At 47.1% G+C, this 64,039-nt stretch overlaps 5 protein-coding genes and 1 long non-coding RNA gene across 7 annotated transcripts; 3 read left to right on the top strand and 3 right to left on the bottom strand.

Moving 5' to 3' along the window:
• Positions 1-4,650: 4,650 nt before the first annotated feature.
• LOC112271929 lies at positions 4,651-6,533 on the bottom strand. The gene is made up of 2 exons (XM_024462191.1): positions 6,011-6,533; positions 4,651-5,096 (listed from the first exon to the last, which is right to left on the bottom strand). Exons 1-2 carry the CDS (start codon positions 6,049-6,051, stop codon positions 4,775-4,777), a joined length of 363 nt encoding a protein of 120 aa, XP_024317959.1. The 5' UTR covers positions 6,052-6,533; the 3' UTR covers positions 4,651-4,774.
• Positions 6,534-7,591: 1,058 nt separating this feature from the next.
• LOC100834941 lies at positions 7,592-9,213 on the bottom strand. The gene has a single exon (XM_003574577.4). It carries the CDS (start codon positions 9,062-9,064, stop codon positions 7,844-7,846), a length of 1,221 nt encoding a protein of 406 aa, XP_003574625.1. The 5' UTR covers positions 9,065-9,213; the 3' UTR covers positions 7,592-7,843.
• A 6,517-nt stretch (positions 9,214-15,730) lies between these two features.
• On the top strand, positions 15,731-21,959 carry LOC100834636 (putative fucosyltransferase-like protein). Of its 2 annotated transcripts, XR_731660.3 has the most exons (8): positions 15,731-16,274; positions 17,279-17,439; positions 18,052-18,293; positions 19,647-19,751; positions 20,234-20,390; positions 20,599-20,666; positions 20,873-21,100; positions 21,393-21,538. XR_731660.3 is itself a non-coding variant. In XM_003574576.4 (7 exons), the coding sequence occupies exons 1-7, from the start codon at positions 15,933-15,935 to the stop codon at positions 21,646-21,648; spliced, it is 1,491 nt and encodes a 496-aa protein (XP_003574624.1). In that variant the 5' UTR covers positions 15,754-15,932; the 3' UTR covers positions 21,649-21,959. The 2 variants fall into 2 exon arrangements, 1 of the variants encoding a protein (XP_003574624.1); XM_003574576.4 differs by lacking the exon at positions 20,599-20,666 and having other exon boundaries at positions 15,754-16,274; positions 21,393-21,959.
• Positions 21,960-26,778: 4,819 nt separating this feature from the next.
• LOC100833286 (abscisic acid 8'-hydroxylase 2) lies at positions 26,779-31,421 on the bottom strand. Its single transcript, XM_003572241.4, has 9 exons — positions 30,947-31,421; positions 30,523-30,841; positions 30,260-30,412; positions 29,902-30,171; positions 29,671-29,760; positions 29,408-29,486; positions 28,076-28,182; positions 27,288-27,406; positions 26,779-27,146 (listed from the first exon to the last, which is right to left on the bottom strand). Exons 1-9 carry the CDS (start codon positions 31,162-31,164, stop codon positions 27,014-27,016), a joined length of 1,488 nt encoding a protein of 495 aa, XP_003572289.1. The 5' UTR covers positions 31,165-31,421; the 3' UTR covers positions 26,779-27,013.
• Positions 31,422-45,122: 13,701 nt separating this feature from the next.
• LOC112271463 lies at positions 45,123-46,750 on the top strand. The gene is made up of 2 exons (XR_002964454.1): positions 45,123-45,688; positions 45,819-46,750. It is a non-coding gene; the product is annotated as an uncharacterized LOC112271463 (long non-coding RNA).
• A 7,895-nt stretch (positions 46,751-54,645) lies between these two features.
• On the top strand, positions 54,646-55,847 carry LOC100834335 (ethylene-responsive transcription factor ERF109). Its single transcript, XM_003574575.4, has one exon. The coding sequence runs from the start codon at positions 54,779-54,781 to the stop codon at positions 55,616-55,618; it is 840 nt and encodes a 279-aa protein (XP_003574623.1). The 5' UTR covers positions 54,646-54,778; the 3' UTR covers positions 55,619-55,847.
• Positions 55,848-64,039: the final 8,192 nt, after the last annotated feature.

Here is a 64,039-nt window from a genome sequence, read left to right as displayed (position 1 = left end):
ACCCTGCATCATAACGGCATTTTCACATGGATTAGCCCTCTCTCTTGTATATGCTTTCTCTGCATTATAGCAAAGCTCCAACAAAAACCAGTTGGGCCGGTCCCCCAAAAGCAGATGCACCGCTGAGCCAGTGAGCTGGGACGAGGTGAGCCAAGCCACACCTTCCGGGGCCGCGCGCTCACGCTGCGCCCACGGTGGCCTGCCGCCGCTGCGCCCATGAGCGCAGCACAGCCCGTTGGCTAAGCTTGTTTCTTCCCATCATTGGCATGTGCGCGGCCGGGCAAATGCACGTGGCTCCGCGCACACACGGACGTCGGCGCGCGGAAGGGATCATATCGGAGATATCAAATCGAGGGAGCCGGTGGCATTTCGGGGCACAATGCAACCTGCCGCGCGCGCGGCGGCGACGGCCGGGCTGGGCTCCGTGTCGCGTTCCGGCGAGGCCGGATCGGTGATGAGATCTGGCATTGGCTATGATGCGGGTTGTTGAGAGGTTACGGAGTACTTTACTTTGGTTGGGTCGTTAATTTGGTGTTCGACCCATTAATTAGCCAATTAACGGGTCTCTCAACCTCGGCCATATAGGAGATCCAGTGCCATGCATGCATTGAGTAATAACGAGGATTGATGAGAGCACTTTACCGTCACCACTCACTCACCGAACGTATTGCGAGTCATTCGAGATTATGGCCTGACCAGCCAACCAGCTGGGGTGGTAGTACTCCAACCAATGCAAATATTGGAAGTTTATGGAGATGTTTACAGTGCGCCAGATGGTCTGGTACAATGATAAACAAGAATAGGTTGGGCTATTACTGGTAGTCATCATGCTGCTACAGTCTGTGTTTAGCGTGCATCAGAAGGGGCTTGCGTGGCTCTTTTTGGCATGGAAGGAGACAAGACAAAAATACGAGGACGGCAGGAGACGAGGTTGATTTTTTTTCTCCAAAAATACGACATAATTATTTATTGCTAGTATGTGGCATTAATTTTCTCGTGCGAGCGTGCAGGAACAAAATATTTCCTTGTGAGTACGTGTCGGACGTACTGTAATAATTTTGTTAACTACTATTCTCTCCGTTTCTAAATACTTGTCGATGTTTTAGTGCAATTAGAAACGGAGTGAGTAACAAAATGGATTATGGACGTAAGTACGGAGTATCATGCTACACGGACGGACTACACTATTGATTTGATCGACATCATAATTCCATCGTATGTGATTGTGGTCCAAGAACATCACCAGACGCTATTTTATTCATCCCATGCCCCCCTGCCAAGCAAATGAGCCATACTCCGACACACTTTACAACGAGAAAAGAAGAAAAAAAGATAATTCGACATTCACGACAGAAATCCGTGTGCGTGAAGCCTCCCGAGAAACTTCATTGGTGGCAATGAGAGGCGAGGACCACCAAATAATTCTTGGGGAACCTGATGTAAACAACGCAGGTTTCAGCTGCCATGTCTAAAACTCCGAGCTGTTATGTCTACCCCGCACTACTCATAATGCTCGATCCGGGGCCGGGTACAGCCATGCGTGGGTTTATCGTTTGCGGCGTCCGTTTCTTGGTGCAGCGCCAACAATGCCTGGGATCGTGAGATCGGTTTGTCTGTGGGATGGTACGTGCAAGGTAGTTTTTGTTAGCACGGGGGCGAATCGGAGGACCTATCCATGGCGTAATCATGGATCCGTGATGCTATCAGCTAACACGATGCTTCCGCGCATCCATACGAGGCGCACGCCGCAGGTAAGTACGGATTAGATATATTTGATACTGATACTATTGTTGAGGGCAAATTTTGCGTTATATGACAGTTGGTTTTGTTTTGAAAAAAAAAGCACCTTTTTATTACTCATTTATTCTATTGGCATTCGTTTCAAAAATTTGTTCGCTACTTAGTTAAAATTACAAAAATAGGCAATATATTATTGCTTGTGGACGAAATATAATCTCACTTGTTTCTAAAATATGACATGGACATGGTATTCAAAACAATGGTTATTTCTCCATAGGTTTAGATATAGTATCTCTCAAACGACATCCATACCCATGTAGTGGATCCTGACCGTCCATCTACACTAAAAACACACGAACAAAGACACAAAAGACGGTCATGGATCTCAAAGTCAATCGGAAAGATCGAGACGAGAAATTCTTATTTTTCAGATGACTGAGCCCTAACAAAACGGTTCTGTAATTGTACGAGCCTCAGTGGCTAGGGCAGTTGATTCTTAGCTTCAACTTGGAAGTTCAAAAGGTATATCATTTTGTCTAGGAATACTTCTAGTAATCCCAGTTAAAAAAATGTTCAAAATTAGTGCTAGCGAAAGTTTTAAAAGCTTGACCAAAACTATTTTCAAAATATCAGGTAGTGGTAACCATCACGTAACATAGGGGAATTATTCCCAGTTGCTCACTCTGTACTCAACAGAAAACCAATCTTGTCCTTCCATCTCTGTAGTTTACCACTAGTGAAAAAGCTGAGTTTCACCTCTGCATGCACCACCACCTCCTCGAGTTTCAAATTACAGAACCTCCTGGCAAGCCGAGACTCCCGACCGGTGTGCACAGCAAAAGCACTAACTACTCGGACACAGAAAACACCCAGACTGAGCCTCCACTGCTTCCATTAAAGCTGACAGCTTTGGGGGGAAGGAGTAGGAGCATGGGGCTAGCAAGGCTCAAGACACTTCCGATGCATCTTCCTTTAAGTGGTGTCTCTTAGCTCATAATAAATGCTAAAAGACAACATTCTTAATGCATTGTTTCTTAGACGTTGTCTCATGTGAGCTTGCAATTAATTAGATTTGAGATTAGTACTTGCACCTCAACATTGTGGCCTATTTGTGGCATAAACCAACATATAAAATATTTCATAGAAATAAATAATGCTACTTATGACATGAACCAACATATCAAAGTAGTTCATACAAATAGTATCCATACATAAACTTCAATTTGAAGACGCTCATAAAAATAGTGGAAATAAATTACTTTGGTCCAAAATTTCTCCAAATATGCTCAACCAAATCACTTTTGAGTTCTTTATGAGTCGACCGATTCCGGATGCTAACATCTCTTCGTAGTACTTCGGCAAACTGCGGAATGTCACCATGAGTGAATACCGATGGTTCAACGGTCGACGTGCTTGCGATCTCGTTCAAATCGATGATATCGATCGCCTTCTCTTTTTCATTTTCGACAATCATATTGTGAAGAATGATGCAAGCCATCATGACATTTCAATATCGCCGCGGTCAAACATACGTGCTGGGTGACGTATAATGGAAAATCGAGCCTGCAAGACACCAAACACGCGTTCCACGTCCTTCCTAGCCCCTTCTTGATGTTTGGCAAATATTTGTGCTTCTCTGTCTGCGGGAGGGAAATTGTCTTCACGAATGCCGCCCACTCCGGGTACATTCCATCAACAAGGTAATAACCATGTTGATATTGCTTGTCGTTGACAAAATAATTCACCTTAGGAGCTTGCCCTCGCAAGTGCTCAACGAACAACGGTGATTGATTAAGAACGTTGATGTCGTTGTTCGATCCGGCAACACCAAAGTAGGCATGCCATACCCAAAGATCCTGTGATGCAACGGCCTCCAAAATAAGTGTCGGGAAACCTTTGTCCCCACGAGTAAACTGTCCCTTCCATGCTTCCGGACATCTCTCCCAATGCCAGTGCATACAATCAAGGCTTCCTAATATGCCGGGAAACCCACGACTCTCGCTGATATGAAGTAAGCGCTCCGTATCTTCAGTATTGGGTCTTCGCAAATACTCTGCACCAAAGATATCAATCACGCCTTCCACAAAATTCTGCATGCATTCAATCGCCGTACTCTCGCCGATCTTTAGGTACTCATCGAGCATATCCGCGGGGGCGCCGTACGCCAATTGGCGAATAGTCGCTGTACATTTCTGTAGCGGAGAAAGACCTTGATGGTGAAGAGCGTCTGTCCTTGCCGTGAAATACGGAGACCACTCGCCCAAAGCATTAACAATACATAGAAAGAGTTGTCTTGTCATTCGGAATCTTCTGCGGAAAACTTTCTTGCAATAGAGAGGATTCTCGCAGAAGTAATCATCCACTAGATGTTGATGGAATAGTTCACGAGGCCTGTTCACGTACCTCTTCGGACCACTCGTCTTGATAGATCCTGCTTGCATAGTATCAATGTTTCTCTTCAGATTCACGGCGAGCTCCTCAGCGCAGGAGTCCAACATGTCCTCCTCGGCCAAAAAATCACCTAGTGTGTACAGGTCAGCTGGGTCCATGGCTTCCTCCTCGGCATCTTCTTGATGTGTGTCATCAGGATGATCAGGGGAATGAGACATGTTGTGTGGAAGAGAGAGACGTGCGAGACTTACCTCTGCGCGCGCCCACACACACACACACATGCTAGTTGACATGAGTACATGCATCCATTCCACCTTTAAACTTCTGAAATCTGGCATCCGTTCACACACGTATGTGTGCATCAGTTTGCATTCACACTGATGCATCAATTCGCATTCACATGGGTACTAATCGCATCAACACTGATGCATGCATACAATCCATTCACACTGATGCATAGGCTTGGCAAAGGTACAGAGCAGTTATCTGAAATCAATTTTTAAACCACGGTACGTTTGAACCCATGCATTTCTGAAATCACTTCAGTATAATAATAGCATTACATAACAGTTTTCTAATAGCGAGATAGTATTACAGTAGCAGCACAACCATAATTTTGTATTGTACAGGTTGATTTTATACCTCAGTCTCCTTTAGGAAATAATATCAACTCCATACTTGCCAATGCCCTCACACGTGCAGCCTTTGATTCCTCATCGAGCAAACTTGTGTCAGCTAATTTCAGTTTTTCGTAAACATCAAGCATCTTTGTCTCTTTGGCAAGCCTTGCGGCGTCAACCTTGTCGCTGGACATCCTCTGCTGGCTCTCTATGACCTTTTGGCGCTCCTGCCTAGATGCTTGGCGTGGTACTGTTGTAGCAAGCGGCAATGTCATCCCAATACTTTTCGATCTTCTTGTTATTCCCGTCGATGGGATCATTCGAATTTTCCAACCAAGCACTTGCCTACATTTGGGAACAACTAAATTAGTAATTCCCAGCATGCAACTAAATTCAAGCGCATATAATCAGAATTTAAACTTTGAGACAAGACATCTCATTACTAATCTCCTCTCTTCCTCTAGTGTCCAAGCCATGCGTTGTGCCGTCCTGTTACACTCTGGTTCCTCTTCAGGATTAACATAGGGTATTTTCTCTCTCTTAGAAGCTCTAACCGATGGAGCCACTTCGGCCGAAGCAGACCCGGATTTGTTGTGAGGAGGTGGTGGTGGTGTTGAAAATGAGCCAATTTGTGGGGAAACACCAACAAAATGGAAATTCTCCATACTAGGTTGTCCTTGTTGGGGAGATTGGAAATTGGATGGATGAGTGGGGCGAAATGGTGTGGTTTGTTGATTCTGTAACAAACTTAGCAAAGCATCAGGAGAATGGGTATACATTGGCCTGAAATTTATAACAAAGTAGTGAGGCAACTACAAAAGCTACGATTAAAATGAGGTAAATTATGACTAACTGCACTTGTCTCCAAAGATAGCAACATACAAAGCAATTCACTTGTCTCCAAAGATTATTGTACATAAATTACTTATAAGTTCACCATTTTCTTAACTCGGATTGTGCATTGCCATCAATTTATTCAAGTAAGGTAAATCAAGACAACACTAAACTCATATATGATTTGATTATTTGTAAGGAATTAACTTTCATTCACTGGATTAGAAACTTACGAACTGAAATTGTAACTGAACCCAAATCCGAATTCCCTTCTGAGTCAGTTTTGGCAATAACAAATATAGTATCCAAAGACAAAACAGAATATATATTTACCATGATTCCCCCTGATTTTAGATGCATCTTCTAGACCACACAAGCATGGTGATTAACACACAAACAGGGCCAAATATGGAGATTTTACTTACCATTGACTTAGAGATCTGCTGGTGGAGGAGCTGCCTGCCATCGGTCGAATTGAAGTGCTGAGGTAGGAATGGTGCTCCGGGTGCCTTCTCCCTACTGCGGTCCATTCTCATGGATTAGGCGGCGGTGGAGATGATGGTTGTGGGCGGCGGCAGAGAGGGCCAGCGGAGCAGGGGATTTCGACGGCGGCGGCAACGAAGATGGGGTGCGCTGGCCGTTGGGAGCAGAGGCGGCCGGGGTGCTGCAGCAGGTGGAGTGCGAGCGGAGGCGGCCGGGGTGTGCTGGCCGCTGGCCGGGGTGCTGCAGTAGGTGGAGGGCGAGCGGAGGCGGCCGCCCTTTGCCCAGATTGCATCGGGGGAGAAAGGGGATGAGAGAAAATCGGGAGCAGCCGCACGGGATCGAGGGAAATCAATTTGCGTCTGGGGACACGTGACAAGAATCGTTTCATCATCAAGAGCGGCTAGACTTTTTTCCTAAAAACTGGTGCCATGGGACGAGCGGGGAGACTGCTCTCACAACACCGCCGTCCCATTCAAATCCAACCAACGGTCGGCGAGCTGGCCAACCAACCGCACAGGCTCTCTTTCTTCCCATCCTGTCCAGGGGGAAAGAGCCCGGCCGAGGCCGAGCCGAGCCGGACGACACAGGTGGCAGGACCACGGGTACTTCGGTCGGAGGAGACACGCGGGGTTGAGTTGAGAGGGAGCCGTGCCCGCCGGTCACGCGTCGCTGTTCGTCTTTAGCCACGGGCCGGCGCCGCTTTGCGTGATGGCGCGCGCTGGCTGCACGGCACGGGCACACGGAGCGAGCGCACGCTGCGGCATTCATGAACCGAAGGCGCCCCCCCAAAGGGCCAAAGCTGTCACACGGAGCGCGCTGCGCGAGAAGTGAACGCGGCACGCCGCACCGTGGCCAGACTTTGCTTGATTGTTTGTTCGTTGCCTTTTTGATCGCTCGCGTCAGTGAACCTGAGGCAGTAGCGCGCGGCTCCCGATACCGCTGCGGCGCGCGCGCTTGGCAAAGGAAACAAGCCAACAAGTCTGTTCTTTTTGGAGGGCACACGCGCAAAAGTGGTGGCTCGCCTCGCCGGCACTGCACGCCCCCAACTAAAAAGGGCGAGCAAAAGAACAGGCGCACGCATGACAGTGCTAACGAACCACTCATGTCTCGCCGTCGTCTTCATTTCGGAGACTTCGACAGCGAGACCCGCTGGGTACTAGTAAAACTTGGCACGGACTATCTTCAAATGCCAATGGATGCCCATCTTCAAATGATAGAGTGCCAATGGATGGAAGGATATTTCGTTAGTATTCCCAAGGAAAGAACACAGACTTTTCTTCGATCATTTCTAAATCTTGCACGGGAGTAATCTATAATAGGGCAGCAACTACATGGGATCCCTTTGCTAGTGGGACTGAATCGATAGATCAGTAGATTAGTACGAGTAGCAGGCATTGGCAGTTTGGCACCCACCTTGACTCCCAAAGATTCGACCAAAAGTACCGTCCCTAAGGCCTAACGTGAGATTAAAAATAAAATCAACCAATCTAAAAACAAAAGGGAAAGAGAGAGAGACATAATAATGCGTCGCCGTCAATATTACCGTTAGTCATTTTCCTAGATCCAAATTTCATTTCAGCGATCCGCAGAACGCAATTCAGCATGCACATGAATGACATAATGACGGGGTTAATTTTTACTTACTTGCCTAAAGTACAGGTATTCTTTCCTTCTATAGTGAAAAAGTCAGGAGGAGAAGAACAAAAAAAAAGGATCTTTTTTTCTCAAGAAAGCGGCAAGCTGCTCCGTGCCAGTAGCTTCCGGCGGTGGCGACGTCACGGCCTGGCTACCGATTGCGCGAGCCGCTCGACCTTGGCGGCGATCTCCGACGGGATCCGCACGGCTGGCCGCGAGCGCTCCTTGCACCTCCGGAGGTCGAGCCCGAGCGCGTCCGACACGTCCTCGGCGCTCCACCCGGCTCGACGAAGCGAGTCGGAGCACCGGTCGGCCTTGAGCACGAGCGCGTCGAGCACGGCGTCGGCGTCCACCGCCGCCGCCGGCGCTTCCTCGCCGCCGTCGAAGAGGCCCGAGGCCGTCACCTCGACCATCTCGTTCACCTCCATGTCTCTCCACCCGCCCTTCTTCAGCACGGAGCCGAGCTTGTCCAGGTAGCTGTCGACCCAGTGCGGGGTCCTCGTCCTCCTCCCCCCCGGCGGCGGCGACGAGCACCCGGAGGACGAGGAGGACACGTTGGATGCCTCCGAGGAGGACGAGTCGCGGCGGCGGCGGTCGGACGCGGCGTCGCTCCAGAACTCGATCCAGCGCGGGGCCAGCTTGCCGCCGCAGGCCGCGTCGAGGCTGCGCCGCATGTACGGCGTCGTCGCCTCGCCGAGCGCTGAAGACGGCGGGAAGGATGGGGATTGGAGGGCCATGTTGGCCGGCTGGAAGGAGGAGTCGCGGGTGAAGAAGTGGAGGATGTCGAGGCCGCAGCAGAGCACGCGGTCGTCGGTGACGAAGAAGACTGGGTTCCCGGCGAGGCAGGGGCGGCATGGCAGGAAGCAGCGGTCGAACAGCGGGACCAGCAGCGGCGCCCTGCGGATGGCGGAGCGGGCGAGCCGGAGCGCCCGGTCGGGGTCCGCCGGCCTCGGGCCCCAGCACCGGGGCCAGAGCGCCCCGCGCGCGATCTGGAGCGACGCCGCCGCGATGGGCAGGTCGAACGCGGCCCGGAGCCCCGCCCGCGTCCGCCAGTCCGGGAAGCCCGGCCCGGAGGGCAGGCCCATGGCGAGCACCGCGCGGAGGTCAGGCGGGAACGCGAAGCCCATCTCGGCCTCGGCCCGGGCCAGCTCGGCGTCCGTGAGCCCCGGGAGCACGGCGACCCCAGACGCCCTGAGGTGAGACAGCACGGCGGCGGCGAGGGCGTCGAAGGAGTGTAGCCCGTGGCGCGGCGACGCGGACGCGGACGAGGGCCCCGCCGCGGCGCGCGTGGACAGGCGGCGAAGTCCCGCCGCGTGTGCCGCCGGGGACAGGCCGGCCATCCGGCGGTCCACGTCCACCATTGCAACCGCCTCCGTGATCTCTTCTCTTCTTCCCCTTTGTGGCAGTACCGTTGTACGTTGTGGAATGCTTTGCTTGGAGGAGGAGATGAGGGTTGCTGTAATGGCTGAATGGACAAGCGAGTGAATGAGTACGAGGCTGGACAGCTAGAGACGGGCTGGGAATGGAGGAGACGGGGATTTTATAGGCGCAGGCGGCGACTGCACGCTGCGTGGGAGTACGGGCAGTGGGCCCCGTGGCTGAGATCTTTGGGTCACCAGGCAGGAGAAGGTATCGTCTAAAAAAATAAAGGCAAACTGAAGGGGGAAAGATGATGAGATGAGATGAGCCCTGAGTTGGCGTGTCTTGGTTTTTTCCTCCTCCCTCCCAAGTACGAACAAAGTGATGCTGAGAGGGGTGGTGTCCCCGGCAAGTATTCGTCTTGCTGTTACCATGGCTGATTCCGGCGTGTGATGCCGACTGGGGAAGGCTGATATGGCCGGTGATGATCACACACAAGTGACTAAAAAAAATCTCATTTCAAAATGAACCCCAAAGTCTTGTAAGCTCCGTGATCATGAATGTCGATTTTCTAGCAAACATAAATTAGATTGTTTTACATTTGAAAATTTGTTCAGGTGTCTGCACACTATAATTGTTCAACTGACCATCTGCCTATATCTAGATCTAGTGTTGAACATGGATTTCAGAAATAGCAAATATGTTCGGCTTTTGAAATTTTTTTGTTTAAAAGTATATGTTGGTTGAATCATCGGTCTATTCTGCAAGTATATGTTGAGTTGGCTGCTGAGATGTTCATCTCCTAGACAACTATAAACAGTGTTCCGGAGAGAAAAACTGAAATAGGATTCCCGGGAAAAACTAGTTTAATTGACGAAGAAAAGATGCTCGCACAGTTGCATTATTCGCGTTGGGTAGTCACCGAATCACTGTACGACCACGTGTTCACTGATGACATTATTCAGATTTTCCCCCCTAATCCAGATGAAAATGATGAGGTGTATTTCAGGCTTTTAGATTGGATCGAAGTGACCGATAAATACAACGGGAAATAGCCAAAGTGATGTAGATATAGATCTCGAGCACATTCTCAACGGCCATATGTATAAAATACAGGAGAATATTACAGCTTGATCGCTAGCGGCATGGAATCCTCATCCCGTGTTTCGAAAAGACAAACTCCTAATCTTTCACTGTCTGCAGTAACACCGAGCTGATTTCGCTGTTCAGATGGGTACAACTTGTGCTTTTCTCCTCTCAGCTGGGAGTGTAATAATCACACGGCTGCACCGCAGGGGCACGTCTTAACACCAGTAAATACGACCTAACTCTGAAGAAACATCTGGCCCTAGACATGACACTCACCGTCCCCAAACTATAGCGCGTCAGTAAGATGCTTAATTGACTTAATTACCAGCTGAGCAGGTCATCAAGGGATGGAACGCTGGCAGCTCAGTGGGAACTACCTGTGGCTCTCTCTCGAGAATATTTGATCACGGATGTAAATGATACAAGGGGAAGCTGGTCGATCACAACGTGTCATGCCATCTTGTCAGAACTGTACTCCAAATTAATGTTGAATATAGCTGCTGCGGTCGTCGCCGTCTGACTTTTGATGCCTATGACTACGTGTGTCACGTTTTCGACTGGTGCCAGTATATTGCTTGCAGCGTTGGCTCTCATACGTGCATGCAGAGCTGAAGTGAACAGTATATTGGACCTTATTGTCGACCGGAATGTGTCCTAATTTCTTCTTTCCTTCCCCTGTTGTTTCCATTCAGTGCAAACAAAGGGGGAAAAAAGGTAGTACGAGCTTTCGTTAGTACTAGCATTAACGGAAGAAAATGACAGACGCTGCTTACTGAAATGATGTTGTTTTTGTCTTGATAACTGCCAGTGCACTGTTGTGTTTCTGTGGCTGGTAGAGTTACCCCTTGGGAGGACTCTGTTACTGAAGCGGATCAATCAGAGAAATGGTCGGGCTTATTTAGTGATTACACTTGGATCATTTGGTGCCAGCACTGAAACCAGGGGCCTTGCCATGCTAGGCTGCTAGCTTCATTTCTAGGTTGCCGCACGTTGACGCGACTAGCAGTCACGAAAAGTAACCATTGTTCAGTTCATTGATTCATCAGTTAACCGAGATCACTCATCATTCACTGGTACGTTTTCCCAACTCGAGGATCCATCGAACAGGTCTTTTGCAGCGTCTATATATCCATATCTTCACGACTTCACGCAAACTTTTTTTCCCGAGCTCATGAATACTCATGCAACCACCGCCTCCAGACCGGATCAATGGTGGCCATCCTTTTTTTTCCCGTGCGGTGACGTTAATGCGCCAACCGAAAGCACCCATTTCCCCGAGCTAGGGCTAGCGATCTCACTCGCTTTGTGTGTTTGTGCCACTGAACTTGCCTGTTTAAATTTGTTCTAGCCTAGCTCTACTCTCGCTGATACTGCTGCCTTTCGAGCCATTCATTGCTAAATCAAAAAGGCGCTCGTCTTTACTTCGAGACCGCACGAGACAAAAGGCCACGGTGTGATTTATTTAACTATTTGAACCGCCAATTACTCTCACGATCGAGAGTGTTTGCTCTCCGTTGTGTGTGTTGTGAACTCTTTTGGGCGACTCTTTCAGCCTGTACAGTTGCTTGGAGACATGGCATGATTAAAGTTAAAGCGACCCCGACCGATCACACGGCTGCCCTTGATTATATATGCACGTCGTGCTGTAAAAAAAACTAAGAACATCGTCAGTGGCATTAATGTGAAGCAGTTGTACCGCGTACCAGCTGCTGGAGCTGGACCATCGTCGTAGCAGCACCCTGCTCTCCTTTCACCATTTTGGCTAGCGTTTAAAAAAGCGGCTAGCTCGAGTATATAGTACTTCTCCTGTACTATCTTATGCCATGCATGAACACAAAAGTTTAGGAGGCTCAGTCACGCTTAAGATTGTTAATTATGGCTTATGGCTCGCCACTCGTGTGGGTTTGTGGTCCAGCACTGGCCTGTAATGTTGTTGTCTGGCTACACGCCTAGCGAATCCAGTTAAGAGTTGGCGCACGGTCTGGTCTCTACGAACAAGAGTGCCGTAGCTAGCTAGCTAGCTCTGCAAAAGAAAGCGCACCTGGAATATTGGGTTCACTTTCGACCTGGTTATCTGATTAGCCAGTAGTAGTGCTTGCCATACTATTGTTTTTTTTTTCCTTCCGAGATTGATAAGCCTGCCTAGCATGCATCTTCCAGCATGATGCTAGTATGGACTTGTCTAATCAGAGATTAATCTCAACTTTACTATTGTGATTGGTGAATCGGCCGGGGGTAAAGTAAAGCGAAAAGGCGCGGTCGGAACCTAGTAGAGCTAGCTAGCTAGGGACATCATTATGCACGTACCACCACTGCGAGTTTCTGAATCAGTCGCCGCTGTAAAGGTTATCCCATATCTTTGGATGGCAGTACTACTCCTAGTTCTTCTTGGTTAAGTATCTGTGTTAAATAAAACCACCAGAAGAGTAATTGTGTTAGACACCACCTGATCATTCCTCGCATACTCATATTTGGAACTTTCAGACTATTTATATGCACACCGATTCCAACGAGAACTCCTCTGCTCATGCATGGTACTCTCAAGTTAATATACAGGGCATGCCTTTTATTTTCCTAATTTTCTCTGTTTTACTTTTGAAGAACTTTCAGTGCTAAGACAATCAATCAGGAGTCCTTATAAATGAAAGATTTCAGCTGGTCCACAGCCTGCAAAGGCAGACCAATTAAGCGAGCGCGCGAGACTGAAAAGAAAAGAGATCAGCCTTCACGGCGATTTAAAAAGAACAAAGCCTAGCAGCTAGCTACCCCCTAGTGCTAGCTCCTAGGCACAGGGAAAATAAAACTTGGTGGAGGAGAAAAGAAGAGGCCATGATCGCTGCCCTTTTAGGTACTACGAGAGCATGCGAGAGCGACGCCCAGCCGTGCGGCTGATCGGAACGAATGACCAAAAGATGCATGCCTTCTCCCAGGTAGATAGAAAAAAAAAAGCTAGTACGTGGAGTAGTATGTGTGTGTTGCGATAGAGACGCATATCTCTCTGAGAAATTCGTGATGTCTCCATTGGAATATGAATAGATGCATGGATGGACGGATAGACCTAACCTGTCTTAGTTACATTTTGGATTCGAATCCTAATATTCCTATGGTAAATCAATTAATTAACTAATCAAGTTGTGGGCTGGATGCTGCTACATATGCATGATCGGTTTGTTGTCTCTGGGGCTGGGAACATCTCTGGCTTATATATATTGTTAGTTAAACATTGTATAATTGGTGATAGTTTTGCTAGCTCATGAATTGGCTAACTTTGGCCAAAAAATTAACTAGAGTTGGCTATGAGATATTGACTAGCCAAATATTTGGTCACCATCCAAACAAACACCAAATTTTGATCAACAACCAACAAATTGGCTTGGTATGTTTTGGCAGCAAACCCTGTAGGACCTGATTTCCTACGTTCATTCTGTGATGCAGTTAGGAATGTGAAAAGCCTGCATGTCCACGCTGGAATTACTTTTCGACGTTTTCGCGTGACCGTGTATTAGTGTGTGTTCATCGCTGGAGTTTAGGCCAGCACATATACATGGCCAGCAGGTGAAAGCATGTTGATTTTTCAGAGTTCAGATTACGCTAGCTATAGCTAGCTCCTCGTGTGTCTGAAAATTGCTGGTCCCTGCATGCGCAGAATTTGGCGTTTGGTAATGGCAATGGCTACCGGAGAAACATCTAAATAAGCAGACTATATATGAACGCAGAACGCGTGCGGACAAATTTACTTTCTTTTGGCTTGGTTTGGTGGGGAGAATCAACAGATAAAAGAACTGGGAAAGGAGAAGAAACCGATGCCTTTTTTTTCTCTTCTTATTCTGACCTCCAAACAGACAATCGTTTGGGACTTGGGAGGAAAAAAATTGTACGAAGTACCGGTTTTGTTTGGGTTGGCTGTACAATATATCGTCAGTTGCTTTCCCAGCTGTTCCTGATGGACCACATAGAAAGTATCGCTAGAATACTGAACAGGGTAGTGCTGTGTAGTAACAATACGCAAACCAGTCATTCTCTTGTGCACAGTTTTAAAATTGGGTGATTTGTCTGGTGTGTTGCGTTCACGCACATTGCTATGCATGCATGTTGTACTTAAATCCTGCTGTGCCCGGACATGCGATGTACAGATGACAGACTGATCTGAGGGGTTAATTTATAATGTCGCGCTTGTTCTAAACTGCCGCCACGGCATGTTGGTTTGTTCCCTCTGTCTAGCAAGTCACTACTATACGTTAGTGAAGATTATTTGGCACGCCCCTTGTCTAGCTAGCAAGTCACTACTAAAGCCCCTTGTCGAGCAAGGGCAGAGGAACAGATGCATCGTGCATGGAATTGGTACGTTGGGGGCCAATCTAAACCTTGCTTACGGATATACACGGACATATCTCAAATCTGAGCATTACAAATATACAGTAGCTAACAGAGAACGCGTCACTTTTTATCAGGTTTCAACTCCATCTTTTTTTTTTTGAGCGGAAGTTTCAACTCCATCTGATCATGGTTCAGTTCAGCTTTTTTAGGTCGAGGTGGAAAGGGTCTATGGGAGACGATAAAGAAAGGGAGTCGGATGGAGCCCATTAGGACTTGAGCCCGTGATGAGTGATGGCGTGGGAATTGCAGGCCGTACTCGCAGTGCAAGACAGGCCCATGTACGTAAAAATAATCGGTTAGCCCACAACCGCGTCACGGCCTGCCTAATTCCGCCTCTACTTCTTTCCAGGCCTTGCACGGGCCAAATAAATTTTTAGCCTTTGCAAGACGATGAACTGGGAAAGGGAAGCCCTGGTGGCCCTAAGAGAAAAAAAGAAAGGAAAAAGAACTGTTGCCAGATGTACTCCCTCAGTCAATAGCCGTAAGAAAATGCGGCAGATTCATATCGTTCCCGTGTCATGCTTTATATTTTCAATATTTCGCGGCCCTCAGGCGCACCACAAATGTCTAAGAGATGCATGTTTAACCACCAAATCTATAATCTTGCAGAAATCACTGATGTTTTATGCTACTTGCTACGTCAGAAAATAAGTGACTTGGATTTAATTATAAACTATTTTCAGTCCGATATTAAGTGTCGCAATTTTGTTATGTATGTATGTACCTACAACTAAAAAAACGCACTGATACATATCTACCTAGAAAAAGTTGGAGCACTTAATGCTCGGACTGAGAAAGTGTATTTTTTTTAGCGTGAGAAAGTGTGTATTTTTTGTGCTTTGGCCTCTCTGATAGCTTTGTTTTCCCTACTTTGGCTCCCCATACACATTTTTCTTGGGTCCACAGCTGCTGGCAGCGTTTGGCCCGCAAAAATCGGCACCTGACGACCGTGCGTGTGCAAGTATATCTGACAGTGACATAGATGGAGAGAGACATTGCACGTTTAGAAATTCGAAAATCAGGAGCAATTTGTTACACCTTCCAAGCATATATTTCAGTAATTGTAGAACATTATTTTACTATTTTGTTTTACTGAATGATAATAGTAGACTAGTAGTAGTACTACTCCGTAACATAATTCTCCATAGCTATTTCCCACTCTAGTTCAGCGCAACGCAGTTGCTGCTGAACAAATTTTGCTAGAAATAGTGGTGTTTGACCAAGAGTTCCCAATTGTCAACTTCAACAAGCCTCGACCAACTCTAACAACTCCGCCCACTTCCCCCTCCCCGCGCATCTCATCTCTCCTCTCCTCTCCTCTCCTGCTCCTCCCGATCTCCCCACGGCCCCACCCATCGCCGCCATCGGCGAGGCGACCGGCGGAGCGGTGCCGGCCGAACACAAATGAAGGGCTCCAACTCGCAGGCCCAGGCGGCGAGCCGGCGCCGGCGCTATGTGTGGCTGGTCCCGCTCCTCGTCGGCGCCGCCTTCCTCGGCGAGATCGCGTTCCTCGGCCGCCTCGACATGTCGAAGAACGTCGCCGCGGTCGAGAGCTGGACCACCTCCTTCTACCGCAGCTCCGCTACCTGGGGCGTGGACGCGCCCCCGGGCAGCGGGCACGATGACGACGGCGGCGGCGACGACCGCGAGATCCGGCAGTGCGAGGAGCGGCTCGAGAGGGAGGACGCCGTGCCCTACGACCGCGATTTCGAGAGGGACCCCGTCCTCGTCGGCGGCGCTGCCAAGGTCCGTGGCTTGTCCCTTCCCTCGTGCTCTACATTTGGTACCGACGGGCTCCACGGATCTGCTGCTTAATCGGGTTACCGTTTGGTTTTTACAACGCATAATTGGGAAACATCAGTAAGATGGCTGTATAAGTTCCACTGGTCCCTCTCGAAAAAACTAGAGACTCAGTGCCATACTTGGTGACTTGCTATTTAACCACCTGATGAACGTTTTGAACTAGTAGTTGGCAAACTTAAAAGCTATCAGATGAAACTCTTAAGTGGACAAGGGCCTTTTCATGCTGTCATATATGTTTATCTCTTAACAACACAACCTGTTCCAAATGGATTATGGAACCGTTGAGCTTCTGGCCCTACAAATTACAGCTTGTGCAAAGGCTCAGCTGGTCATGTTATCTATACATCGCCAATTTCATGTACTAAATCAGCGATAATTAATATGGAACGGAGGGATATTACTTAGGGATGCAATTTTCACTAGCATCTATGCACATGTTCCTTGTAGTGATCAAGCACCCATCCCAATTGCATTCCTAATTAATAATTCAAAGGTTCAGTTCGAATCTCAGCAGCAGAGAAACAATGGAAATTTGAATATACTATTTAGTAGCTGTCATTGACATCTTTTTCATGGTAATAAAGAGTTAGTGATATTGGATATTGTTATATTGAAAATAGACTGGCACGAATATGGTGCCATGTTGTTGTAAACTTGTCATCACGAAACAAGAAAGTGGGGGCAAGTACACTAGTGTGTTAGTCAAAGAACACTTTCTGAAAGCAAAGGAAATGTTAGCAATGTTAAATATCCCTTCAACTTCATGCTGAACTGCATACCTTATTCATTACAATGCGTTGGTCATTTTATTGTTGTGTGTCATTGTTGTTTACTGAATCATACCTGATACTGCATGTCTACACTGTACATCATTAATGTCTCCATCTTTTTCTTTTTTTCTCTTTGTTGTTGTTTTCCAATGCTTATGCATTTCCCCCCCTTCTCAGGATTGGAATAAATGTTCTGTAGGATGTGACTTTGGGTTTTCAGCTAGTAAGACACCGGATGCTACTTTTGGAATCGCCCCGGATCCTTCCGTAGAGAGTATACTCAGATCGATGGAATCGTCTCAATATTATTCAGAGAACAATATTAATGCGGCTCGAGGGTGGGTAAGAGCCAAGTTAATTTAGATTGGTGATTTCCAGTTATTATTGTCGCATGTTGGAAATGACATGACAAAACTTATTTAGTGCACGCGGAATAAATTCCAGTGCTAATTGGACCATTATGTGTTTCTATATATATACAATTTTTTGACTCTCCATCCTAGGCTCCTAGAATCCTCGTTTAAAATAGGATGTGCAAACTTTAGCTTTCTATTGCGTTTAGATATCAGAGCAATTTCTTTCGTATTTTCACCATCATCAGTTTAAGGAAAATTTAAATAAACACTGTTAAATACGTTATCCTCGTTATGAACCATATTATCATTACTAGCTAAGTGCCTGATTCGTTGCTACAGTCTTTACAAATTATTTATGTTTAAATTTTTGATTGATAATTATCAGACCGTTAGGGCTAGGCCCATTAATGGGGTGGTAGTAGAGAGTTGTGGATGAAGAGACACCAGCGGACACCAACTGTAAATTAATAGATAGTATAGATATAGACATAGATGTATGCCCAACTGTTGAACCATTGTGTTTGATCCATCTATGATTTGTTCTGATGATCACAATTCTAATTTACTGGACAATTCTAATCCTTTCTGTCACAGGAGAGGGTACCAAATTGTGATGACAACCAGCCTCTCCTCAGATGTGCCAGTTGGCTACTTTTCATGGGCTGAATATGATATCATGGCACCCGTGCCTCCAAAGACTGAAGAAGCCCTAGCTGCAGCCTTTATTTCCAACTGTGGTGCACGCAACTTCCGGTTGCAAGCGCTTGAGATGCTTGAAAAGTTGGATATAAAAATCGATTCATATGGTGCCTGTCACCGTAACCGTGATGGCAAAGGTATACATGTTCTCAGCATTTTGTTATGCATATTCATATTACTGCATATACAGCTTATAAACAAACGTTGAATATGCTCTTTTGTGCTCAGAAGACCGTATCTCCAGCATGGATTTTTGAAGAATGACATGTTCAGGGTTTTGGATTTAGAATATACTCCCTCCGATCCATAATAAGTGTCGGGGCTTTAGTACAAAGTTAGTATAACATTAACTTTGTACTAAAGCCCCGACACTTTTTATGGATCGGAGGGAGTACTTTGGTAGTGAGCAACTGCTAACTTCACATTTGACTTGTATATTCAGTGCTTTCAACCTACAGATGTGCTTGTAATTCGTGTTTATGAGGTTCTGACTACCGCACCTTCTCAGGTCAAACCTGGGACGATCACTTCTCGTAAAAATGGATTTGCTAGTTGTCCTGACCATTTCTTAAAAAAATATTTATCGTAAAAATGGATTAACTATTGTCCGGAAAACATATCGCTGCTAGAAGTTTGAGATCGAGTAGCACTGTCACTTATGCACTTGTGAGCACTGCCAACTTCACATTTGGCTCGTCTATTCACTTCTTTTGTACCCCAATATGTGTGCATAATTTCTGGTTATCTTGGTCGTTTTTCTTGGAAAAAAGATGCTGCTGCCAGATTCTTTTTTAGACTTTCTGCTGCTACCAGAATTTAATGATGTGACTAGCAGTGTCATTCGTGATTCATCAGTCATTGTCTTACTTCACAAAGGTTCAAGCATAATGGCCATGGTCCCCATTTTCTGTTTAAATTGAGTAACTGACAAGGGGTTTGCCTAGTATTAGACGGCATGAAGTGCTTATAGGTTCAACCTATTGCAACAATGAAGACACTGTTAGGTCCAACTTCACTAATGGAGTCTTATTTGTTACACTAATATAGTTATTACTCCCTTTGATTGCAAACATTAACTGCTTTGCGTATCACTTCGGTTGCCATCTCTGCAATACTACAATTCCCAAAAGATATGAACAATGGAAGTATATTTCTGTATGAATCTAGTAACATCAATTTCATGTGACCAATTTATATACTTCCTTTAATACTGATGATCAAATAAAAAATGTTTGTATTGGTACGGATTCTAAGGTGACTTATACTCCCTCCGTCCCGAATTAACTGACGTGGATTTGATTCATCAAATCCACGTCAGTTAATTCGGGACGGAGGGAGTATTTGGAATTGGAGGGTGGTGTAGGTGCTTCTATGAGACATGAGGACCATGAGACGTCATGCTTTTATGCAATGCAGAATTTATGCTGTTATATTACAACTTATTTATGGAAGTCAATGTAATGCGTACTTCTTTTCCTTCTTGGCTGCAGTGGACAAAGTGGATACTTTGAAGCGCTACAAATTCAGCTTGGCTTTTGAGAATTCTAATGAGGAAGATTATGTTACAGAGAAGTTTTTTCAGTCATTGGTAACAGGTAATAATCTAATGCTATTAACCACTTTCACCCAAACCCTAGTGCATATCTACCCACCCACACAATTTGCATTGGTAAATTCATTAACCACTGTGTGCTGACTGCTGAGTATGTGTAAAAATGTTGCGCCTCATGACTATAGTCTTTGTTTCCATTATGTGGTAATGTAATTGATTAACTGAGTGTTGCTAGTTTATTCGAAAACATTTGGATCTATGGAAAAATCTACCATCTCATCAAAGTGTGTTGTAAAACGATCTTCTTCAAGAAACTGGAACAGTAGTAGCATCTTCCAAATGATTTATTGAATTACGATTTCTGTAATTATAGATTTTCCATGTTTACTCATGACTCTTTCTTATCTTGCTACCAATTTTTCTTAACTTAAGTCCAGCTGTTGATTTTCAATTTAAGTTTATGAAGTTTGAATTTGTAGCTGGAATGGAAGGGATTGTCAATATTTGATTTACATTTCACTACAGGGGCCATTCCGGTTGTCGTTGGTGCTCCGAATATTCAAGAGTTTTCTCCAGGAGAAGGTGCAATATTACACATTAAGGAGCTTGATGATGTTATCTCAGTTGCTAGGAAAATGAAGCATATTGCATCAAGTCCTGATGCTTTTAATCAATCTTTGAGGTAGATATACTACTTTCCCTGTTGACCTCAGCCCTGAAAGTAATACGTATATGTATCATGCACCAATCATTTTGTTGGAACCGCTTTTGTTCTATTGCTAAATTTAGGCACAATCATGGTCAATATCTGCAAGACCGAATACTGCATTTTTTTTTGTTCCATCAAGATAATGCAGCAATCATATTTGGTAAATACATGACTTTTCAAGGAACCAAATGACTGCTCAATGGATGAATTTCCCCATCTGGAGAGGCTCTACTGTGGCTCTAGCACCTGGTACTCAAGCTTACTATGCAATCCTTACTGTGACTGTTGCAACTACATGAAAACAACCAGCTACAGTCTTAAACCACACAGACCTGCTTGAGTTAGGCTTTAGGTTATAACTGATGGGGACTTCATTCTAATGTAACTCTGCATTATTAATAATGTCATCATGTCGGTGTACTCAAATAATGTAATTCTTTGTTTTGCTTCTGTAGGTGGAAGTATGATGGTCCATCCGATTCTTTCAAGGCACTTATTGATATGGCAGCAGTTCATTCATCCTGTCGCCTTTGCATACATATCGCTACGAAGATTCATGAAAAAGAAGAAAGGACTCCCAAATTTATGAATCGCCCGTGTAGTTGTTCCAGCAAAAAGGGAACAGTATACCACTTATATGTCAGGGAAAGAGGTCGGTTCAAGACAGAGAGCATTTATCTAAGGTACGGAAGTACTCGTGCTTACCCTGTGTTACTGATTGGTATTTACAGTTGCCATCATAAAGAGCCAAGAAGAACAAGGACAACTTTCGATCATGTAGTCTTAACCCCCCTTGTGATTATTTTCTCAGAATGGTGCATATTTTGCTCAGCTACTGCTATTGCCGTTGTGTAGGATCTTAGCTACTTACCTTCCATTACACAGTCGAGTTATTTTGGCAACGAAATCAGCAAACTTTTCTAATGGTTTGTTTTCTGTCTGCCTTAAACTTGTTCCCTATCTAATGCCATGCAGATCGGACGAATTAACTTTGGGAGCTTTGGAGTCTGCAGTGCATGCTAAATTTAGATCTCTCAACCATGTTCCTGTATGGAAGGATGAAAGACCAGCAAGCATTCGAGGTGGAGACGAGTTGAAGGTGTACAGAATTTATCCAATCGGTCTTACAGAACGGCAGGCATTATACAAATTTAGATTTAGTGATGATACTGAGCTTGCTAAATACATTAAAGATCATCCCTGTGCAAAGCTTGAGGTAATTTTTGTATAACTACAATGTAGCTATTTTTGCCTCTGGCAGCTCCAAACTTGTACTGTGTGTACTGCGTTTCTGCTGTATTGTAAGTTAGAATACTTACGTAGCAACAGATACATGCTTAATGTAGCATCAATGTTGATGCTAAATCACAACTCTGTAGGCGTTGTGATATACGGGCTGTAAATTTCATTGTTTGTCGAGTTCTATTTTGGCTTTTTGAGAAACAGTTAACAAGGGTTGTGGTAACTGCTAAGGACTTGGCAGACACCCATGGGGACGAAACGAAGCCCCGCTTCTAATGACAGTGCTAGACTTTGCATCAATGTTTTAAATTTGGTCCAAGTTGTGTTAAGAGTTGATGCTGAACAGCTCAAATATTCATGAAGCTGGATACTCCCACATACTATGTCGTATTGGTTCAATATTTTACAAATACACAAAGGTACTTTTATTTGTCACTGCTGGAAATATTAGTACTGTAGATTTGTTGAGAAAGAACTTATGTCATACCCATCTACGAATTACAGTACAAAATAAAAAGATAGCCAAAACAGCAAGCAACAAAAAAAAATGCAGTTTCTGTCCAAAATAGCAAGCATCAAAGAATTAGCAGTTTGGAAGAAAACATGAGGAATACGGTTTATGTCCAAAATAGCAAGCAATAAATACATTAATACGAGGAGAAAACATGAGGTTCTCATTTTTGTTTTCCTCCAGAACTCGTAAGCAAAGCTCATGTTCATAAGAAATTTCAATGAAAATTCTGATGAACTATGTCTTCGTTGATATATGTCATTGCAATTTTGGAAACGTCACTACAATTTTTATCCTTTGAAATATGGTATCTTTCAACTCATTTGAGTCGCATTTTTAGAAGAATCTACAAAATTGTGGTGGCATTTTTCAAAAGATGATAATTGCAGTGCGTTTTTCAAATTCGCCAAAATTGCAGCGTCGTATATCAAATTAACCTCGTAAATAGTCCAACATTCCATATTCCTTGCGTTTTTCCTTTCCTAACTGGACCCTACAACTAGTCATCTGGGATTGAATGATGCTTCAGCCTCAACAATCTGTCCCTACTAAGGCCCCGTTTTTTTTGGCTTCTGCTTCAGTTTTTGGTGCTTCTAGCAATTTCAAAAACACTTTTCCCATTTACACATGAAGTTGAGCAGCATCTCCGGACGTGCTTTTGGTGAGAGTGCTTCTCAGCTTCATGTGTAAACAGAAAAAGTGATTTTGATATTGCTAAAAGCACCAAAAGATTAAACAGAATCCCAAACAAACGGTTGCTGAGACGGGATTCTGTTTAATCTTTTGTACCAACCACGTGGTTCTGTTCAGTTAGCCATCTTGGTGCACTGTCGCAGCGAATGCCGGGGAGCATTGCCAGCTTACATGCACAAGCATGGAACAGGCGAGTGACATTGGCAGTCTTGTTGGTGGCTTAGCTGGCCCTGGAGCCCAGCACCGGTCCCTCTCTCTCTCCCTCACACAGTCAGCAATTCACCGTGTTGCAGCGACCAGATTTCGCCGAGCGGGCACGACACCAGAAAAAGGAGGGCACCATATTCCACGTGTCGATATCTCCAGATCTCCCAGATTGACGAATGATTGACGTGCAGAAGATTCCCCGGCCACCGTTGCCCGGCGTGGCCCAGCGGCCAGCGCTGCCGGTCGATACCTTGATTCATCGTGGATCATCAGATCATGATGCACAAGGGGGAATTCTGCTCCTGCTGCTCAATTCTACGAGAAACGCAGCGTAAGTAGACCTGAAAACATTTGTGCAGATAATCGCATACGCGTATTCAAACAGCTTCAGCTGAAAACTAAACCGCCAAGAAATGAGATTTACAAAGTCAATGATGAAGACTCGGGGACGTCAACTACAAATAATCCGCATGGATTAGGATTAGACAACATGACGTTAAATCCTGAGGTTTAATCGTAGGTGGGCTAATGATAGTACAACGATATCCACTAACCGCGGCCACTGCTGCCTGGGGCCTGTCTCCACCCCTGGTCGAAATCTACGGGCGGTGGAGTACAACTTTACATGGACGCATAACTTGCCAAACTCATGTGACCAGTTCACAACATTTTTTAAGTTCCATGACCAGTTCACAACTCTATATGGTCTCTGCAGGCTCGATCCAGTCAATCATGCAGGTAACTCGAGGATGCTGGAAAGGGAAGGAGAAGCAATGCTCGGTTTGCGACATGCCCCTGCCGTAATGCCTTGTCCCTCCTGCGCTAGCTACCTTGCCGCCGTGCTTGCCTCGTCACTGCAAGTACTCCCCCGCTAGCTGGACTCCAACACCTTTGTCTGAACCCCAGGAAAAAGACGGGATGCCAACTCACTCGACAGCAGTGACCGACCGAACTAGAACAGCGGTTGTTGGCATATATGATACGATCCGATCGAGCATCTGGCCATGCATGTTTCTTTCCTTCCATCGGCGCGTCAGATCACTCCCTGAACTGGAGCTTCAGGTCAGTACGATCCAGTACGCGTGGCGATCGGCCGCACGCTAGCTAGCTGTGGGTCTCAGCAGGCAGCTCATGTGTGGTTACTACTGCAGCTTAGAAAAGGAACCTCATTTCATTTTCCTTCCCATCGAGTTTGTCTGAAGAGATGGTCAGATGGTAATGGTTGTTTTTCTTCTTCGGAAAGCATAATATAATAATGACATTGTCAACGTAGGAATTGAATCATCTCCGTCTGGCCGGCCAACAGCACGTTTGTTCTTCCTCGTGGGGGCATCCTCCGTGCTCTTCTGTCAGCCATCCTCGCTGGATAATTATATCGCAGCTGCAGGAAAATTCTGACACATATTAGAACTATTATTAGGTGCTTTAGAAACGGAAGATGCTTTCTTTTGTGTGGAGTACGTGAGTACATCAGCCGAGGAAATATCTTGCAAAGATGATGCGCCCGGCAGGTCACTAGTGCCATAAGCCATTTGATGTTGGAAGAGACCCACTAAAGTGTATAAGAGTACTAGTGAGCAGTGGCATATAGAAGCCTCATCATCTCGATAGACAGATTTAATAACACGAGAAAGGTCAATATAAAGATGTGATCTTTATCCTGCGATGATCTACAGTCTGACAACTAAGATGAGTACTGAGTGGGCTGAGTGCCCTTAGGTTGTTTTCGCCAAAAAGACAGTGCTAACTTTACACCGGCCGATTACATGACGAGTGACAATCCACCCGGAAATGCGGTTCGATCCGTTTGCACTACAGACGCCGGATTCTGTGTAGCCTCGAGAGTGGAGATCATGCATGGGAAAACATGTCACGCGGACAGTTAAAGCACTAACAGATGTAGTAGTGCTACCATGAAACCTTTTCTCTGTTCTTTCCATTTTATGTTAAACACATAGTTTCCATTTACACCGTCCAGTGTCACGGAGCAAGATGCAACACTAGGAAGGAAGAGAGACTCACACAATTCGCACATGAGATTGCCCAACTTTTTTTTATACCTAACAAGTACTCGAGAGAATTTTCTGTTAGACAGAAGAAGTCCATCTTAAATCCTGGACAAAGGGGCATGGTTCGACCTGAACCTTAAACTCTGACACCACATATTATTATTAAATATTGAACCTTCTAAAACCGTCAACTTAAACCATAGCCCGGTCTTTCGAAAATGCTGCACATCCGACATCATCTGCTCTGATAAGATGAAGATGGTGGAGATCGATCTACAGAGATTTAAATGCTAGGATTTGAGTACTGTGTAGCTAAAAAATACGCTTTTGCTATTTCTAAGGCGGCTGAAAAATAACTATTTCTAAGTCGATGCTAACAACCATCCAATAACTAATATTCGTGCAAGATTCGTATAAATATAAAAGATGAAAAAATCTTAATTGGATGGCTATGATCGTCGACTGAGAAATAACTATTTTTAAGTTGACTGAGAAATAGACATATCCAAAAAAAAATACTCGGTGCTTCTTAGACAATCGGAAAAAAAAAGTTTGCCAATGTGAGGGAAATGGTTAACTTATTTGAAATCATAATAATGTTCGTGGTGCAAACCAAACAATACAATGTTTGCAGGCTTTTTTTATTTTATCTTACGAGTCTTGTGATGTCATCTGTCCATCTTCTATGTGTTCTGTCCAATGGAATAGTTGTCATTGAACAAATTGGCCCACCATACTCTTGTTTCGACTCGTGGCATATTGGCAATCATGGTCTTGCATGGGGATTGCGCAGATTGGTGGCTGATAAGGTTGATTATTACTGGGTGGCATCAGTACTGCCAACGAGAGTGGTCACTGCGGCTGTAGGTGCCGAAGTGGCACGCAGTTGTGGTGACAAGTTTGGATGTGAGCTTTTGCTTTGTAGGGATTGGGATTCGTGTGGACCATGCGTGATTATTTATGGGATCCAAGAGATCAGCCTGATATTCCCAGAGATTCTGCGATTTCTTGCAGAAAGCTTACGGGAAAGCGTTCTAGATTTGGCTCACAATTTGGTTCTTCTCCCAAGTTCCTGGATGGTTCACAATTTGGTTCTTCTCCCAAGTGCACGAACATCCTACCCCTATGCCGCCGGCAGATCATATTTAGATTGACGAAGTCACCACAGACGCCTCGTAGTTGACAGATACTTCATTCCCACTGAAAACACAACGCCGGTTAAACTCTGGAATAAATACAGGGAAATGCGAGCACCCTGGTTCCACCACAAGGAACCAACCACCTGACCTAGTCTCATTTCGCCTGGATGCTTCACAATTTGAACCCCATATCTATCAAGTTTTGCTATTCAGGCCAAGGAAATGGTTGATTCCACCTTTGGATACAGTCCAAGCATGCCAATTTCCTGTCACTCACTGTTTCATTCATTTGCTGTGTGCTAACCAGGGGTTAGAGCAAGCACCATACACCAAACAACATATTTACTACTCTGTTATGCCGAGACGAGAAATAGTTCGAAATCTTGGTCGTTATTTGTTCCTTACTATACTTACGAGTAATTTGCATATCTTATTCTGCAAATATGCAGTTACGTTGTTTTTCTTCTTCTCCATTATCGGTCGGAAGCTAGACGCATGGCAGATTGGCAGCAGATGCCGTGACCATGACACGAGCAGCTTTATGACACCAAGGCATGCGATGCGAGAAAGGCAAATTATATAAGAGAACCGAACGGTTGCTATTATTATTCCGAGTGATCGATGGATCGAGCTTACTGCATGCCGTTGTACCAGCAGTCACACATCTCCGATGACAGAGCAGTTAACTAACACACCAGAGCACATGACTATGAGCAGGATGCAGCGCCATCACCGACCACCGTTGTCCTACTACTAGAAGAAAACGAGAAAAAACGAGCGAAGTCTGTGATGTGATCAGGCGCTGGAGGCCGCCTGGGCGACGCGGTTGTGGGCATCGTCGAGCTTCCAGAGCCTGGCCTGGAGACCCCGCCGCGGCACCGGGAACGGGCTGTACTCCACGGCCTCGCTCGACCCGACCACCTCCCACCTGCAGTCATCGCCACAAACAAAATTACTCCATTAAGCACGCAAAAAAGGGAAGGATATCGGGTCCACGAGGGGGAATATATGGCAAATCTTGGTGTGATCCGGGGCCGAAAAGCGACACTGCACGCTGACAGACACGTACCTGTAGGCGGTGACAAGGCGGTGCAGGAGGACGAGCATCTCGAGCTTGGCGAGCTCGTTGCCCGGGCACGCGTGCACGCCGCTCCCGAACGGCAGGAACGTGTTTGGCCGCGGCGACACCTGCAAGCACGGACCAAACATATTGCCATTAATTCATCAGTCAAAAGAACCACTACTGCACACGCGTCCTCGATCGAATCAGGCACAACGCACGTTAAAAGTACACCAGCTACTATCAGCAGATGCCGGCTCGATCACTGCCCGCTAATGCTCGGAGATTTTGTACCTTAGTGATCCTAGTGTGTGTTGGTAATCATTGTGGTTAGGATAATCTGCGTCCGACAAAACCATGGGCGTCCCGGCTCGCACGTGTAGTACTCCTGTCTGTTTGGCCTGGGGCGCCGGGTGATTGGCAGGTTAATGTTTAAATCAGTCTGCCCTTAAGAGTCAACAACAATGACTGTGCAGACGGCAGTGCAGGTAATCGATGTCGTCCTTGACTAAAATTGTCTGACAAGTGTTCGACCGGCGGCCAGCTGGTGATGAGCAATGGGCAAAGAAACAGAACTCTTTCTAACGGCACTTTCGGCATTTTGCGGGTTAGGAACTTGCTTCCTCCGTTTCTAAATACTTGTTGTGGTTTTAGTACAGTGCTAACATTGGAAATGATTAATCGATCTCCTAGTAGTTAAAGTCCTGTTCCTTCATGCTGCCCATTTTAGTTGCAATGCAGTCCTTATCAAGCTGTGTACCAGCTAGTGCAGGCAGGTAGGGCCCCCATTTTGTTACCTTGAATCTAGAAGGGTCGAACTTCTGTGGGTCCTGGAAGTACTCCGGGCTGTGATGGATGTTCCTGAAGAGCGGCATCACCTTCCAGCCCTTGGGAATCAGGAAACCTGCAGTGGACACCACATAAACACACACAAGGTTCAGTCACACTCAGAGCATCTTTCAGGGACAAAAATACGAGCAGTAGGTAGTAGTACTACGAGCCTGTCGATCGAGAGCTACACTTTGCGAATTAAATTTATCTACTGCCACTAAAATTAGTACACATAATTAGGCGGCTTCTATTATGTATGCACCTCATAAATGTTTCCCCGGAATCCACGCCCATTGCTTTCGGTCTCTATCTCGTTTAATTTTGCAGCTGTGGCACCTGAGACGGCGTGTGGGTCAGCCGCCGCCGGTGCCGGCCGGGAACGGGAGAATCCATCTAAGGCTGCATGCATCTGGACCGCCCGTTGGGCGGTTCATGGCCCGGATATTAATCGGAACGTGAGGACGTGGATGCGCTGGCGATTTTTGAGGCGAAAAATGGGCCGTCCACAAGGAGGCGACGGCTGGATGGGATGCCCCGGTGTTCATACACCGATGGATATATTGAGTCGGCCAGAGAAAAATGTCTCCATCTTTCATTGGCATGCACGAGTCTTTGCATGTAAAGAGGCAGGAGAGCAACATGATTTCATATTACCATATGCTGAGGTGGATTTGACTCGGCATGCATGCATGGGGTTTTTTGTTTAACTTTTTTTTTTACATATATAGACAAAATGGTACGCAATACCCTTCCAGTTTTGTCTATGAATAGCTAGCTAGTCTTAATTTACTACATCACGATAGACTACCGGACGCATTCCAAAGTGGGTCAATTTGGCTTTAAAGTGCGTCAAATTTATATTCATGGCATTTTAAAAGGGTTAAATATACTCGTGTTGGCATGGTATTTGACACACTTTTATTGACAAATCTGCGGTTGAAGCGATAAAAATGCGGTTAAAAATCAAAATTAACTACATTTAAACAAAGTGCGACTAGTATAGTGCGGACATAACATGAGACAGTGATTAATACCCTCCGAGAAAATCAGAACGATTACTAGTACTAGTATAGTTTCGAGGACAATTTGAAGTCGCGTTTAGAGCTGAAATTATTTGAGTACGTACTGGAGCACTATATATTATTTCCAATATATGAGATATTTTTGGATGAACTTTTTCGAGTGCTTTGTCGGGACCATGTGTACAACTGGCTAAGCGTACTGCAGTTGAGCAAACTTTTTGTCAGTAGCACTATGCTGCAGGCTCAAGCCCAATCCACATTGAACACGTGCATTACCTTTGTACTCCACGTCGGCAACGGCCTCTCTGAAGGTGAAGGAGATGATGCTCGCCATCCTCAAGCTCTCCATTATGACCTTTATAATTCACAAAGCCAACAAAAGAGCAATAAGTTGAAAGCCAACGAGAACAAAATTACTACTCCTACTGCTACTGTACAACGAGTGCGTGTGTTGTGTCCGGTATCAGGAGCAAAAATCCAAATAAAAGACTTGTGTTTTCCCGAGAAAGATATAGCGCCAAGCGGCCGGCGTCACGTACCGCATGCGTTAGTGTCATGTTCCTGGTCTGCGCCCACGTCAGCGGCCGCTTCCCGCCCTCGTTCGCCTCGTACGTCGCCATTTGCTCCGCCTGCGCGCAAAATTAATTGAAATCGACACGACCCACATGATCGAGAAACACAAAACCGATTAATTCCCCTTTGCTGCAGACGCCGTCGATCCATCGATCGCGACAATGTTCCAGCGCGCGTTACAGTGCTAGAGTATGTACCTTGACGGCTTGGAGAAGCTTGGGGCAGTCGCGGAGGTACTTGAGGATCCAGGTGAGCGCGCTGGCCGTGGTGTCCTGCGCCGCGAACAGCACGCCGATGACGTTGTCGGCGATCTGGTCGTCCGTGAGCGCCATGGCCGGCTGCATCAGGCCTCCCAGAAGGTCCACCCTGCCGCCTATCGGGGCGTCTTCTCCGGCGCCGGCGCCGCCCCGTGCGCGGCGCCGGTCCGCCACGATCTCGCCCAGGATCGCGCGCAGCCGCTTCCTAGCCTGCATGCACAAATATGGAGACTGTTACTACTTACTACTGCTAGCTACAGTATATAGTGTAACTGAAGTGCGTTCGTTCGTTAATTACCTGGAGCGCCCTGTAGTAGAGAGACCCGGGGATGCGGTTGGGGAAGCAGTTGTAGCCCTTCTCCACGACGGCGTAGTTCTTCCTCAGCCCTTCCTTGTGCCGCTCGTCCAGCCGCCCGCCGAAGATGGTCACGATGCCGACCTCGAACGACAACTGTGCATCCGGTGTAGAAGACGAAAAAGGAAAGTTAAAAAAGAGATTGTATATATGGCATTGCGTAGCTGTAAAGACTAAAGAGACAGCGGCCTACACGTGGCACTCACCCTCTTCATGGTGTGGAAGGTGCTGGAGACGTGTCCGTCCCAGGCGGCGAGCGTGGACGCGACGGCGGCCTCGACGTCCGGCACGAGCGCCCGGAGCGCGTCCGGGCCGAGCGAGCCCTGCACGAGCCGGCGCAGGCGCTGGTGGTATTCGCCCTGGTGGAAGAAGAGCGCCGACGGCCCGATCATCCGCTCCTTGCTCGGCGGGTACGTCGGCTTGAACAGCCGCGCCTGCGTCACCAGCACGAACCGCGCCGCCTCCGCGCTCGCCAGCATCACGCACGGGCAACCCAGCAGGTACGTCTTGAAGATCTCTCCATACCTGCAGCAAAGAAATTAAGAGGGAGAGTTCAAGTTCAAGCTCAGTTAATTTCTGTATATCCTTGCGCATTTGCAAGTTGTGTGTGAAATTATGAGTTAAGTTTACCTGGTCTGCTTGGCGGCGAAGAAGGCGCTGGGGTTCTGGGAGTAGAGGTGGAGGGTTTCGCCCAAGTACGGCAGGCCCATGGAGCCAGGGGGAAGCGGCAGCTTCTTCCCTCGGCTCTCGCCGGCAGCGTCCCACCTCTTGGCGAACAGCAGCACGGCCAGCGAGGCGAGGATGCACACTGCCGTGAGGACGACGGCAGCGAGGACGAAGAAAGCCATGGATCGATCGATGCACAATAGTACTTGATCGGGAGAGATAAGCAGGGCTGGCTATAATTGGTGATGCCGGCCGGCCTGCCCCCCTCGCTGTGTACTCTCTAGCTCGTATCTGAGTGCGATTTGTGTGTGTGGTGCCGATGCTTGGGATCGATCGATGGGGAGAGATGAGGGGGGGGACACGAGGGGATCGAGCAATCTTGAGAGGATACTCCAAATGGTGGGTGCTATGAGCAGACACCTGTGTGGTATTTATAGAGGGGGAGGGAGGGGCAGGGTATATAGGCCGCAGGCGACGGGTATAAATGAGGTTGGTGTTCGTCTACGCCGCTCCTGCTTGTAAGGAAATTCTGAAAATCGTCGGGGAGCCGGAGAGAAAAATGCAAGATTAAGAAGGCATCTGGCCCTTACTCTTTAGTGGGAGTATATACAGTTACATTGCTTGGCTGAAAGTAAAGTTTTGGTTCGACCCTTCTGTGCTGACTTGTATGGTTTTTAGCTATCTCCAAATTTAGCTTGCCGACGGAGCTCAATATCGGCACGTGTATCTCCCACACGATTTATTGTTTTTGACTTAACGAAAAAAACTTCAGCTCTATATACCAAACTTTTTTCAAAGAAAATTTAAAAAGACCTCTTACAGTACTCTACACTTGCGTGACCACATCTAGATTTATTTACAAATAAATTTCAGAGAACCACACTTTTTGGGGCAGTCGTATCGCTAAACCACACTTATTGCAAAAACGTACTCAAAACCACACGTTTTGACGCAGTTTGTTTCAAGTAGCCCGAAACTGAGTGGTTTGGCGGTTTTACTTGAGAAACTACCTCAAAATGTGTGGTTTTGCGGACGGTTTTGCAATAAGTGTGGTTCAGTGATACGACTGCCCTAAAACTGTGATTATCTGAAATTTACTCTTTATTTACCCTGTTTACATTGTAAGGTTTACAAATGGCAAATTAACATTACGAAATTGTCACGGTCACCAGGGGAGACAACACTATTGAGCACGTTAAAATAAATCTCTCGAATAATGTAAAATTGATCTACTAGAATATCTTAAAAGGGGGGATGTAAGTGTCGACGTAGCTTGTATAATATGCAAGAGCAAAGTCATGTAGTCATTAGCCAACTTCATCCACCTAGGGATAGACCTAGGAACAATGATAAGGGGGGATAAGCAAGCCATGAAATGTAGCTATATGTAGGGAGCAGCTGGGGAAATAAATGCAAATAAAATCTTGAAAAAAAATGGTTTGATATGTAGCTTCCTAAAACAAATGGATATAATATTGTGTTATTTTCATGGAGATTAAAGAAGAAAACTCATGATGTATCTTCCTTATCTGACTGTTTGATAGGACTTGTATCATTTCGTTATAGTGAAGAGCTACGAGAGGCGGGCCCATGTCATGCAAAGACTTAATTTCTTACGAGTGCTCCTAGGATGAATAAAGCAACAAGAGCGCGGAAAGATATAGATCATCGAGGCATATATGCTTGTATACACATGTGGCACATGTGGTGACCGTGGATCCATGCAAGCCCATCAGAGCACACGTAGTGCAATAATGTTGGTTTCTAATATATTTTTCATCTTGCCAGCCCATATACGTATACAGGTTTGCATCAGATAGCCCGTCATGCGTCTGACCTTGGCTTTAGATAGCCACACTGGCGAAGATAGGGCCGCCAAGAAAACGTTTGATGGGTGCGTTGCATGGAAAACAAAAAAAATTCTACGAGAAGTGCGAAAGAAACCCAAAATAATATCTATCAGATATAAGTAACGAGAGAGATTATGAGCATCATACCCTCGTAGACCACAAAGCGTTACGATCACGAGATCGTTGTTGGCGTAGTGGTACTTTCAATGAGATCGATCTCAATGCCGAACGTATGGCACCTCCTTAGTATCCACACGTACGGCTTGATGTCGTCTCCTCCTTCTTGATCCAGCAAGACGAGGGGGAGAGGTTGACGAGATCTCAGCAGCACGACGGCGTGGTGTAGGATATGGTGGAGAGCTCCGCGGGCAGGGCTTCGCTGCGCACGGGAGAGAAGGAGATCCAGCTGAGGGCTTGGTGTCTTCTCTCCCCCTGCCCCTCCCCTCTATTTATATAGGGGGTGGTGGTCAGGGTTTGCCCCTCCTCCAAGAAGAGGCTAGGGCCGGCTAGGGGAGTCCCGGAAGGATTCCTCCTTCTGCCCGGCCTCCCCACGCACGTGGTTCTCCACCGTGGTGGAGTCCCCACGTTTCCTCTCCGGGATAATTAATTAGATTGTTCCAATTAATTCATATAGAGACCCAATTAAATTCTCAGGAATATTCCGAAACATTTCAGAACTTTTGAAACCTTCTAGAATATTCCCGGTCAATACCAAAAATACCCCGAACTTTTCCGAAACCCTGAAACAGCTTTTCCATATATAAATCTTTATCTCCGGACCATTCCGAAGCTCCTCGTGATGTCTTGGATCCCATCCGAGACTCCGAATCAATATTCGATATCACCATCTATTATCTCATCAAACCCTAGCGACATTAAGCGTTAAGTGTGTGACCCTACGGGTTCGAGAACATGTGGACATGATCATATCAATAACCAACAGCGGGACCTAGATGTCCATAATGGTTCCCACATATTCCACGAAGATCTCGTCGGTTGAACCACGATGTCAAGAATTCAATTAATCCGGTATCCAATTCCCTTTGTCTCGCGATATATTACTTGCCCGAGATTTGATCGTCGGTATCACCATACCTAGTTCAATCTCGTTACCGGCAAGTTCTCTTTACTCGTACCGCAATATAATATCCCCGTGACTAAACACATTAGTCACATGCTTGCAAGCTCATTAGGATGTTATATTACCGAGAGGGCCCAGAGATATCTCTCCGTCACATGGAGTGACAAATCCCAGTCTTGATCCATACAACCCAACAAGCATCTTCCGAGATACCTGAAGAACACCTTTATGATCACTCAGTTACGACATGACGGTTGATGTCCACAAAGTATTCTTCCGGTATTAGGGAGTGACATGATCTCATGGTCTAAGGAAATGATACTTGACATAATGAAAGCATTAGCAATTTAAACTTAAGTGACATGATCAAAAGCTATGCTTAGGTTTGGGTCTGTCCATCACATCATTCTCCTAATGATATGACCTCGTTATTAAATGACAACACATGTCTATGGTTAGGAAACCTTAACCATCTTTTAATCAAAGAGCTAATCTAGTAGAGGCGTATTAGAGACACGGTATTTGTTTATTTATCCACACATGTATTTAGTTTCCTGTTAATACAATTATAGCATGGATAATAAACCTTTATCAAGAACAAGAAAATATCAATAATAACAAATTTATTATTGCCTCTAGGGCATATTTCCAACAAGGTTGTGGGGTGTGTGTTTGATTTTTCATGGCCCAAATATCTCCGAAAGCCCAGAATCACTTGAGTTGTCGACCTCTCGATTTCCATATCTTCTGAAGCCCAAAATCACTTGAGCTGTCAGCCTCTCGATTTCCCTCCACGAACGGATTTTAGATGGTCACTCATGGCAGTTGTTATAATTCAACACGCAATAGTCCGGACCCACATACGTTCCAATAGTTGACTCAAATCTTCTTATTTCTACCCACATTAAATTGCCCTCCAGCTATCCAACATCCGATTGCTTGCCACCTCGTTTGCCTACAACTAGCATAATACCCGACATACTACATCTATTCTTTTGTTGGAGCTTTGATTTTCTCCGACTCCACCCTTCATCTTCTTCCCATACATCGCATAATCTCCCTTCTCTCTTTCTAGGGTTTGGAGCTCCATCGGTACTGCAATGTTCTTGATTTTCGTTGCGCGCGCCTTCCTGTCACATGCAATGGTTTAGGAAGTCTCGTAGGATGTAGAGATCAACGGTAAGGCGTAATATCAATTTCTTGAGTTTTGTTTTGGAATTTTTTTATTTGGAAGTAGACTTGTGTGAGAAACAGCTCTTGGTGTGTTGGTGGAGTGGTGGGTGCATGACTCCAGCCACCAGTGTTTAAATCATGATGCTCACAATTATATGTTGTAGGGGTTTCCCTTACAGTCTTTCCATCAAAACAAAGAAGCAGACTTATGTGATTGTTCAAAGTTTGAATAGTTCTTCTATATGTTTGAAATGATGGAAAGCTTGTTGTCAAAAGATCTTCATTCGTACTGTTGAAAGCTCTTATTTATAATTGAAAGCTTTGACTTGCAAATTATTCTTAAACTTTTTTGTCCATATTTAAAACCTCTAATTCTATTTAGTTGGAGCCTATTTCATGAAAGGCTCTGATGCTAACAACGCGTCGATTCACTATGTTGTCAACCTACTGGAAGGTGAGACGATAATAAATGGATGCGGAAGGAGTAGGCTTGTCAAGGTGAAGAGGTAGTTTCAGAATAGGGATAGTCAATGGTCACTCAAACCATTGAACGAGATATCCAAATTGACTAACCCCATAGACGGTCGATTGCAGCGTTCTTAATTAACTCCCTCCATATATGCGGTGCAATTGTTGATTTAAGAGTTTACATGTAAAGTGAAGTATTTGTTAGTTTATAAACATTGCTCTGTTTTGCTTTATCTTTGAAATGAATCAGAACTCTGTGTTTTCAAATATATGATGACCGCAGATGCGAAAGCTCTAATTTGATAAGAATCTAGACCAAAAATTATGGGTTGTGTGGCACAAATGCAATACAACCTCTGGATTTATATTCCAAATATAATTCTGTTTAAAAAAATAATAGTCTGAATTTATATTCCAAAATATTTTCCTTTTACATCAGTTCTCTGTCATGTTACATATCCACGTCTAGTTGATCTATCTGTTAGTCAAAATTGATTTTTGAGATATATAGATGTACCCTTACATTTTGATATTGAGTTTTCTTTTCTTATTAGCGTCAAAATTCTTACCACCTCGGCCATGCCAATACATACACATTATACAGCTCCAACCGCCAAAAAACATTCGTAAAAAAAATGCTAAAAAAAGAAAGAAGAAAACGCTGCCGATCATGAACATTCCACACAATCACACCAAAATATCTGGAATCCGACGGAAACCACGGTTTGCTTAGCTTATATATATTAATGAATGTTGTATAGGAATTTGTGACCAGAGAAAGGTCCACGTGGGTCTAATTTCGGCCTAGACACAGAGTTCTGTTTAGCATGTTTAACTGTTAAGTAACCGCAGCCATTGATCTGCACCAGCCACCTGCCCGCATCGGTCCGAATTCTGCCGATCTCGAAGGTCAGACATAAGTGTTTGAGCTAACCGTCGTCAGCCCATGGCCAGCACGCGCCCGTCGGCGGTGGGTCAGATCGGAGGGCTTTGTAAGCGCGTCGCGGCGGCTCCATGCATGGGACACGAATCACGAAGATCTGACACGTACTCCTAGTCTCCTACCATATGGCAGAGTGAGCGAGCTCCACGTAAAGAAACGCACGCACCATAAGCAGACGAGCGCGCGTAAGCAGCTCTTTGTTAATTTCCTATGGAGCATTGACGTGAAGAAGAAACGCCTGAGATCAGGAAGGAAAGCTTCCAAAAGCCATGAACGGTGGCGGTGGCGAAGGGTCCGGCCGGGCTGGAACGCACACACCCCAGAAAAGGAAGCGTCCGGCCATCAGGCCATGAACGGTGGCGAAGTGTCCGGCTCCAAGAAACAGCGGAGAGGGGCGCCATCGAGGCAGGAAACCTGGCGCCCGGAGCTTGAACGGGTCTGCCATGCGTCCCGTGTGTTTCTCCCCGGGAAACGCCACGTATGTTAGCCACGGCGACCGTTCATGCATGCATTACGAACTCAGAAATGCCAGCGTCAGTCTGCATTGCATTATACGTACAATACGTAATTGCTTATGCCATCGCTTGCAATCATCCAAATAACACCGTAGTAATAAGTCTCACACGCACGTTGTCGTGACCGGTCGAGACTTGAGAAATTTGCTACTAAGAGGCAACAGGTGGCGCGCTGCGGGGGTGCCCAAGTCGACGACGGCAAGGGACAGGTGGCCTGCGTTGCGGAATTAACTCCCCGAGAGCGGCGCGTTTAGTCTTGAGCCAATGGGGTGGCTCCTCGTGGGCTCAGGGGATCTTTGCGGGTGGTTGAGGCGTTGAGATTTTCAATGGACTTTCTACGGTGCCTTTTGGAACGAGGCCGGAGCAGAATTTCGATGGACTTTCTACGGTGCCTTGTGCTGCAACAACGTCCGAACTTGTTTGACTTTGTGTTGGGTCTGGACCTTTTGGAGCCCATGGCGACGGCTAAACACGAAAGTGTAGAATGTGTCAATCGCGGTGAGCCCTTTGACGTTAGGATTTTAGGAAACAGGCCCAGGTTCTCGCTCCCTCTCTCTGTCTAGCGGAATAGAAGCACGGCCAGGATATCGGAGGCAGATGTTCGTGCACGACGGTGAGGTGGCCCAGAATCTCCCCCAACGGTCAATGGTGTGCAGGTATCCCGTCCCCTGCAACTTCCTCGCTACTACCTTCGTCACACATTTTACGATTTTCGTTCGAACACAGGACTACAGGACTATCTCTTTTTTTTTCGAAGTTAAGAAAGCAAAGGAGAACGTTGCCAAAACAAAAGATAAAGGAGGATAGTTATCCAACCAGAAGAGTGGCTTAACAGGCTGAAACTCAAGATCTTCTCTCTCTTTTTTTTTCAGAGTCGTCACCTTATAATAATGATGAGCACGTGAAAGTTTGAGCGAGAGTATTCATTTTCCATCTACCAGGAAATCGACGATCCGTGAGATTGACACAATGCGTTATGTTTAGATTATACTACAGCTAGCACACGTGTTTTATTACCCCTATACAATTATGTCACACTTCCAAACAACTGAAGTAAGATGGTACTATAATGTCATGGAAATAAAATAAGGGAATGTCTATTTCTCAGTTGACTTACAAATAGTTATTTCTCAGTCCACGATCATAGGCATCCGATAAAGATTTTTCCATCATTTGTACTTGTTTGAATCCTGGACGAATCTCAGTGACTTAATCGGATGGTCCTTGGGATCGACTTAAAATTGTTATTTCTCAGTCGTCTTAGAAATATGAGTAAATTTTGGAGAACCACACTTTTCAGGGCAGTTGTATCGCTGAACCACACTTATTGCAAAACCGTCCGCAGAACCATATGTTTTGAGGCAGTTTGTCTCAAGTAGCCCGAAACTAAGTGGTTTGGCGTTTTTACGTGTTTCCTTACAGGTGGATCCCAAAAACCGTGGTTCTATGAAATTTACTCTATAAATAGCAAAAGTGATAAAATAAACCAACATATACTACTCCTGCGATAAGAACGTTTGATTTCTTCGGCTCAATCTACCAATGACCTGTGTCTTTTGCAGACCAAAATCTCAATAACTTTGAATTCGAGAGCAACTGTTATTCCGAAGTCTCCAGCAGTTTCAGTTTATGTTACTGTACTTAATTTCGTGACATGGATATCTTCAGATTCTAGCATTCCCGTACGGAGTTCCGGTGCACCTAACGTTGACAGAAAGGGCAAGGACGAATATCTGTTGGTAGGCAGGGCCACCATGTCCACAAAGCTCAATCTGGCCGGTGCAAAACAAATCCAATGGTGCCAACATATCCAGTGCTGCAAATTATTAGTTGGCTAGCAACATGTGATTGCTCGGTTAACTGGCGGCGCAGGTGGCAAACCGTCGTCGTTAAATTTGTGTATGTTTGGGGGAAATTAACGAGGCAGCCTGTCAGCACGTACTCAGTAATGACCGTCGCGGCATCTGAAAAAAGAGCATTGCGAACCAAAACTACGATCACCATATGTAACACCCAAAAAATGGATGAAGGCACCGGCGAGATTCCTCACTCGAATTATACCCAGGAGTCAGTTATACAGTATAAAACGAACCTGAAACTGAAGAAGAATGAATTGCACACCGGCGACGTGGCAGCACGGCAGCAGCTAGCGTGGAGTCGTCGGGCGCTCTCCCTTGCGTTGACGCTGGCGATCGATGGAGCAAAAAATTTCCAGAACCTACCAGCGAGCACTGTTTACAGATTTGTAGACAGCGGGCTCTGGAGGCCGTACTATTTCCGGCACAGCGATGGGCGTACGCAACCGTCCTGCCGTCGCCGTCGCACAATCTAGGGTCCGGACCGGACAAGCAATGGCTTTCCGGCTACAATCTAAGGAGTAGCACGGAGCTCGCGCCTCGGCTCGGCGCCTTCTGGACGTGCGACGACAACGCCGGCCTTGTCGCCGGTTGACCGGAAGCAAATGGAGCTCTCCGTGCATCAATCTCTCGATGGTTCCAAATGCGCATTGTTTGTGTGGCTCTGGTTACTGTTGTTGCGTGTGCCAGCGCGCCGGCCGCCGGATCCGAGCCAGCCGGCCGGGGATGGATGTCGATGGTTGTACGAGATGCTAGCTGCTTCGTTTGATCTGTCACACCAAATCAAAAGCCGGGAAACGGATGGCATTTGTACATGGCCGGATGCATATGTACGAGGAACAGGGACTAGACCATGGCTAGCTAGCTACTAGCATAGGAGGCTAAGGGTCGCTACGTGTCAGATGCTACCACCAGAGGAGCAATGTCACGTATCCGTCAAATCCATGAAACCGCTTGAGAATATTTCCGAACATACATGGCATTTGACCAAGAGTTTGGCTAGGTACGCAGGCCCATCCTTTCGTGGCCTAATTAAGTGCATCGTTTTCATTCTGATTCAACGTGCTCACCCTGCCTTAAATTTTCGCTGGGTTTCGTGCATCTTTCCTTGTTGTTCTTGAGCTATACGTAGGTGTGAAGAAACTCCTTTTACTCCATGTCTTGGTGCAACGACCCCGAAATAAAATCTTCAATTATCTAGAAACATCGTGTTATCAACATATAGATTCATGGACTCAAATTTATTTCTGAACCTCGTGCCACTAGGATCAAGAAACCACATGCGCGCGTGGCAAGTTGAGTCGTACGTGGCTTATTGTTGCTACATGACTGCTCAGGCCATGCCGGCCAATCTCCTTGCGTGTACGGCTCACGATCGGTCAAAGAGAACTCGAGATGCATCGGGAACGGATCAAGACCGTTCTCCGCAATCCACACGCAGACACAGGGTTTGCTTCTCGTTTTGTCAATCCAAGCAGCTCTCTTATGTTACCTTCCTCCCTGGGAAGATCACCGCATGTACAGTGCCTGGGATCCGGGAGGTACAGAAGCCCGGACGCCATTCACCACAACCCCCCGGCCGGCCGGTGTCATCTTCTGCCCTGAAGAACCGATCCAATATGCCTGACGGCTCGACGGCGGCCGTACGTACGTGCTCGCGTCGGTGTCACCGTGCGCTCTCGACGGTTCGAGGCCGATCTAGAACCGCTTCATGGCATTGCATTGCACAGATTTTTTTTCCTCGTAGCTTGTCATCTTCGTATAGACAACTAGTACGGCCGGACCGCGGTAATTAATAGACTCGTGAAAACGAAAACACGCATGGGAGAAGACGACGGCTGCTTCTGCCTGTGTACATATCGGGAGTTGTATTAACTTCCTGGGCACACAAGATGTGGGTCTGTCAGGCCGGGCTACTTCTGCGAGGCTCGCCCCTTGCCATACGTCACGGCCAGGCCCGATTTGTCCTTTGGGGACGCAGGCACGACGGCGACGGCCCATATATAGGAGATCCGAAATGGACCTGACGAGAAGTACGTACGTGCCCGGCCGCGACCGAGCTGCTTGATCGGGTTTTTTTTTTTCTGGCTGTCGCGTGCCAAGACGACGACAGGGGGTTGTACGATGCGCCGACGGAGGAGCGGCTCGCCTCACGTTGGGAGCGGTAGGCCCCTAGGGGACACGGCAATGTCGGCGCCTGATTGCCCCGGGTTGATGGGTGCATATATGGATGGTTCCTTCTCCTCTGATGTGATATGTCAGCTGCGTCGAGACAGGCGTGTAAGCTGTGCTCCAAGATTTCAGGTCAAGGCCGTGATTTGGTAATGTCGAAGATGGGGATGGATGGATCGATCTGGAACCAGAGGTCGATCCATGGTCGTTTAAGGTTTTATCTGGATGCATGGAGTTGATCCCGGAAATCAAGGGCCACTCTTATTCACTGAATTCCGAAAACTTATTAAACATGGTCAAATTAAGTCAAACCACATGCAAACATAAAGTTCTAATTAATGTTAGTATGTCACTAAATATTTTTGGCTTGTTTTCATGCAAAGGAATACAAAAAAGACGTACATGTGGATTGTAAAAATCCTTTATTTTTCTTTTTAAACTGAGATCACATGAAAAATTCTTTTGTTTTTTCCTTCTTTCGTTTCTTTAAATCAAATGGATGAATAGCGTCGACAATGGAAAATTTCTTATTTAATGATGCGGCTAGGAATTTCCGTTCCCGTGCGTGTTGGTTTCAAGGCTTCACACACTGTGGTTTTGGCGTATGACCGATACTGTGGTCGGTGGGCCACAATGGCTAATATGTTGATCATACCAGTCTATTCAGAGCAAACAAAATACAAACATGATATCGCTATTTTGAAGTTTGTTTTAATCTGCCTAAAAAACGTTTGGTTGTAACTTATAACCATGCGACATAATTCACACATTATTATGTGCATCCCAGCATAAGTACTTAAAAAACGGAAAATGGCCTTGTTAGCATTAAAATAATTATTTTCAAAATAAACAAATGGTTTTTATACTTATTTTCCCTAAAAATACCTGTTTTAGTCATTCCAAGCTTTCAAGCCAGGTTTGAAACGGAAAAGTGAAACCCGGGCCTGGCCCGGGACCCCGGTCTTCGGGCCGGGCCGGGCCACCCATGCCCAGTAATACTATGGACCTATGGTCAGGCAGAACTGATAGTATGATCTCTGAATGTGGCTCGATGCGGCTAGTACTTTCTTAATCTTATCCTGATAGTATGATCTCTGAACACCATTCTCCAAGGAAGATAACGATCTTTGAATAATGCATCACTTTTTTCTTGCGAGAAAAATAATGCATTACTTTAACAACGCTATCCACCGCAACTCAAATGGCCGGAATTCATACACGAAGTCGTACGAGGTGTGTGGCAGTGGTGCAGCCAACGCCAGTTCAGAATCCCCAATGGTACCAACAGATCCTTCATCGTATCATGAACATATGCACACTTCACGATCTAAATAAGGACACATACTCGGATCCTAGAAACTGCTAAAAAGGTATGCCGATGAAAGCAGTAAAGCACCTCAAACCAGCCAGGTCCCGGCAGGATGGAATAAAAATCGAGGACGACGTGCAGAGAGCCAAAGACACAGAACGGCCGCCATGCCAAAGGGAAGGGGGGGGGCTATTGCATGTCTGAATGGCTTCCTACAATGGCATGTCCTTATTTAGGGGACCATTGCCAGTCTAGGGGACCATGCATTGGCTTCCTACAATGGCATGTCTTAATCCAGCCACGAGCTATTGCATATATATTCCTCGATTCAGTGCGGGTTAGTGACACGCCTAGGAGATATCAAGGACATTTTTTCGATAGTGGGTAGGGAAAATGAATGATTGCCTATGTTAAGAGAGCTCCCAATCATGCATGTCGCGGGCAGTCTCTGTCGAGCTGCCGCCGGCGCCCGCGTCGCCCATTGGAAGATATTTTCAGTTAAACCAGACTGAAGAAAAAAAGTAAACAGCCATCATGGTCCCTGACCAAAACATAACCCAACCTTGCGTTCAGTGAACACATCTATCATTGCACGGCATGCAGTGATCGCTGCAGCAGCTATTACAAAGATCACCAGGAAGACGCATTATTCCCTGCAACAAGCTTGCGGGTTGCGACTTGTGAGTGGCCGATCGAGATTCGAGACCTATATACTCGTAGTCTGGTAGGAGTACATTCGTAATCTCTATGATCATACCATATCCACGGGTCGCGGACGGACGTGCACATGCCGAGAAAAGGCGACGAGCCAAGGCCCAAGGACGCAGGAAAAAGGAAGTTGAGAATGAGATGAGTAGAAAGCCACGTACGTGCTGCAGCATCTAGCAAAAGCCGAATCCGAGATCCCAAAGTTACAGTCCTTGTCATGTCTCTGCAGGAGCATCCGAGCAGAGTTTCTTTCCACTTCATCTCTCTGTCCTTGTTTTTTTTTGTTTTTGAGGAATCTCCCTGTCCTTGTGTTAGCTTTCCAGTCCAGTCCAGTGCTGATGGGCCATGGCGATACGAGTACGGTAGAGAAGGCCAATCAGCCAGCCGATGATTGAGGCCCAAAGTATTGGCCCGAGAAAACGCATAGGCTTTTAAAAACCGTTTAATTTTAACCCGACAATCCACAGAAAATCACCCCATGAGGCGGTTTGGGACTAGTAAGTTCCCCCAGAAAGATAAAAGGGCCGAGTCCTACTAAAAAAATAAAATGCCGAGTTCGCCTTTAAATCAAAAAGTAAATTACAAAAAATCACCACGTTAGGGGTTAGAATTTCACATAGGTATCAGTTATCATTTTTTGTTTTTGTTAAAAAAACCACCGGATTAGCGTAACCCCTCGCTCGCTAGCGTCTAAGCCCGTTTATAACGAGGCGGGTCCACCGGTCAGACCAACGTGGCGTCCACCGTGGCAACTATCTCTTCTTCATCCCTGCACTCTCTCTCTCTCTTCCCAACCTGAAAGTCGATGGGCTCTCACTGCCGCGATCGTCGGAGAGCCGCACGGCGACGCAGCGGTGCGTGGAGCAGTAACTCGCGGACAAGCAGCGACACGAGCGACGCGCGGGCGAGCATGAGGCGCGGCGGTGCGCAGCAGGGCGCGCGGGCTAGCGGAGTAGCAGGGCGTGGGCGCGCGGGGGCAGCAGCGCGTGGGGCGCGCCAGCGCGCAGGCGACCAAAGCAATAGGGCCTGGGGTGCCGGGGCGCGAGCGGCGACACGAGCGGTGCATGGCGCGGGGGCGCGCGGGCGAGCAGCAGCAACACGAGCGGCGCACGGCATAGCAGGGAGGAGGCTACTCGAGCTCGGCATTCTCGCCGGAGAAGGAGCAGGGACGGCTGGGTGGGGAGAAAGAGACCCCGCTGGAGGCTGAGCTGGTAAAACACGTTGGCCCGACAGTGGGCCATACCTGTCAGAAACGGGCTTAGACGATAGCGACCGAGAGGTTACGCTAATCCGGTGGTTTTTTTGCAACTAAAACGAAAACTGATACATATGTGAAACCCTATCTATAATGCGGTGGTGTTACGTAATTTAGTCTTAAACCAAAAGAGAGCGAGATTTCTGTCAGCTTCGTCCCGGTAGACAGTAGTGGGCTTGCAACCTCCGAGCTGCTCAGGCATCGCTAACTAAGCAGAGGCCACAACTGTTTTCAGAGGCCCAAGTTTCTTGGGGGGCTGAAAAATGTGAATACGGTGATGCCAATTCAGCTGCCTAAACCACTGTGCTAGGAAAAAATATCTGATGCCTGAGCGTGAGCTTGTGCGATAATTACAGTTTCGTCATGTAAAAGTGCTACTCCCTCTGTCCAACTGTTTGACGATATTTTGTACCAAAATTCGCCGCGAAATTGGATCAAGTCATGAAAAGAAAAATGGTCAGCTGCAGTAGAGACTGGTTATGTCAAAAGGAAAAATGAATGACATGAAAATACTACGTGCATGTGCATCGAGCTTAGAAACTAGCCGGGCACATATGCATGCACTAGTATACGTGTACGTATTCTAGCTGGGCAAGTTAGTAACCAGTACAAGAGCAATGTTAATGGGGGCATGCTTGATCGATAAGGTCACAGTACATGCACCTCTGGCCGGTGGGCCAGTGCTGCACCGGATAAGCACATAGGAAGGAGATAACGATTGTTTGAGGAAGATCGATCTTGTCCGATCCAAACAGATAGAAACAGAAAATCAGGAGGCCGCTTGCCCTGTTAGCCCGTTGCTTATAACTAGCAAGCCATCTCGAGCCGAAGGGCAGGACGGAGACCCTGGCCGCACCTGAAGGCAGCGGACGTCGCGCCAGCGCCAGACGCACGCACAGGAGATCGACGGAGCGCCTGGAAGCCAGACGAGGGCAGCGCGCTGCTGCGCCCAAGGCGAACAGGTCCAAGGAGGACCAGACGCAGGTCAGATTGAACCTGAGAAGACCGACGAGGCCAGACGCAGGTATGTGTTCTCCATCATCTAGCAGGTGTGTTCCAGAGGCGCAGATCGATCGTCCACGAGAGCTACGCAGCAGAGAACGCGCCCAGGACGGCGAACTTGTACCAGAGCACGCATGCCTAGCAGCACCAACCAGGTTCACATGGATGGAGGAGGCAATACGCAGGGGCAGCACGCCTCACCACGGCGACGCACGCCGCACACCACAACGCGTAAGGTTCATCGAGGTGAACAAGGCTAGGCAGTGCCCAAGGCGGACAGGTCCAGGAGCGCCAAGACAAAGTCCGGGGACATCAAGGCCATGCGGCCGCCCAGACCGCGGCCACGACGACACGCGCTCGTCCAAGCCTCCAAGGTACATAAAGATCCCGGTCCCTATCTTTCTTTTTTTCTTGTCTACGCAGGTGCCATGGAGGCGCTCGTCCAAGCCTCCAAGGTACATAAAGATCCCGGCCCCAATCTTTCTTTTTTTCTTGTCTACTCAGGTGCCATGGAGGTGTATGCAGGACAGGAGGAGATATGTTTGTCTCCGGAGTTTAGCAATCTCGTGATTGCCATCTGGGCTGTGTACCACATTCTGACGCCCGTCCGATGCGGAGCGCCATCTTCATCAATAGCCCGTCAACATAAGCCTAAGCGCCATCGTGGGCGACAGTGCGGACGTGGGCGACGTCCACACAGTGCCCGTCCCAGACGGAGCGTTACCTTGCTGAACAGGGCGCCGTCTTCATCGACAAGCTAGCTGACGTTCATGTGAACACCGCCGACGGCGCCAGATACAAGAGGATCGCCACGATAGGGCGGGGCGCCTTCTTCATCAACCACCCATCGACATCTGCCTGAGCGCGCCATCATGCATGATGGTGCGGATGTGGGTGACATCTACATAGTGCCCACTCCAGGCGGCCGGAGCACAACCTTGATGAACAGGACGAGCTGGCGTACAGGTCGTCGTCATCAGCAACAGGTTGTCGAGTCGGCGGGAGGCGCCCGCCGGCCTGTAGGTCTCCTCCAACTGTCAAACGTCACCGCTAGTGGCTGCATTCGACGTGGTGTCCCCTGAGACACCGCCATACAGGGCGCCTGTCTTGGCGCATCCTTCACCGACCCAGCGTCGTGACGCCGCCGCTCATGGCCGGCCTTCTACCCAGTGTCCATTGGGATCCCAGTGTCCGTTGGGATACCGCCATATAGGGCGCCCATCTTGGCGCACTTTTCAACAACTTGGCATTGGTACGCCACCGCTCGCCGCGGCCTTCTATGTGGTGTCCACTGAGACATCACCATACAGCGCGCCCGTCTTGGCGCACTCTTCAACAACTTGGCATTGGTAGGCCATTGCTCGTGGCGGCTTTCTACATGATGTCCGCCGGGACATCGCCGTACACGGCGTCCGCATTGGCGCACTCTTCACCAACTTCTAATTAGCACGCCACTGCTCATGGCGGCCTTCTACGCAGTGTCCACTGAGACGTTGCCGTACACGGCGCCCGCATTGGCACACTCTTCACCAACTTCGATCAGCACGCCGCTTCTCATGGCGGCCTCCTATGTGGCGTCCGTCCCCACTTGGGCGCATGCTTCACCAACTTATGGCGAGGTCTCTTGCACCTCCGACAACACCTACATCTTCGTCTTCAACATCAAGTCTACTCCCATCTAACCATCTTCCCCAAGCACAAGCGAGGCAAAGCTACTCCACCGACATGTCCATGCACCGATGAAGTACATCACCACTTCACACGCTCTTGCTGGGCACCGACGAGGCAAAAGCAAGACATTCTGCCCGGTCCGACGAGGCGGACATTTTACAGGCCGGGTACCGACGAGGCGGAGGCCACTTCTCAACCTGTCTAGCTGACAAGGCGCGTGTCAGCTAGACAAGGCGCGTGTCAGCTAGACACTTCATCGTACATCGACAAGACGGCGTAGCATGCCGTTTGGCACCTGCACGGTCGAACGGTCGTGGCTTAGCCTCGACGAAGCGGGGTCGTACCACCCCTCTCTTCCGCTTCATCACCGCCATCTTCTACACCAAGCACAGGGAGAAGACAAAACTTGAAGACGACACCATTGCAGCAGCTTAATCGGAGGTGGTCTGCAGGCTTGACCTACGGACATAATTAAGCGGGAGATTTCCGAGGCCTCGTGAACCAGGAGACCACAATCGTCCATGTCATGTTGGCCGTGGTAGCAGGCCACACGGAGTGCATTATTTATAAAAAACTTGTAATTTGTTTCTCGATACGAGATTAATAAAATACATGTTTCCCTACTTTATTATCTTTGTTTTTTTGTGTACATTAGTACACTGGCACGCCCGCATCCTTTTCCTTCCCCTGGCGCGTTGAGGAAATACACTCTCTGCCTTAGAGAGTTTCGTTTTTTTTCTCGCCTAACACCAACAAAGAATGTTTCAACTTTGACTAAATTTAAATGTATCTATACAGTAAGTCATAGATACATTCAAATTTTCACAAACTTGGAACATATTTTGTTGGACGGAGGGAGTAGTAGAAAAATATATCTGAATATGGCCCAAGAGTGGTCGGAATCTATATGAACGGAACTTTCGTTTTGCAATGCAATTACAGTTTCGCCATGTAAATGTCGTCACCGAAATAACGAAAACAAGCTCTCCTCGTTAGTTACCGGGCGCAGCTTGTGCTCTGTTGTACTACTATATCGGGCCTGTTTGGTTCCCTGCGCAGGCCTTGGCTCGCACCGCGATGCAAAAATTGGCCCGTTCGGTTGCTCGCATCGCACCTGACACTTGCACCCGCGATGCAAAAAGCCCACCCAGAGCCTGCATTCAGAAAACGCAGGTATCGGGCGTTTTTCTCGTGCAGGCACGGCCGCTCCGCCTCCCTCGTCTCCTCCGCTCGACCTCTCCGTCTCCTCCGCTGCAGGACCCGCCCCCGAGCCGCCCCGGCAGTCGCCGGCCGCAAGAAGCACCGGCCGCCACCTTCGCCGCCCGTCTACGAGCCGCCGTCTTCGCTCTCGTCTGCGAGCCGCCGCCATCCCATCCGCAGCGGTCCGCGGCCGCCCCACCACCGCCGCCCGTCCCCGAGCCGCTCCAGCCGCCGCACCACCGCCGTCCCGGCCGCAAGCCGTCCCGGATCCGATTTCCTATCTCGTAATTCGTTTGTTCCCTTTACTTACTTGGGGATTCCTATTGACTTGAAAAGGCTCAGTAACAAACAATGGAAACCAGTTGAAGAGAAGTCGGAGAAAAAGCTTGCTGGATGGAAAGGAAACTTGCTGTCTATTGGGGGTAGAGTTATTTTGATCAATGCAAGTATGAGTAGTGTGCCCTTTTATATGCTATCTTTCCTGAAAGTACCTAAAGGAGTTCTGAAAAGATGGGACTATCATAGAGCAAGGATGATGTGGCAGGAAACTGCTGGCAAGAAGAAATACCACCCGGTGAACTGGCCAACTGTATGCCTCCCTAAAGACTCTGGGGGATTAGGCATCCTTGATTTGGCTGACATGAACCGTAGTCTTTTTGCAAATGGCTCTGGAAATTGGAAAATTCTTGTGGAACATGGCAAGAGATACTGACAAAGAAATACTTGAATAACAAAGTGTTGGCTCTTCAATCTTCAGGAGTGGGTTGCTCTCCATTTTGGCAGAGTTTGCTGGGGGTGAACCATCTATTCCAGCAGTACTCTATCAGAATTGTTGGAGATGGGAGAAAGACTTTATTCTGGAAGGACAGATGGCATAATCAGGTGCCTTTGGCCTCCACCTTCCCCAGACTGTTCCTGATCACCTTCTCCAAAGATATTACTCTACACAGAGTTAAAACTGAGGGCCTGGGTTGTATCCAACTCAGAAGAAGGTTGGTTGGAGAGACTATAGACCAGTGGGAACAACTACAACTGATTGTTGATAGTGTGGTGTTGAGTTCTGAACCTGATTCTGTCAGATGGACGATTGGAAACACTGGTGTGTTTACTGTCAGATCCCTGTATATACAGTTAACAGCTTCTGCTGTTGTGCAATACAGAGGGATCTGGACATCAAAACCCCCCTCACGGTCAAAATCTTCATCTGGCTGTTGGTGAAGAACAGTGTGTTGACCAAGGACAACCTGCTGAGGAGAGGTTGGCATGGAAATGCTCAATTTATGTTTTCCAGCAGGGAAGAAACAGTGGACCATCTGCGGTTTGCTTGTCCCTTGGCCAAATTTGCTTGGCAAGTGATCATGTTTGCGTTTCAGCTTGTTAGGCCGCCGGAATGCATGCATGATTTCCTGGGTAGTTGGCTTAACTCTTTTACAACTGACCGTGAGCTGGTCTTGTGTGGAGGGGTAGCTGTTGTGTGGACTCCATGGAAAGTTAGGAATGCTGCGTGCTTCAAGAACCTATTCCCTGAAGATCCCGCCAGTGTTATCTTCCAAATAAGTAACCATCTTTCATCCTGGATAATATTGCAGAGAAAAGCAAAGTGAGGAAGGTTTGAGCTGGGAGTTAAGACACTGCTGCAGGTGGTCTATGAGGCGCTGTCAAGAAGACATGGCTGGGCTCCGGGGAGGCGAAGGCTACAAGGGTGAAGGCTGCGTCGCCGGGCTGGATGTCCTGGGCTTTGTTTTCTTCCCGGCTAGATGTTTTGCTTCCCCTGCGTGGGATGTATCTCATCTTTGTTTCGGTTGACAGTTCTTTTGCGTGTACTTCTTTCGTTTCCTTTTTTTTCTGTTTTGTGTCATGAACTCCTGTATACCTGTCGGCGGTTTCTCTAATGGAAATCGGTGGGGGTGCCCACTGGTTTTAAAAAATAAATTCATTTGTTCCCCGAATTGATTTTGGTTTCGGCGGATCCGCCTTCCGATCTCGTAGTTCGCCAAATTGATTTTATTTGACGAACTGGGTTGATGGCTGTTGCGTCTTTTGGTTGGATTTTTCCGCTGTGTTCAATTATTTGGTTAATTCCATTCAATTTGGATCGCCGGCCGTTTCTCCTTCCCGTGTTTCCGCCGGCTGCAGCTCTCGTATGCAAAACACACGAAACAATGGACTGCAGTTCTACTATGCATCCCAGCTGCTGCATCCTTGGCTGCTGCACCCACCATGCAATTGATGCAACGGCAGTCGGGGCAACCAAACACACCCATCATGAATACGGCCGGTCGTTCAGACTGCATCAGATGAGAAACTCCAGCTAATCCTTTTCCCCATGTGGCAATGTGCGTGCACGACACCCGATGCGTTGTGCCGTTGTTGGATTGTCGCGAGGCCGCATCAATGCGCACGGCCGGTGATCCATGGATCAGATCGCATCTGCACGGAAGAGGAAAATCCCCACATGGTTTTGAACCAGAGAGGGCCCCTGGTGACAGCGACAGGAAGAAGAGGTCGGCAGATATGGGACGAGATGGTGCCGAGGCGGGACACGCACTTGTACCTTCTTCTTTTCGGAAGGGGATTTAGGACTAATAATTATCGCCTGAAAGAATCTGAGGCTTCTGCGTGCCCCCACCTTCATGGGCTCATGGCCTTGGGGGGAGATGCGACATGATTGGCTTGCTGATCATCGCCGACCAGAATGAGCAGCACGTTTTTGTTTATACACTTCTAGTGTTTGGTGTGATTCGATATCGCCGCTCGACCTCAAGGTAGTGTGAACATACATTATGAAATCAAAGCAGGGGCACAAATCAGGGGTTAAATCAAAACCATGGTACTTCCTCTCTTCAAAAATATAAAAGCGAAAGTACTTTTAAAGATTAATAACAGTGGACTATGTTTGTTCGATTGTACTCCCTCCAGTCCACAATAAGACGTGTATAGATTTTTCTCATTTGTTTCACAAAACATTTCATTTTTTTCTTGGTACCCGCACCCGGTCAATAACTACTCACATATATTTATTATTAACCCAATATGAATGGTCACGCACTAGAAACGAGAGTTGTCTTAATCCAAGTGCACAAATCTATATGAGTGCACTATTTTGGAATGAAGGTACTAGTATGTGATCCAAAGTTGATTGATACCTAAATTCATCTAAAAAAATACTTTTAAGTTGTACTGTATCAATTTAGGTTTCGGTAATACAAGTATAACTGGACTAATGCACTTAAAGTCATATACACCTCGGAAAATATGTGTGCCTTATATTTTTTTTATGGAACGAACAACATATTGTGTTCAACCCTATAAATTTCATTGAATTTAGATAAATTTGCACCAAACTGACTTTTTAGTAGTTCAAAATTCTGAGGTGGAAGAAATTTAAGTACCCATCAAAATTTTGAATCCCCGCTTCCGACTTGGCAGGGGACACCCGCACTCGAGCTGTCTAATCTACACCAGTTTGTGGTCGCCCGCATTGAATGGCACCACATTGATCTGACTTGTGAGGCCAGTTTGTAAGGAAAGAAATGAAATTTGAATCAACCGAAGTTTGGTCAAAATTTGGCTAAAATTCAATGATTTTTTGATCAAGATAAAACCAAAATGATATTTACAAATTTCGCTTATCTTCAAAATTTTAAACCTGGTCTGAAGAGTATTTAGTAGGTGCACCTCCACGTGGAGGCACCACACTACCTTGTAGACCTGACATGTGGGACTACTTTGTCTGGATGATCAAAAATATAAATATGGTAAAACTGTATCAAAAATATACTACTTTCTTATGAGGTTAACGAGAGATTTTTTTTTCTTCTGAACTTTCTTATGTCGATTTAGATGTCTTCTGTGCTGAAACGTGAAAACCATTGCCAGGTGATCCAAAGCCACCTTTCGTTTCAAGTGGATAGAGAGGCAAAGCTATCAAAAGTTCAGACGTTACGGGTAAATTTAAGTTCCGTCAATATAAGTCGTGGGATGGAAAACTTTGTGCTTCTCGTTTAGGTAAGGCTCGACTAAAATCGCGTGCCAATTAGGTTCTAGCTAGCGACTAGGTCGACAAGTACAATCTGCCAGCAAAAAAAATTCTTTAATTATCAAAACCATACTATATACTAGCTGTCATAGCAGTAAATCTCCAACGCAAAGATATTCGAAGTTTTGACGTTGACCGCAGAACAAAACAAAATTATCCGTCGTGGACGTACGTACGCACGCCCGGCGCCCAGCCGCCCAGGGATCTGTCTCCAATCTGTCCTCGTCGCTTTCACTCCAGCCTTTTGAGCCGTGAGATGAGCGAGTTATCTCCACTCGGCCGCTCCGCGCGCACCCACGCTGCTAAACTCCAGCTACCAGCCTTTGGGCCTTTGCTACCAAACGGGACGGGGCATCTCGTCTATTACCAGTACACATTATTTATTGTTTGTTCCTGCGATGGGCCCCATGATGGCGAGGCTTGGAGCACTAAAATCGATTTCTTTTCTAGGTATTAAGCAACATGATCCTCATTTTTGGTGCCTTGAATAAAAAACGCACATATGTATAGGCCATGCTCAGCAACAGGGCTAGACAGTTAAACTAAACGTGCAAGGTTTATAGGGAGGTTATTTCTGCATGCGGATCACAATGTTTACTTTTACCTCCTTCTCCTTGTGCAGTTAAATTTGCTACCGCTAAACCTCCCTCTAGTTATGTAAAGAAACTAAACGTCTATCTCAAAATGTGACTTTTTTTGATACAGAGACGGTACGCAGTAATCCGCATCGGTTCCTTAGGTACTGGCCGGCATCTCCACGCCTTCCAGATTATTGATCAACTCCTTCCTTGTGAGGAATGGATTTACTGATTACACTACCCGCCCGAGATGTTATACACTTAGATGCGTAATACGCCAGAATGCATAATATACCCACACATGGTGGCGTGTTACACATCCTAAACTTCTTACCTCACATGTTAGTATAGACTCATTTTCTTCCTTCTTTGAAGAGAGCATATTTAGATTTCATCAAGACAAAACTTTCACCACATGTACTCATTCGTTTCTTGAAAGAGAGCATATTAGATTTCATTAAGACAAAACTTTGACCACAAATTGTTATGTTAATATGTGATTTACTCCATGTGGTATGAAATTAGTATCGTTAGGTTTGTTATCCAAAGTATTTTATAATACTTGTGGTTTCATATCTTACAAGCCACATATTAATAGATTAATTCTTAGTCAACACGTTGTCTTAATGAAATCTAACATGCCCTCTTTGAAGAAGTATATATATAAGGGCCAATTAAACACGTCCTTCGGAGTTGTTTGGGTAAAGTTTTTTTTATATCTTATATCCAATTGTCTTGTTGTGTGTGAGTGTAGGTCCATCTGTGTTGGCACTTGTTGTTTTTTTCTTTAAAAAGATACTTGTCATTGTGATTGTATTAAGTTAATAAATAAAAATCAAGACGGTTGAAGATAGTTACTATAGCAACAACTGCACCTGTGCCCCTGAATTACATATGGATGTGATCCAGCTAATGAGCACATGGCTGAAATACCGTGAATCTGGATTGATGACATGCAAGGGCATCTCCAAGGATGATCCCCCGTCTGTCCTCCTCATTTGTTTATTTGAGTGGTCTTTGGAGAAAATGGGATGAACAAAATACTCCGTATCAAGTTGTCCAATGATAAATCCCATTTATTTCTTCATGAGTCTTGACATGTGAGCCAAGAAAACAAGTGGACTGGGTTTGGATGAGTTTTGCACAAATATGATTCCAATAATCTCCCCAAATTTGAAGAAAAAAATGAGAGGTGTGAATCACTTTTGGATAAATGGGGGTTCCATTGAATTTGTATTTTGCTCATGAGCTTTCATATGGACATATTTAGACAAATATGAAGGATTTGAGGTTCCATGGAAATGTCCTAAGAACATAGGACAGGGTGCCTCCAGACACAAAGAGGAAAAAACAAGACACTTTCTTCTGTCCAAAGCATACAGCAAATTTTCCGGAAGCCTTTCCCCCGGGAGGGACCCGCCAGCCACCGACCTCTGGCGCCACGTCGGACGAACCAAGGCAACACCACCTGCGCGATCCTCGTCTTTCTGCTTGACCCCTCGCTTTGACCCTTTCAACGGACGGACTTCTTGAATCCTTGAATCCCCATCCAATCCCATGATTCCACAAAACGTCACGCAGGCGTAACGTCCTCACGTGACACCACCGAAGGCCTCCACAGGCTGTCCCGCACTCCCCCCCGCCCGAGCCAGAGGGCAAGCAAAGGGCAATACCGGGATAAAGAAACCCAAGGCCCATAAACGCGCACGTTTCTCACGCGGTCCCCGTTACTCTAAAACAGCTCTGGATTAGCTAAAAGTGCACGAGGAGGGGGCGGGTCTCCTGTGTCTGTCTGTATGCGCCGCGTGCCCTGCGACGTCAACGTTCTGTTATAAACCTTCCCCCCAGCCATCACCAGTTCCCGCTAACTTCAAACAACAACACCTGCTCATCACTCATCAGCAACAGAGAGTTCAGACAGACACACATAGGAGCTCCATCAGCAGCAGCAACAACAGTTCAACAGACAGACATACATGACCTTCAGCATCACGGCGGCGACAATGGGGGCGAACCAGGAGTACATGATCCGATTCGACGGCCACTTCGAGGACCCGTCTCCGGGCTCCACCATTGCCGAGCCACCGCCACCATTCGGCAGCAGAATGTTCTCCCCCGAGCAGGAGCACGCCGCCATGGTCGCCGCCCTGCTGCACGTCATCTCCGGGTACACCACGCCGCCGCCGGAGCTCTTCCCTGCGCGCGCGGAGGTGTGCCTCGTGTGCGGCATGGACGGGTGCCTCGGCTGCGAGTTCTTCGGCAGCGGCGGGGACGCCGCCGATCAGGCGATCGCATTGGGCAACCACAACACTGTCGCGCACAAGGCAGCAGCAACAGCAGCTGCAGCAGGGGGGCCGCAGAGGAGGCGGAGGAACAAGAAGAACAAATACCGCGGGGTGAGGCAGCGGCCATGGGGGAAATGGGCGGCGGAGATCCGCGACCCGCGCCGCGCCGTGCGCAAGTGGCTGGGCACCTTCGACACCGCCGAGGAGGCCGCCAGGGCGTACGACCGCGCCGCCATCGAGTTCCGCGGCCCGCGCGCCAAGCTCAATTTCCCCTTCCCCGAGCAGCACGACGTCGCCAGCGGCAATGGCGGGGATGGGAGCAGCATCGCGGCTAAATCATCCGATACGTATTCGCCGCCCTCGCCTTCCAGCGAGGACTTGGTCGAGGCCCGCGTGCCGCAGGGGTGGCAGCAGCAGCAGCACGGAGGGGAAGAAACAGGGGAGCAGCTCTGGGATGGCTTGCAGGACCTGATGAAGCTAGACGAAGGCGAGCTCAGCTGGTTCCCGCGGTCTTCCAATTCTTGGAATTGAACCTCCTGCGAGATTAGATCCTAGCCGTTGGAGTAGCTTGGAAAGAAAAAGTCCATCTCGCCCTTTAGTTTTTTCTCCTTTTCTTTGGCTCTGTTGTACTATTTGCACGAAAGCAGAGTTTGTGAATTATCACTAGGTGTACTAAATGTACGTATCAGTCCGGAAATTTTGGGTGTGTGCTATACTTGATCGTATTCACAGCAATGAACACGAGCTGATTAACATACTAGTATAATCGAATTCGAAAGCCTAGTATGCAAAGCATGTACTTTGGGACACACATGGTGTTCCGGAGGTTTGGTGACTGACCATTCATTTACTCTGTTTTCCATCACGTGGCATGGCGGTACGGTGCTTCAATAAACAAATCGTTGACCCAAATGTTGCCTGCCATACTTGGTGTCAAAGATGGTAAGAGCAGGGACATGTTTCACCAGTCAGAATATCTACATGAAGATGAATACAGTAGTTGTAAGCAAAGTGTGATTTCTTCCCCCCATTCATGTCTTCAATTTTCGTCTGATTGCCCTGTATTTCGTTGACGTGAGCAGCAACCTCACTCACGGGCGACAGCACACGGTATCGGCTTGTTATAGCTACCGTAGTTCCTATAGTACTTCCTAGGCCCGTACTCGTTGTAGCCAGCCTCCAATTGCTGATCTTGTATCACTGGAGGGCCATCTAATCTTACGAAGCAACTAAAAAATCATCAGTAAGAAGCAGCCAACGATCGAATTTGTTGCAAGATTTTAGTCCACTCTGAGTACACATCTGTATCGGGTTCCCCTACTCCTGGCCATGGCAGCGGAGTCCTTTTCAGGGAGACTGCTTCACCCGCGGGGAGAACGACGGGAGCGGCAGCAGCTCACTCCCCGCCAGCATACAGCCCACAATTCCACAAACAACGCAGATCAGAGCCCAGCCCACAGCTCCCTCCCTCCACTCGTCCCCGTGGCGCGGAATTTACCCGGTCGCCAAGCCGCCACTCGTCGCGCACGCAGCCGGGTGCGCGCAGGACGGCGGGAAACGGTCAAATCGGCGACGGAGACACCCGTAGCCGCAAGCTGTCTCGCCCTTCTTCGCCTCTTCCGTGCGTCTCGGTGGTCTCGCGGTCGCGGGAGCGTCGCGTGGAGTGCGGGGCGAGCACACAGGCGTCAGCGTGGGCGTCAGCGTCAGAGCGTCAGCGTACGTAAGCGAAGCCGCGGTTCCAGCTGGGGATCGAAGTGTTGGCTGCGACGTGACGCACGGCGGAGCGCTGGGGGCTGGGCCGAACAAGGAAACTGCGGGCGGTCTATTTCTTTTCCTAGAAGGGCCCTCGTGTGCACGCGTCGTACCAGACCGTAGGACCGTTTTTTAAGGGGTCCGACTTTCTTTCTGTCTGTCGTTGCACTTGCACGGGCTGACTTTCTTTTATTTGAATTTTTGACCAGCACGTCGATGCGTCCGTCGGTTAAGTCTTTGACTGCCACGACGAACAGCTTCAAGAAGAACCTATGTAAGGGTGACGATCGCATGTTGCCACGCCCCGGTGGGCCAGTGGTCGTGAACTGCTCCATAACCATGTAGTAGTCACTCTGTTTCTAAATATCAGCACGTTTAGGGTTATTTTAAGTCAAACTTTGTTAATTTTGATCGGCGGCTTCGTAGAAAAAATCAAAAGCGTATGCAACTATCACTAGGCCTGCTATTAAATATAATAAACAGCATTTGTTTGGTATTACGTATATTAGTGTTTACATATTTAAAAACATGGGTAGTAAATTTAAATTCTCTCCATCTGTAAATGTATGTACTATATGTACTTAGACTTGTTTGACCTAGGTCTATGTTTTCTCCATTTTTTGATTATTTTCATTTTATTTTCAAAGATTATTCATATACTCTTTCCGACCGATATTACTTGTCGAAATATTACATGTATCTATAAACACTAGTAAGGTGCCCGTGTGCTGCTACGGAACCACATTGCATTGATACAAAACCATAACATTCTTTGTTGTTAGATTTTTACAAAATAAATATAATTCACGAATCATGTTTGATTTTTACATATCTCATGTCTTTGTGAGGGCAAGACGTCGATGGAGCAAAAATTTCATATTCTCCCGCTCACATCTATCAATATTTCCTCTACGCAGTCACCCGATAAACATACAACACCAAGATTTGAATCCTGATGGGTGGAGTCATGCATCTATGACTCCACAACCACACCAAGAGGTGTTTCTCTGCAAGAGCTTCTTCACCTTCCAAAAAAAAACAATACAGGAAAGGAAAGAAGCATCGTGGGTAAACACCATCAGTCAGAATCAAACTTACAAAATAAACTAAAAAAATCAACAACATGCTCTTGCGAGACTGTAATATCCACACGCCTAAAAGTGAGTAGACATCTTTAGTAACTACCATGTGCATTGCAAGTTTATTTGAAATTACTTGTGGAAGTACGAATCTGGATTCTTTCAACCTAAAGCATGGGCGAAATATAATTTAAAACAAAATGTTGTGGAGGAATTCTTATAAGCCAATAGAATTCTTAGCCCACTAATTAACAAAACTACATAAGCCAATAGAATTCTTATACACATTACACGTGCCTGATAAGTTTGTTGCCGGTGCATGTGAAGTATGCACATTAAGTAGGAAGCAATAATTTGGTCACCATAGCATGTGAGAAAACACAATATAACGTGATATTCGGGTTTGATGTAAATAAGCAGATTTCAGAAAGTAGATGACATGATCAGAGTAGCATGTGAGCATCGCAATTTAGTTTAGAGTGCGGTTAGGCTCTGATGCAAATTATCAGATTTCGCACTAAGAAAGATTAAATCAGGAAAAATATGTACAACAACAACTGTAAGTCAGCAAAGCCAGTCTGGTGCTTCACGGTATCGCTCGACGGTGGAGTCACGTCGAGTACAGAACCAGCTTAAGCCAGTTTCCATGTTCTCCAGCTGCGTTGCTGACAACAATAAATTGCACGTTACACCTCAATGAGTGAAATCAGGGGCAGCGTTACGGAGAACGGGTCACTGTGTTATGACCTTGCCACCAGTTGCAGCTTTCAAGTATCGAATGATGAACATATACACCTGGAGCTTATTCAGTATGGACTTTTCCTTGACCAAGACCTGCTCTCTGCTAAATGATAATCTGATATGCACAAAAATTTCTTGACCTGTACATATATTTCTCAAGTTTTATCTGACACACATCAGCTATGATCTTTTGATGTAAAAGATAGTTCAATTGTAAGGCAAAGAATTGAATCTAGCTTCACCCTGGATTGTAAACGATAGTTCTAAAGGGCTTAAGATAGTAATGCTTACAAAACATGTATTAGTGATAGTAAATGCTTATGAATTAATCCATGTGTTATAACTTATACCTATCTTAAATGGTTAACTCAAAAGACTTTACAGGAGAATAACATTTACGTAAGTAAATAAAGCTACAGAGAAAAATCTTATCTTACCCTGAGAAAAGTTTCCATTGAGAATCAAATAATAATTTACCTTCTATATGGAGGCAATTAGAAATAAACCTAACAAACATTTTCGATCAATTGCAGCTTCAGACTCAGAAAAAAACTTTTGGTGAGCACCTAGAACTTAAAAGGAATTAACATTCATACCACTGCAGCTGGTAAGAAGTTGACTCAGTGAAAAGGAAACTCATAATAGTGAGCATAGAAAATTGCTTCTCTTAAGCATGATGGTACCGACCCCATCAGCGGTTGGATATTTAAACTGTACCTTCCTTCTTAGCCTTTTCCATTTTGAGACAGAAGAAAGCATAATTCAGTCACAACTTAATCTGGTAGAGTTTAGCCGAAATCATGTCATTTTCTACTCTGCACTAACGATACATTGCGCCGAACAAATATGCAACAATGAAATCATCCAGCGTCGGGGATTACAAGTATACAGAAATTGCGGTCACACTTACACATCGAGACTATGATACTGACAATGACGAAAACTTGGGCTTGTTAACCTTCAGTTACAATACAAGAGAAAAAGTAAAACTTGAATGAGCAGACTTCTGTCTCCAATTACTTATAGTGAAAATGCTATAGTTCTACTGAAATACTCTGACTCATGTGCGCGTGCGTGTGTCTCCTTGCCAAGAACATTCAATAGTGCGTGTATCCCTCCTTGCCATGAATATCCAACACGATCTATACATTTCTAGGGTTAAATGTGACCAGTTGTTTTTGCCAAATCAGACACCCTGAATCATGCCCACGGATTCATGAATCCCTATAACACTGGAAATTTCCACCTCATGGGAAACTATGCAAATAAAAATACCTGATCAAGCTAAGTCACTGGCGCAGGTGGCACTGTGGCAGTGGGGATTTGACCAGTTGCGGAGGTGAGCAGTGAGCTCACGGACGCCGGTGGTGGAAGCGAGCCGGGGATCTGTGGCTGGCGAATGAGAAAGAGAGGGGGAGAAGAGCAGCGAGCCCAGGCCTGACCCGTCCGTACCCACAGCCCGGCAACTCGCTGGCTGCTGGAGCGCCTGAAGGACAGGCAGCACAGGGGCTTCCTCAAGGATGAGGGCAGGACTGGGACCTGCTCTGTGGTGGGCTGGCGGGCCTGGCGGCGTTCGTTGCCATCCAAAGATGAGAGAGTGGCAAAGGCTGGCTGTGTTGGCCTGGACGGAGGGAGGTGCGATGAGCGGTGGCCGCCTGGGCGCCGACACCGAGAGGCGAGAATAACTGTGTTGGTTTGGGCAGAGGGAGGGGCAGTCTCACCTCCTTTCTCCCCTTCTTAGCGACCCTGGCTGTTGGAGCGTCCAGAGGATCCGCGACCGCGCCGTCCTCATGGTCATGGATGAGGGCAGCCAAGGGAAGGGGCCGAAACCTGCTCTGTGGCGGGCTGGCGGCGTCGCCCTCCACAGATGAGAGAGGGGGGCGGAGGATGGCGGGGTGGCCGGTGACCAGAGAAGAAATCCAAGGACGGAGGGAGGAACACTGGTCGGCGACGGCGACGCGGAAAGAATTGGTTCCAATCGAGCTTGGGGATGGAAGGCACTGGAAAACATGTCCCACTCACGCGAAGATGGGGAGACGTACCGCCACCAACATTAGGCTTTTTATCTATACAATATATTAAATTAGAGTTGGTGACGATAGTATATACGTCGAGGTAAGTCTTTTCATTAAAATTACGAGTGACATGCCACTCCCGCACGAGAAAAAACCCGTTTCGCTTAGCTGTTGTCAATCCCTAAAAAAGAAGGCCTCCCGCATCCGAGCCCTCCGCGGCACCCCCGCGGCAGCGTCTCTCCCAGTCGCGCTGACGAGCTCCCAGTGGCACAGCGCCGGCCCCCCAACAGCGACGATGACTAGCAAGCTCATGAGCACGGCCACCCCCGCAGTGTAACCCGATGGGCCCAGCCCGCCATACCCGTCGGTGCCGGTGCTCGGCCACCACGGGTCGTCGTCGTCGTCGTTCACTCCGGCTCCTCTTGCGTCGTCTCCCTCTATTGATCGTGGCAGTACCACAACAGGGAAGCCACCCGAACCTCACTCCGGCGAGCCATCGGACCCCTACAGCTCCCTGCTTCCCACCTGCGGCACCGCCATGACGACGATGTCTACTCCGCCACCACCTCCGCGGACGACGCCAACTGCGCCACCGCCTCCACGTCGGACGCCGCCGCCGCCGACCTCCATCACCATACCGCGCGGCCTCGAAACCAGGGTCACCCGCCATCACCGTCACTTCAGCGCCACCTCCTCCTCCCTCTATCGCTGGCGAGCAGCAGCCAGTAGAGCCGCAGCTACCATTGTTTCTCCCGAACGGAAGCAACTCTCGTGCCCTCCTACCTGGGCCACCCTCCAAGGCCCACTGCCTCCCCAAAACCCTAAAGGCCTTAGGCCACTCCCTCCCTCGTTTGGGTCTAAGCCAAACCAGCCCACAACCCCCCCAAGTCTTTTCTTTTTTTGAAAATTATTAAACTTCTCAACCATCGGCCCACATCATGTATTTTATTGTTCGTAACAACGCAGGGGCGGAAAATTATCTCCTCAATGTTGCAATCGGTTAAAGTTTAACTTAAGTGTGGGATCCTACATAGTGGAGCATTTCAGTCAAATACTTTTTTGACTGGGTGGTGTTATATAAATTTCGGAAAGAATGCATTGTTGTCTTCTTAGGAAGTAGATATATTTTGAGTGTATCTTTTCATTTTGTTGTTCCGTAGCAACGCACGGGAACATTCTGCTAGGAGTAAGATAAGATAGATACATCCATATTTGGACAAATTTGAGACAAGTAATATAGGTCGGAGGGAGTAATATATTTTTCTCATTTTACTAGAAATATCACCTTTTTATTCTCCTATCCTTTCTAGTTCCATTTAATTTCTCGCAAGAGTCTGGGGCTCACTAGAACCCCGACCATTTTAGGCCCTTTCACATGGTCTCATGTGCTCTCTCCTTCCGATAAAAGATATCTCAAGTTTGTCAAAATTTATATGTATCTATACATGACTTAGTATATAAATACACTTAAATTTAGTCAAAATTGATACATCTTTTGTTGGACGGAGGGAGTGCCAAAGTTGTTTAAGCAAGCACAAGAGGCATGACACAGATCGGAAGTGTGTGCCAGCCTGCCAGGCCGGAACAGCCCTACGCGTGATTACAGGCCCATTTCATTCAGTTCTCTTAGCAATCCAATCGTCTGCGAACATTTTCTAAGAGGCCTACTACCAAGCCCAACATGAGTTTTTTTTTTTGAGAGAAGACAGCGGTCAGTTCCTGCGATTCATTACCCCAACATGAATTTATGCGCTCAACAAAAAAAAAACGTTCGTATCTCGATATGGCCCAGACTACTGCATCACTACGTATTCAGATAGTGTCAGAAACTTACAGTAGAATTGAGATATGATCGCCGACCTCGATAACATCTGCATTGCTGGCCGATTATTTATTACTCTCTCCGATCTTAAATTTCTTGTCTCAAGTTTGCTCAAATATGAATTTATCTATTTTTTAAAAGTGTTTAGATACATGTAATATTTCGACAATGACTATTATTTTGTTACAGCCACATAAGTATACAGCTGAGTCTTGGTTCAAAATTACTCAACCAGTCCAGATTGTATCACTGTGCAGTTCCAGATGCAGTGCTCCAATCCAGCTAGACTAGCGCTGTCTGCACTGCGCAGGTGCACACAGAGACCTGGCTTCGCCGCACCTTTCAGACGCGCAGGCATAAACACTGCACCGTGTGTGTTTGCTGCAGACGTTAAATGCCGTCCAGAAAATGAGAGAGATGCATCGATCAGACCGGCCAGACCAGACAGTGCAGCGCAGCCAGGCGTGGCAACTGGGAAGCGCGAACTCGATATGATTTCTCTGAAGAAAGAAACCCAATTTTTTTTTAGAACGGCCAGGAGCACTGACTTCTCGTTAAAAAGAGAGCAAACAGTATTTACAGAGAGATGACGTTATTGCTATACAAGGAGAAAACGCACAAAACCCCGGGCCAACGCAAACGCAAAGCCTAGTATGGTTCAAGGGCAAGGCTAGCGGCCGGGAGACTGAAAGCCAAACGACGTTGTGTGATGTCCTCCAAGGCGAGGTGGGCGACCTCGACATAAGTGAGGCGTGCGAGGTTGAAAATGCGGCGGTTGCGCTCCTTCCAGGCATTCCACCAGATATAAATAAGGTGGCCACTCATCCTCCTCTCAGCAGCCTTGTCGTCCCGGGGAAGGGAAGCGTCCCACCACTCGTCAATGGAGCCAAAAGGCGTCGCCGGGACCGCACCCTCACTCGTCCATGTCCTAAGAAAGCGCCCCACACCTTTGGTAAACGGGCAATCCATGCATAAATGAAGGGCGGTCTCCGGGGCGCCCAAGCAAAGCTGGCACGTTGGATCATGAGGACAGCCCCGGATGGCGAGTCTATCGGCTGTGAGGATGCGGTTCTGAAGCAGGAGCCAGGCGAAGACGCGACATTTGGGCTCCGTGTCAGCCTCCCAAATCTTGGAGGACGAAAAATGAGGAAAGGAGCCATGGAATTGTGCTCGGTAGGCGGAGCGGCAGGAGTACGCGCCATCCGTGGTCCAGGTCCAGGTGACGGAGTCCGGTCTTTGGGGGTCAAGGAGGGTGGAACCAACAATCCTGGCCAGATCCAGGAACTCCCTGAGATGCTACAGCGAGGAGAGGCGGCTCAACCCACGGATCCAGTTATCATTGAGCATTTCCTTAGCCACCGATCTGTTCTTGCGAGTCACAATCCTGAAGAGCTCCGAAGCACGGGAGCAGAAGGGCCCATAGCCTGACCAATTGTCAAGCCAGAATTGGGCCGTGTTGCCGTCGCCCACCGTGATGCGAGTGGAGGCCCGGAACTGGGCCATGTCCGAGCTGTCGCAGGGAAGCGGGTATCCCACCCACGGT

Source organism: Brachypodium distachyon, chromosome 3 (assembly GCF_000005505.3).
Source record: "Brachypodium distachyon strain Bd21 chromosome 3, Brachypodium_distachyon_v3.0, whole genome shotgun sequence".
NCBI lineage: Eukaryota > Viridiplantae > Streptophyta > Magnoliopsida > Poales > Poaceae > Brachypodium > Brachypodium distachyon.
Note: the sequence above shows the minus strand (reverse complement) of the source record. Positions and strands in the feature narration are given on the sequence as shown.

Coding starts and splice junctions, on each gene's coding strand:
- LOC112271929 (XM_024462191.1), bottom strand. CDS start 6,051: ATGGCAGGCAGCTCCTCCACCAGCAGATCTCTAAGTCAATG. Junction 5,097..6,010: donor AGCAGATCTCTAAGTCAATG/GTAAGTAAAATC, acceptor TCCCAAATGTAG/GCAAGTGCTTGGTTGGAAAA.
- LOC100834941 (XM_003574577.4), bottom strand. CDS start 9,064: ATGGTGGACGTGGACCGCCGGATGGCCGGCCTGTCCCCGGCGGCACAC.
- LOC100834636 (XM_003574576.4), top strand. CDS start 15,933: ATGAAGGGCTCCAACTCGCAGGCCCAGGCGGCGAGCCGGCGCCGGCGC. Junction 18,294..19,646: donor CCGTAACCGTGATGGCAAAG/GTATACATGTTC, acceptor TCTTGGCTGCAG/TGGACAAAGTGGATACTTTG. Junction 20,391..20,872: donor GCTTTTAATCAATCTTTGAG/GTAGATATACTA, acceptor TTGCTTCTGTAG/GTGGAAGTATGATGGTCCAT.
- LOC100833286 (XM_003572241.4), bottom strand. CDS start 31,164: ATGGCTTTCTTCGTCCTCGCTGCCGTCGTCCTCACGGCAGTGTGCATC. Junction 30,172..30,259: donor TCTACTACAGGGCGCTCCAG/GTAATTAACGAA, acceptor TTGTGCATGCAG/GCTAGGAAGCGGCTGCGCGC. Junction 29,487..29,670: donor ACATGACACTAACGCATGCG/GTACGTGACGCC, acceptor TGAATTATAAAG/GTCATAATGGAGAGCTTGAG.
- LOC100834335 (XM_003574575.4), top strand. CDS start 54,779: ATGACCTTCAGCATCACGGCGGCGACAATGGGGGCGAACCAGGAGTAC.